At 41.6% G+C, this 69,397-nt stretch overlaps 6 protein-coding genes across 19 annotated transcripts; 3 read left to right on the forward strand and 3 right to left on the reverse strand.

The window, feature by feature from the left end:
- Positions 1-1,229: 1,229 nt before the first annotated feature.
- Positions 1,230-9,343, forward strand: si:ch73-352p4.8 (cystine/glutamate transporter). 2 transcript variants are annotated; one of them, XM_057856320.1, is made up of 12 exons: positions 1,230-1,597; positions 1,659-1,785; positions 3,463-3,578; positions 3,650-3,775; positions 3,866-3,965; positions 4,036-4,080; positions 4,155-4,278; positions 4,349-4,452; positions 6,954-7,050; positions 7,120-7,269; positions 7,324-7,501; positions 7,639-9,343. In XM_057856320.1, exons 1-12 carry the CDS (start codon positions 1,399-1,401, stop codon positions 7,701-7,703), a joined length of 1,431 nt encoding a protein of 476 aa, XP_057712303.1. In that variant the 5' UTR covers positions 1,230-1,398; the 3' UTR covers positions 7,704-9,343. The 2 variants fall into 2 exon arrangements, with proteins under 2 accessions (XP_057712303.1, XP_057712304.1); XM_057856321.1 differs by having other exon boundaries at positions 1,449-1,597; positions 1,659-1,765.
- On the reverse strand, positions 7,809-15,071 carry foxm1 (forkhead box M1). 4 transcript variants are annotated; one of them, XM_057856316.1, is made up of 8 exons: positions 14,943-15,071; positions 13,429-13,857; positions 13,193-13,350; positions 12,904-13,089; positions 12,702-12,830; positions 12,446-12,485; positions 12,213-12,379; positions 7,809-8,889 (listed from the first exon to the last, which is right to left on the reverse strand). In XM_057856316.1, exons 2-8 carry the CDS (start codon positions 13,823-13,825, stop codon positions 8,278-8,280), a joined length of 1,689 nt encoding a protein of 562 aa, XP_057712299.1. In that variant the 5' UTR covers positions 13,826-13,857; positions 14,943-15,071; the 3' UTR covers positions 7,809-8,277. The 4 variants fall into 4 exon arrangements, with proteins under 4 accessions (XP_057712299.1, XP_057712301.1, XP_057712300.1 ...); XM_057856318.1 differs by lacking the exon at positions 14,943-15,071 and adding an exon at positions 14,224-14,388 and having other exon boundaries at positions 12,711-12,830; XM_057856317.1 differs by lacking the exon at positions 14,943-15,071 and adding an exon at positions 14,224-14,388 and having other exon boundaries at positions 12,446-12,482.
- Positions 13,900-16,347, forward strand: rhno1 (RAD9-HUS1-RAD1 interacting nuclear orphan 1). Of its 2 annotated transcripts, none has more exons than XM_057856323.1 (3): positions 13,900-14,201; positions 14,960-15,130; positions 15,204-16,347. In XM_057856323.1, exons 2-3 carry the CDS (start codon positions 14,972-14,974, stop codon positions 15,723-15,725), a joined length of 681 nt encoding a protein of 226 aa, XP_057712306.1. In that variant the 5' UTR covers positions 13,900-14,201; positions 14,960-14,971; the 3' UTR covers positions 15,726-16,347. The 2 variants fall into 2 exon arrangements, with proteins under 2 accessions (XP_057712306.1, XP_057712305.1); XM_057856322.1 differs by lacking the exon at positions 13,900-14,201 and adding an exon at positions 14,660-14,822.
- Positions 16,348-16,668: 321 nt separating this feature from the next.
- On the forward strand, positions 16,669-24,334 carry tulp3 (TUB like protein 3). Of its 7 annotated transcripts, XM_057856389.1 has the most exons (12): positions 16,683-17,859; positions 19,259-19,303; positions 19,637-19,688; positions 19,757-19,919; positions 19,986-20,213; positions 20,275-20,396; positions 20,471-20,665; positions 20,731-20,843; positions 20,905-21,019; positions 21,097-21,195; positions 23,396-23,567; positions 23,642-23,932. In XM_057856389.1, exons 1-12 carry the CDS (start codon positions 17,822-17,824, stop codon positions 23,773-23,775), a joined length of 1,476 nt encoding a protein of 491 aa, XP_057712372.1. In that variant the 5' UTR covers positions 16,683-17,821; the 3' UTR covers positions 23,776-23,932. The 7 variants fall into 7 exon arrangements, with proteins under 7 accessions (XP_057712366.1, XP_057712372.1, XP_057712365.1 ...); XM_057856383.1 differs by having other exon boundaries at positions 16,669-16,742; positions 19,757-20,213; positions 23,662-24,333; XM_057856382.1 differs by having other exon boundaries at positions 19,757-20,213; positions 23,662-24,334.
- LOC130929293 (protein mono-ADP-ribosyltransferase TIPARP-like) lies at positions 24,055-32,358 on the reverse strand. Its single transcript, XM_057856390.1, has 6 exons — positions 32,249-32,358; positions 27,627-28,141; positions 27,386-27,557; positions 27,091-27,278; positions 24,882-25,136; positions 24,055-24,795 (listed from the first exon to the last, which is right to left on the reverse strand). Exons 2-6 carry the CDS (start codon positions 28,139-28,141, stop codon positions 24,369-24,371), a joined length of 1,557 nt encoding a protein of 518 aa, XP_057712373.1. The 5' UTR covers positions 32,249-32,358; the 3' UTR covers positions 24,055-24,368.
- Positions 32,359-32,609: 251 nt separating this feature from the next.
- On the reverse strand, positions 32,610-55,189 carry LOC130929254 (liprin-beta-1-like). Of its 3 annotated transcripts, XM_057856309.1 has the most exons (25): positions 55,051-55,189; positions 50,436-50,515; positions 49,758-49,963; positions 44,740-44,820; positions 44,411-44,524; positions 44,235-44,345; positions 44,008-44,100; positions 43,876-43,902; positions 43,564-43,666; positions 41,154-41,215; positions 41,028-41,079; positions 40,869-40,954; positions 40,650-40,723; positions 38,223-38,259; positions 38,013-38,139; positions 37,854-37,935; positions 37,530-37,794; positions 37,360-37,471; positions 37,197-37,285; positions 35,173-35,295; positions 34,981-35,106; positions 34,731-34,919; positions 34,445-34,582; positions 34,306-34,371; positions 32,610-32,819 (listed from the first exon to the last, which is right to left on the reverse strand). In XM_057856309.1, the coding sequence occupies exons 2-25, from the start codon at positions 50,497-50,499 to the stop codon at positions 32,748-32,750; spliced, it is 2,499 nt and encodes an 832-aa protein (XP_057712292.1). In that variant the 5' UTR covers positions 50,500-50,515; positions 55,051-55,189; the 3' UTR covers positions 32,610-32,747. The 3 variants fall into 3 exon arrangements, with proteins under 3 accessions (XP_057712292.1, XP_057712295.1, XP_057712294.1); XM_057856312.1 differs by lacking the exon at positions 44,740-44,820; XM_057856311.1 differs by lacking the exon at positions 43,876-43,902.
- Between the last annotated feature and the right edge of the window lie 14,208 nt (positions 55,190-69,397).

The following is a 69,397-nucleotide window of genomic DNA, read 5'->3' on the forward strand; positions in this document are numbered from 1 at the left end:
GAAAAATGTCATCACATGTAATTGACTTTCTGATGATTGAATTTAAAGGGGAATATCAGAATTTTGCGCTAGCTTAACCACTCTGGAGCCCTGAAACTAACAAATATCTGACAAACTGCTTGGAATTTGTTGAAATCAACTCCACCGACCAATTAAACCCCGCTAACTCTAAGATTAAGCCTAATGTCAAAACTTCTGAATTTTGGGTTATGGTTAACAGCATATCAGTGCCAGTGTAAAACAATGCAAACTGACTGCACAAATTTACAAAGGTGGTGGCGGGCGCGGATACGCGTGCATAACCCGGAAGTACTCCTCTCAACGCACACGCGGTCAATTTGGCCACAAAACGTGGCGGCAACTAAGCACTTTACACTCAATGGGACTTACAACACATCCCACAGATGCTAAACGAACACATCACCTCACGGCATAAATGCGCAACACACATATGAAGTAAACAAAGCTTGCCAGCTTGCAGCGATGACTGCCCGTCGTTGCTACGGCAAAGTTACGAAACGGCCGCGCATGTAGGGGTTCAAATCTTTTGCTGATACCCTCCAGAGTGAAGGAAAAATACTCGCCTTCATTCATGGATATCCACATATCAACATTCCCTTGCAACGTCTCAACACTCGGCTCGAATGTCCACCCGCCTGGCCCACACCTTCAGTTCCACAACACATGTGACGCGGGACCAAAACAGGAAATAGCTAAGAGGTTGTCATGGCAACAGGTACCGGGAACCTTTATCTTAGCATTATCTATTCAAAATGCTCTTCGTACATGACTACAATATTCTTCATTCTACATACGTTATGAGGCGATGAAAAAATAGTAACGCAGAGACACTAAGGAAACAAACTTTAATCAGATTAATCAGATTACAGTAACGCGTTACTAGTGATAAACTCATTCCAATTCACAGCGGAATCTTGTTTTTCTGTTTATTAGTTGTTTGTAGAATATTCTAGAATGATTACCTGACCAATGTATCGATAATCGTTGTATCGCCATATCGTCAGATCATCGTTATCGCGAGCTTTGTATCGCAAATCGTATCGTATCGTGAGGTAACAAGAGATTTCCACTCCTACTTGTTTTCAAGTATTTGTGAAGGGGTTAACCCCCAAAATGAGATTGGAATGCAAGGCAACACATAATGAGTGCCTTGCAGGACGGGTTGTTATTCTCAGCTTGTGCAGCTGCCTCCCCCCCTTCCCCTGATTCTGTCAGCCTAAACAACAAAAAAAAAGGGCGCCCCAGCATGCAAACGGCCGTTAGTATCCGAGGCCTGCGTGGGGAAAGTCCAGGCTTTGTTTCCTGGCCTTCACCCGGGCGGGGGGGAGGCTCGACGAGAGAAGGGACAAGAAGATTGCCGTTCGGTGGCTGACAAGTATGGACGCGAGACAGAAGAAGGAGGACGAGGTGGTGCACCTGCGCCGGCAGATCGGCCCACTGCCCGCTGCGTCGTTCATTATCGGCACGGTGGTAGGAAGCGGTATCTTCATCGCCCCAAAGGGAGTTCTGATGAACAGCGGGAGCGTGGGCCTCTCGCTGCTCGTGTGGGCGCTCTGCGGGGTGCTCTCCTTGTTTGGTAAGGACACCCCACAAGACTGCCATATCCTAATGTGACATGTTGATTTTTGCGATGCAAGGGGCGCTGTGCTATGCTGAACTCGGGACTACTTTCACCAAATCGGGGGGCCACTACACTTATCTTCTGGAGACCCTTGGTCCACTTCCCGCCTTTCTACGCCTATGGGTAGAGTTCCTCTTCATCAGGCAGGTTTACTCATGGAGGGGAAAAAAAAAATCTCCATTTCGATATGCACAGTGGTATGAAAAAGTATCTGAACCTTTTGGAATTTCTGCATGAACTCACCATCAAATGTGATCTGATCTTTGTCAAAACCACACAGATGAAAAAATTGTCTGCTTTCACTAAAACCACCCAAACATTCGGGTTTTCATATTTTAGTTACGATAGTATGTATGCAAACAATGACAGAAGGGGGAAAAATAAGTAAGTGAACCATCACATTTAATATTTGCTGCCCCCACCCCTTTGGCAGTAATAACTTCAATCAGACGCTTCCTTTAGCTAGCTGCAGATCAGTCTGTCACATCGATAAGGACTAATCTTGCCCCATTCTTCTCTACAAAACTGCTGTATTTTAGTCAGATTCCTGGGATGTCAGGCATGAATCGTTGTCTTTAGGTCATGCCACAGCATCTCAATGGGGTTCAAGTCTGGACTTGGTCACTCCAGAATGTGTATTTTGTTCTACTGAAGTTGATTTACTTCTGTGTTTTGGATCATTGTCTTGTTGCAGCATGCATCCTCTTTTTAGCTTCAACTGTCTGACAGACCGCCTCAAGCTTTTCTGCAAAACATCCTGATAAACTTTGAAGTCATTCTTCCATTAGTGATATTAATTGTCCAGGTCCTGGGGAAGCAAAACAGCCCCAAATCATGACGCTCCCTCCACCATGCTTTACAATGGGAATGAGGTGTTGATGTTGGTGAGCTGTTCCATTTTTCATCCACACATGGCGTTGTGTTACTCCCAAACATTTCAACTTTGGTTTCATCAGTCCACAAAATGTATTGCCAAAACTTCTGTGGAGTGTCCAAGTGCCTTTTTGCGATCATTAAATAAGCAACAATGTTTTTTTTAGACAGCACTGGCTTCCTCAGTGGAGTCTTCTCATTAACACAATTCTTGGCCATAGTTTTACATAGAGATGATGTGTGCACAGAGATATTGGACTGTGCTAGTGATTTCTGTAAGTCTTTAGCAGACACTCTATGGTTCTTTTTTTAAATATCTAACCTCTCTGAGTATTCTGCGCTGAACTCTTGGCGTCATCTGTGTTGGACAGCCACTCCTTGGGAGAGAAGCAACAGTGCCAAACTCTCTCCATTTGTAGACAACTTCTCTGACTGTCGACTGATGAACTCAAGACTTTTAGAGATGGTTTTGTATCCTTTCCCAGCTTTATACAAATCAACAATCCTAGCTCGCAGGTCCTCAGACAGCTCTTTTGACCGAGCCATGATGGACATTAGACAATGCTTCTCATCTAGACATTTCTTACCAGGTGTGTGTTTTATAGTGGGCAGGGCAGCTTTAAAGCACTCATCAGTGATTGGGCACACAACTGACTTGAAATGTTTGGTAAAAATTGGTTTCAATTGCTCTTTCAGTCTCCTTAGGCAGAGGGTTCGCTTACTTATTTTTCCCCTTCTGTCATTGTTTGCATGCTATCCTCATTAAAATATGAGAAGCTAAAAATGTTTGGGTGGTTTTAGTTAAACCAGACACTGTTTTTTCATCTGTGTGATTTTGACAAAGATCAGATCACATTTGATGGTGATGTTATGCAGAAATGTGAGAAATTCCAAAAGGTTCAGATACTTTTTCTTACCACTGCAATATTCAAGGAACATTTCTCCAGGCCGGCAGTGGCCTCCTATGTGTCGCTAGCTTTCGGCCGCTACGTGGTGGAACCCTTTTTCACCCCTTGCGATGCCCCAGTTTCCCTCATCAGATTGGTCAGCCTTCTGGGAGTGAGTGAGTACTACGCCTTTCCTCCCCTAGCAATCCCCGAGGCACAACCGTTCATATTTTTCCACTCACCCTAGCATTCGTGGTGGCCGTCAACTGCTGGAGCGTGACGGTGGCCTCTCGCACGCAGGTCACCTTGACCTTCATTAAGACCTTTGCTTTGGTCCTCATCATTGTTCCAGGCATCATGGCGCTGGCAAAAGGTCAGGTAGCAGCTGGGGAAAGATACATTCGGATATAAATACACTTCAATAGTGTTTTTTTGGGGGGGCTGGGGGATTTTTTCCCCTCAGGAAAGACTGAGAACTTTCGAAACGGCTTTGAGTTTGAGGCATTGACGCTGGACAGGCTACCGCTAGCTTTTTACAATGGCTTATACGCGTACGGAGGATGGTGAGTGTCCGTGCGCACTCTTCTGCCAATTAAATGAGCTCATATAATCACTCATCCTTTTTTCTTTTAGGTTTTATCTCAACACTGTGACAGAGGAAGTCATCAACCCCAACAGGTGCTTCTCTCACCCAACGTTCGCACCTCAATATGTCGTAAATCATCTAAAATAGTCACTTGTGGCTGGAAAAGGACAATCCCGCTAGCCATCATGTGCTCCATGGTGACTGTGACGGTCCTCTACGTGCTGGTCAACGTGTCTTACTACACCGTCATGACTCCCGCGGAGCTGCTGCAGTCGGACGCTGTGGCGGTGGTGCGTAAGACGCCATACTGTTAAAATGGAGTGAAGTTACAGCCGTGACTTACAGTAAGTTCTTCTCCAGACGTTCGCCAACCGCGCGCTGCAAGGCGTGTCGACCGTCATCCCCCTTCTGGTGGCGCTGTCTTGCCTCGGGGCGCTCAACGGGGGTTTCTTTTCGGCACCAAGGTGGGCTTTGGAGAACAAAACCTATTTTAGGGAAATAAAAGTATCTGAGTGTGTATTGTGGTAGTCGGTTAAAATTAAGGGACTGGCGTCTTTAATTTCACGTTTTAGTTTTCTGAACACACAAAACTAGGAGTGGGAACCTCAAGATACGATACGCGATACAAAACTCACGATAACGATGATCTGACGATACAACGATTGTTGATACATTGGCCAGGAAATCATTCTAGGATATTCTACAAAAACTAATAAATAGAAAAACAAGCTTCTGCTGTGAATTGGAATGAGTTTATCACTAGTGGACGTCCAATCCATTTAAACTGGGAGGGTTGTGTACCGTTACACCCCTATCATTTACCTGTTGATTTTCAGTTACTTCCTGTTGATTGTGGGGTATTTTATGGATCACGTGCTGTTTTGTTTTGCATTACAGAACAGGAAGTGACCTGAAAATCACTCAAATGAATAGGCAGCGACTCAAACTCAACAGGAAATGACCTGTAAATGCCCCAAAATGAACAGCAAGTGACCTGTAAATGCCCCGAAAATCAGACCGAACGACTGTGAATGCGCTGGTTTTGAATGAACGAACGTTCCCAGTCTAAATGGATTGGGCATTGCGTACCGTCAATGGCAGCCTTTTTTTTAAATTGACACCTTTTTAAAACAATATCTCGATTCTTGACAGGAGCATATTGATAACCTTTTGGGATACAAAGTATCACGATTAGGGCTGCAGCTATCGATTATTTTAGTAGTCGATTAATCTAGAGCTGTCCCGACTAGTCGACATAGTCGACGTAATCGATGACGTAAATCCGTCGACGAGCACAACATCCCGTCGACGGTTAATGAAGGGTTAAAAAAATATATGCGTGGAAAGTTAGAATGTCGGATGCTCTGTTTGCAAGCGGGGAAAGCGGCACAAAGCCAAAAAAAGCGCACCAGAGTGTCCAAAACATCGACATATTTCAAAGAAACAAAGGAGAGTACGCTCTTCTGTCCTGTCTCTTCAGTGCCAAGCTTGGCTGCACGTCGGCCGTAAATAAACACCTCAAGCGCCTTCACGCAGTTTGTAATTTTATTTTATTTTTTTTCATTTTTTGTACACCAGAGGGTGCTGTCGCCTTACTAAATAATAATGTTTCATTGACAATGGGCCTATAAGTGCTATTAGTATTGTTCTTAATGCTAATTGAAAGCTTTATTTCATGTTATGGTTTATTTTATGGTATAGAAAATTATATAAGGTTAAAAGGTCATAAATATATACAGTATATACAGTGATTGCACTCAAGGGAGAGATTGTCAATGATAAGGTAAAGGCAATTCATATAGGCAATTCATTGATATATAAATAAGGTTTAAAAGTAAAAAGGTGAAAAGTTTTTGTTAATTTCTAATTGTGTTGCTTTATTTGTGTGCACCGTAGCCTTTACGGTGTGTTTACATCAAGGATGGAATAAAAGTTGTAAACCATCAGTTTAAGAGACCATCTTTTCAATCGGGATGCTACACTAGTTAATTCTATCAGCATTTGAACTCATTGTTTATTTGTGATTTATTATTGTTATTTACGTGTTTATTTGTACTTTAATAAATGATTTGAGTGTTCCAATATGTTTTTTGTGAATTGATAAGCGTCAACAAAAATTTCATTGCTAAATTAGTAAAAAAAAAAAAATTTAATTAATTATCAGATTAGTCGACTAATCGTAAAAATAGTCGGCTGACTAATCGGGAGAAAATTAGTCGTTTGGGACAGCCCTAGATTAATCGATGAACTTCGAATAATCGAGTAATCCGATAAGGAACATGAAAAATCAAAATACCTGAGCTGAGTCTCAAACGGTATAAAAAAAATAAATGAGGACCTATGTACAAAAAAAGAACAATTGGCTAACTTACATAGCAAAAGTCCACTAGCTTAAAAGCTATAAAATACTAACTTTTTTGCAATGCTATTAATAAATGGTTCAGACACATATTCCCACAAAAAACGGCTAAATAGATCTATAAACTAATTTACGAATACATTAAAAAACTTGAGCTTAAACAAAAACTTATGTTGGTCTTAACAGGGGGCAGTTGGATTCAGCCATGTGAAATGAGGCAGACCAGAGGGCAGTGTATCAACCTTAATAAAACGAAATGCAAACACTTTCAAAATAAATCATTAGAACGCCCCTTTAATTCAACGAATATCCGAAGCAACAAAATTTAAATATTTTTTTTCTAATCGAATACTCGAGTTAATCGATTAATCGTTGCAGGACTAATCACGATATATCACCATTTCGATATTTTGTCACAGCCCTACACAAAACAGTTTGTCAGTTGTCGTTTTGTCCATTTTCACTGTAGTTTTTACTTATTTCAGTTGACAAAAAAAAATCAGTTTAACATTGATTACTGTGTGGCCAATGCCATTAAAAAAGTTGATTTTTAGAGCAGATCTGGTCAATCATGTGAGTGGTTTTACCAATGTTCTTGCGCCGCAGGATGCTGTTTGTGGGAGCCAGGGAAGGACACTGGCCCCCCATTTTCTCCATGATTCACATCCGCAGACATACGCCACTGCCTGCCGTATTGTTTCTGGTACAAATCATTCAAAAAATAAAAATCACCTGGTTGTGACTTGCTGTTGAAACGCTGTTCCGCGTACAGTACCCGTTGGTGGTGCTGATGCTCGTCACTGAAGAGATCCAGCATCTGATCAGCTTGGCCTCCTTCGCGCGCTGGTTCTTCATCGCCTTGGCGACGCTGGGGATGCTCGTGCACCGCTTCCGCTTCCCTGACATCCCTCGGCCTTTCAAGGTGAGATTCGTTTGAGCGGTTGTCAACACGTGGACTGGCCTCTCACTCCCGCAGGTTCCTCTGGCGGTAGCAGTCACCTTCACCGCGGTCTGCTTCTTCATCGTGGGTTTGTCGCTCTACTCGGATCCCTGGAACACGGGGCGTAGCTGCGCCCTGACGCTGACCGGCGTCCCGGTGTACTACGTGGCCGTGCACCGCTCCCGACTGCCGCCCAGGTGGAGACGCGTCTTCGGTGAGGAAAAAAATATAAAGCAAAAACACATCAGACACAACAAATGCTTTGTGAAGTCACTTTTTAACTGAACCCATAAAAAGATACTTACAAAATTTGAAACATATTGATCCATGGAAGACTTTTTTTGCCTTCAGATTACTGCGGCGAGAAGCTCCAGATCCTCCTGGAAGTCGCCCAGCAGGAAGTCAAGACCTACTAAAGATACAACTTTTCTTTCTGGTGAATCCATAAAAAGAGCTCCTCGTGTGACATCTTTGGCAGTGTTTTGCTTAAAAATAGTGAGAAAGTCAAGGTACAAGGAACAAACGCGGTTTTATTGGACAATCGTATAACAACAACAAACATTTCAACTGTGCTTCTCGGAGTCACTGCATGAACTATTGCATACTAATACAATCCTATTGCAAGTAATTATCAATAGTGCTTCTTATACTATTTCTGATAAATAGCTTATTGCTAAACAACCTTCACCACTTCCTAAACCCCAAATCTGGAAGTAACTTTCCAGGCAACAGAGGACCCTCACATTAAATAAGAAAAAAATGTGCAAAATCAACAGAAATACAAAATACTTATTATATATTTGTCTGAATAAACAAAGGTGTCAGTGAGGCAGTTCTTCAAAAGGAAACCAAAAAGCGCTGTTGAGCAGACGTCAAGTCAAATGAAATGTTCAATGAAAAGACTTTTTAGTCTGTCAGGTAAAAAAAAAAAAAAGGTCCGCTGGCTATATTTCCAACTGCACAAGGAATCGCAACGGAACAAATTACCGTCTACTTGAGCTGCGGAAAGATGTCGGACAGGCTGAGGTCAGCCAATCCCAGTTCCTGCATGTCGTCCATGCTGAGGTCCACCAAGATCTTGGACAGGCTTTCGTTCATGGTATCCAGAACCAGCCCCTCGGTCAGCGAGCGGTTGGCGGCCGCTATGCTGCCGTCGCCGGCCTGGAGCTGCTCTAAAATGAGCGAGTTATCGTAAAAGTCTTCCAGGCTGACGGTGGTGTAGTTGTGCAGAGGCGTTCGAGCGGGGCCGCCGGGCGTGCGGATGGGGCTGAAATCCAGCAAGCTCTGGCCGCCGCCGGAGCAGGAGGGCAGCAGTTTGCTAGGTGTGGAGGAGGTCAGTCGTCCCACTTTCATGGGGGTCTCGTGGCAGTGGAGGTCCGCGTCCAGGTTCAGGTTTGTAAATGAGGTGACGATTCCAGAGTCCCAATTCTGTGAACAAACCAGGAGCGGTTCTTCGTGCTGCCGGCGTACAAGACTCTGCTTGCGTCTTGAGACCCTCGCTTCTTGGCGCTGGCTGGGCGTCTTGGGGCTCCTGAGGTGGCAATCCTTCACCTCCATTTTTGGCAGCTTTGCACGTGAAGCCTCATCCTGAGCGGGCGCCATCTGGTGTCAACAGGCAGCGCAAGTTGATAGATGTCCAATCGCGTGACTTTTAAAAACTCAATGAAAACTCTTTGAATTTATCGCTCTCAGACGTCCAATCCGTTTGAACAGGGAAGTAGGGGTGTGCCATCTTAGGCACCCCACAATTCGATTCGATTACGATTCAGGGTGCTACGATTCGATTAGTTCTGCAACGATTAATCGATTCACTCGAGTATTCGATGAGAAAAAAGATTCAAATTAAATTTTGCTGATTCGAGTATTTGTTTAATTGTGTTGCAATGGTTTATTTTGAAAGTGTTTGCATTCAGTTTTATTGATTTGGGTGGATACACTGCCCTGTAGTCTGCCTCATTTCACATGGCTGAATCCAGCTGCTCCATGGTAAGAGCAACATAAGCCAAGTTTTTGTTTTTTTAAATGCATCCGTAATTTAGTTATAGGTATTGGTATATTTAGCCGTTTTTTTGTGGTAACATGTGTCTAAACCATTTCTTAAGAGCATTGTAAAAAAAAAAAAAAAAAAAAAAAAAAAAAAAGTTATGAGCCGATAGTTCTTTTGTTGTACATATATCCTTTTTTTTTTTTTTTTTTTTTTTTTTTTTAAATATTGTTTGAGTCTCAGCTCAGGTATTTAAAATTTTTGTGTTACTTATCCGATTACTCGATTATTCGAACTAAGTAGTTCATCGATTAATCGACTACTAAAATAATCGATAGCTGCAGCCCTAGATTCGATTACGGAACGATGATCGTGGTATTGACAATGATCGCAGTTATTGCGATTATCACGATTATCGATGCGTCGTACATTACTAATTAATACAGTAGCCAAACAAATTTATGTCCATTATTTATTTAAAATATCCTAATGATTCAACAGGAACGACGGAAACATGGCCCTAAAACAACAAAAAGCTGCCCTTAAGCTGCTTTTTTATTTCTTTTTTTTTTTTTTTTTTACAAGAAAGTGCAAAAACATTAACCATTTTAAAGAGTGTACTTATATCTCTCAACAATACAATAAAATTTACACAGGTGGAATGAATTCCACTTTTCTGGAAACAAAGTGTCTTTAGAAATAAGACTTAACCAATATACCGTATTGGCCCAAATTTAAGCCAGCCCTGATTATAAGACGACTTCCTCTTTTTTAAGACTCAAGTTTGAAAAAAGACTTTTTGAACACCAAATTAATTTTTATTAGGGCTGTCAAAATTATCGCGTTAACGGCCAGTCATTATTTTTGTAATTAATCAGGTTAAAGTATTTGACGCAATTAACGCACATGCCCCGCCCAAACAGACTAAAATGACAGTACAGTGTAATGTCCGCTTGTTACTTGTTTTTTGGTGTTTGGCTCCCTCTGCTGGTGCTTGGGTCCAACTGATTTTATGGGTTAGTACCATGAGTGAGCATGGTGTAATTATGGACATCAACAATGGCGAGCTACTAGTTTATTTTTTGATTGAAATTTTTACAAATTTTAATAAAATGGAAACATTAAGAGGAGTTTTAATATAAAATTTCTAAACTTGTACTAACATTTATCTTTTAAGAACTACAAGTCTTTCTATCCATGGATCGCTTTAAGAGAATGTTAATAATGTTAATGCCATCTTGTTGATTTATTGTTATAATAAACAATTACAGTACTTATGTACCGTATGTTGAATGTAAATATCCGTCTTGTGTCTTATCTTTCCATTCCAACAATAATTTACGGAAAAATATGGCATATTTCATAGATGGTTTGAATTGTGATTAATTACGATTAATTAATTTTTAAGCTGTAATTAACTCGATTAAAAATTTTAATCGTTTGACAGCCCTAATTTTTATACAGAAAATAATCACAGTCCATCTGAAAAAAATGATTATAACAATATATTTGAGAGAAAAAGCATGTCATTTAGCCACATTCAAATCTTAATATCTGAACATTTAAATATGTAAACTAAAGTGCAATCACATTCGTATATGAATGGTTTGTTTACATTTCAAAAACCAGAAGCCAATCTATTGTGATAAAACAAAAAAAATTGCACTAACTGCATTAACCATCAAAGTGAAGTCTAACTGTAACTGTAGTCTTGAAACAAATCTGAATAAGGAAAAATATTGCAATAAAATAATGCAAACTGGTTAAACTAGTGCTGAGATCTGTCAAGACAGAACATCGCTTCAATGATATCTGGCGCCATCTAGCGTCGTGAATGGGGAGAGTAGCCGAGATCTGTCATAACATGTGGGGTGGCGTGGCTCAGTGGTAGAGCAGTTGTCCCCCCCAACACAGAGGTTGTGGGTTCAATTCTCCGCCCTGATGAACTCGCCTAAGTGTCCCTGAGCAAGATACTGAACCCCACGTTGCTCCTGGTGCTGCGTCACCAGTAGGTGGATGGCGAGATAGTGTAAAGCGCTTTGAGCGCCTTGAAAGGTGGAAAAGCGCTATATAAGTATAACACCATAACATCGCTTCAATGATATCTGGCGTCATGTAGCGTCGTGAATGGGTATAATGTCTAGACCGCGAATATAAGACGACCCCCTCTTTTTCAATCTTATTTCAATGCAAAAAACACCGTCTTATATTCGGGCCAATACGGTACTTTATTTTCACAGATTTCTGTACTATTTCACATGTTTGTAGTTTTACCGCTGTACTTAATCACGGTTTTACACGTTCTGCATATGAAATACACGCTAGCGAATTAGCTCATTAGCTTAGCGCTCGGTGCTAACTATTAACATCTCAAAAACAACAACAATAAAGGCTAAACATTACAGGAGGGTTCGTGTACTCACCTCTAATAGATGCACATGGGTCTTAGCAACACACTCTGGACATTTTTTAATTGAAATGCCTTAAAACTACTGCTGCACATCTGAAAGACAAGGAGCAACGAACTATCTCTTACTCAAAAAAATAACTTGAGAAGGGTCGCGCCTTCTGTCCCTGCCTGTCTCATACACAAATTTATTACCCAGTCTTTTAAAAAGGAGTAAATCTGTCTCTCAGTAACCACAGCATCCATCATAACGTGCAAGCGCCTGTTAACGGTGCCCGGGCGGCAGACGTGTCTTGAATTTCAGTCTGCTACGAGCGGCTGCCATAAAGTTATGAGGGGAAAATAATCATTTTTGAACCTTTATGAATCGTAATCGAATCGGCACTTGTCAAATTGCGATGCATGTAATAACCGATTTTTTGGAACTCCTCTACTGGGAAGGTGGCAGCTATGAACCTTGGTTTATTCGCCATCAACCCTCCCACTTCAAATGGATTGAACGTCCATCGCCATCAGCGAGTTAAGATGCCTGACCTTAGGACTGCGCTTGCGCTTGGCTTTGCGGGGGCTGCTGGCAGTTTGGAGAGTTTGAGGCCGCGCCAGTGGTGACGATGAAGGCAAACACACTGTGGCGTTGAGGGGGAGCTGCAACGGGATCAGGATGGACGACGTTCGGGGGAGAAGAGGTTTCACACGTGTCTCTGCATGGAGATTAAAATAAAAAGTCAAAATGTATTTTTGTCTTCATTTTATGTTTACGAACTCACCCGCACTTGCAGTGGCTTTGATAACAGGGAGTGTTGGCTGCTGTTAAAAAGACACTACGTCAACAACCTCCAACCGTGGAGTATTGAGACCAAACAGAGAAAAAAATTGGGCAACAAGAATAAAATAAAAATGATTATTATTTCCTAAATGTGTAGTTTAGTTGACGAGGTGCAAAGGGGGCTGGCACTGGGTTACATGCAGGATGCAAAGAGAAAGTTAACAACATTGCCGTTAGGCTATGTGTGTGCATCAGACCGTGTACACCTTATCCAGTGTGAGCCCTCGATTGGCCTCGGGTCGAATGGTCCAATAGGAAACTTTCCCGTCGGGCGACATCTTTCGGAGGAACATTTTGTGCAGGGAGAGGTTATGGCGGACAGAATTCTGCCAAGAAGGGAAAAAAAAATCTGTGAGGGTTTGTGCCAATCATAATAGAGTGTAAAGAAGCATTCACCACCTTCCAGCTGCGCCTGTTTTTGTCCCTGAAGAAGTCAAAGTTGTTCTGAAGCCACTCGTAGATCTGATTTAGTGTCATTAGGCCTTCCTTACTGCTGTTGATGGCAAACTGGATCATGGTCATGTAGGAGAAAGGGGGCTTTCCGGGCGCGGCGTCTTTTGGCCGGACGTCAGCAGTCTTGAGGGTCTGAAGATGAGAGGAACGGGACAAGTGTCATTAGTCGCATTTACGACTTTTCAATTATGTGGCTTTTTTCCCACCATTCTACGTATAAGGTGCAAGAACTTGCCTCAGTTGTCGATTTTTCTTCCACTGCACTGACTGCAGTCTGGTTCTTCTCATTGGGCTGGTCAACAGCAGGTCCCGGTTGCCAAGTGTCGCTCTTTTGCAACCATTGGATATTGGTGAGGCTGTCGTCAAAGCAGCTGTCATTCTCTTCCTTTTTCACTTAAAAATGTGCACAAAGAAAACAATCATTCTCACGGTTTTCCTTTTGGAACATTTTGGAAAATAACAAATTCCAACATTGTTGAACGGTGAGCGCCGCAGGTTGAGGCGCTTGCTGCTCCTCCGCGCTCCCCGGTAGGATGGCGTCTTTGGCGGTTTTGCTCGATTGTAAGCCGCCGCTCCAGCCAAGGAGGATGAACTTGGTGGGGCCTTGGGTGCCGCTCTCTTTGCTCTTAACAGTGAGCGCCTGGATGACGTTCCGTACCTCGGCCATCTCGGGAATGACCACCACCTGAGTGTCAGGTAACAGAGGGTGCTGCATGACGCGTACATCATCCGGGAAGTTCTGGGTAGCGGACGAGCTCCGTTGATCTTCTCGGGACGTCGAAGCATCCTGACTCGCAGGCGGGTCGCTCTGCTGAAAGGGAAGCTTTCGTCTTTTGAGGATCAGGGGTCTCCTTGGGCTACATCTCATGGTCAAGAAGAAGAATATGTCTCTCTAAGACGCTGGAGAAAGAGTTAACAACAGAGTTTACACGTGTAAGCATGACGATCTTGAAGAGTGAAGCGTCAATGGAACCATGGCTTCACCACCGAAGCGAATCTTTTTCATATTACATTGCATGTGTCAGATTACCCAGAACGCTTTAGTCCAGTTGAGCAAGACGTGCTTGACTGCTAAAGAGTAGAAAGGCTTTGAACAATATAGCTAATTTTATTCGTGGTTGTTTTAGAAGATCAGGAATCATCCCAATTGGACGGTTAACGTTAAAAAGAGCATCAATCATGCACACTTAACCGTTAAAGTCTCGAGTCTTCTCCTTCGAAGATGACTACGCTAACTCTGCAATGTAAGTGAATTTTAGGCCTCACCTTCACACTACGGCGGCGGCCGCGTCTCTTAGTATAGATTCCTTATCGCCACCGATAAAAAATGGATAGAAATTCGCTTTATTTTTCACTTTCTACTTTCATGACAAAAACGTCTTTTGAAATTTTGGCGCTGCGGTTGCTGCGGGTTAGCTTTGGTTTCCTGACTTGCCAACCGACCAATGGGTGTGCAGAAAGGAAAGGTGCTAGCCAATCGGATGTGAACTTGGAGGCAAAACCAGGAAGTATATTTTCCTTAAAAACTGAAGCTCAGACAAAAAGCAAAAAAAAAAAAAAAAAAAAAAAAAAGATTTCTCTATTTATATATTCAAACAGCGTGAAAAATGATTATATTAAGTGAATTAACTTTATATCATTTTCGTTTTTCCAACAAACATACTTTTGAATTTTGGCGCTGATTGGGGCACGGTCTAGTCATATGACTCGACAACATCCAATGGCAATTGGTCAGAAAAGATGTCTAACAGGAAGTGTACTGGCACAAAACCGCAGGGAACCGAAAAGTAAAGCAGAAAAAAGTAGGGGAAAGCTGTTAAATATACACAGTCTTCTCATGGGAACAAAATGAGATCTTGTTTGAGGTGAGTGAACTTTGCAATTGATCTAAAACACAACAGGAAGCGTGTTATTCGTGTGATCAAGTGTTGAACAAGGGTACCTCAAAGTGTAAACGAAAATTTCATTTCGAGGTTTATAATCACCTAAATAAACGTGACAGGGTCTCTTCTAAATGCCACGTAAAAACTCCAAAACTGCGAAGCCTTCCTTGCTGTTCGTCGAGCCGCCTCTGAGGAGCGCCAAACGTCCATCTGGTCCTGAGATCCGGGCTGCCTTGCATCCCAAAGTGTTCCTCACTAAGACACAAGCAAGCAGCAACCTCACTTCCTGGGTAATTTAACATTCATGTACACATTTTACATCATATAATTCATCTGATTGCTCTTTTTTTTTTTTTGTAAAAGGTAATCCCACAGTTTGACACATCGCTGGAGGGTGCGGTGCCACGGGCAAGACGCGTTCGAAGCACTAAGTGCCACTTGGGCACCAGCATCCAGGACACTTGCATCCAGTTGTCCAAGAAAACCACCAGCAAGTTCCCCTCGCTGACATTTCAATCAAACGGCCACCAGCATCCAGCAACGAAGATTCACAGAAGCCATGCTGCTGGCTCTGAAGGAATCCTGCCAAAACAGAAACTCGATGATTCCACGAAAGGAGCCTCCATCCCTGCACCACCTAAAGTGGACACTCCAAAAATTACACTAGAAGATGAGCGCACCCCTTCATCTTCTCCAGCACTCCGGTTCCTCGCCCGCCCGCCCACACCGCCTCGCTGTCAGCCGCCTGACATGCTGGTGCCCGACACGCCCGAGCAACACTACGGCCTGAAGGTGACATGGAGGAAGCGGTTGTGGTTTATGGCTTTGTTGGAGGAAAGAGGACAGCTGATGGAGTGCCACAAGTTCATCAACAGCAAAAGTTAGGATGTGATTTCCACTTGTTTTTGGACAATAATCCATCCATTCCCATTTATATTTTCTTATTCATTCAGGAGCGCTGGTGAGCACATTTTAACCAAGAATTCAAACTCATCTTCACCTTTATGGAAAATCTGGACTTTTAAAATATGAAAGAAAGCCTAAGCGGGAGTTTGTTTCATAAAACACCTGCACGGTTCATTCATGCTTTCACATGTTAACAAAATGATTGTATGACTAATGTCTTAGAGCAGGGGTCCCCAAACTACGGCTTCCACATTTGGTCCGGCCCCCTGAACGAACAAAAAAAAGGGGAAAAATAAATAAATATATTTTTTTTCTCCCAATAGTGTTATTTATTTCCTGGCTTTTTTCTGTGAAGAACCCAGACAGGGTTATTTGGTTATTATCTATTTAATTAATAGTGTTATTATTATATTATATTATATTATATTTACTTTTGTTCCGTGAAGAATCCAGAAAGGGTTATATGATTGTGGCTTTCAGAAAAACAATAAATCTTTACATTTTGGCACTCCTGCAATCGTCACACCTTTTCTGTTACAAACTGACCCCGGCCCCTCATCAGAGAAGGGAAAAGTTATGTGGCCCTCACAGGAAAAAGTTTGGGGACCCCTGTCTTAGAGACTCAAACGACCCCCCCCCCCCCCCCCCAAATGTATTATGTCATCTGAGGAATAAAACCAATTTGACTATAAACGGTGTCACTTTGATGTCAAAATGATGCATCGCAACGCGATTACGATAAGTGGTGACAGTAAAGTTTCGTTTACTTTGTCACCGAGAAAACAAACACGACGAAAACTCGCGCATACTAACAACATGCGGCTCCTCGTAGGCGTCCACCAGTCAGGCGAAGCCTAGCTGAGCAGTCAGCCAATGAGGGCGCACCTTGTTGGCACGTTTCGTAACTATGGACAAAGTTGCTCCTCGGTGAAAAAAAGGAACGCAGAAAGGTAGTCCTTAGCAACGGCGGATAAACATGAGTTATTACAGCCTCAGGTAAGAAGAAAACGCACCGCTCTCACTTTTCATAACTTTTTATGCGTTTTCTGAGCAAGAGGCGAGTCGCCAAGGTGACAGTGTTTTTATCAGGTGAAGAACGGAGCAGATCGTAACTTTTGAGGCGAGTCAAAAGACGACTTGGGCTAATGCTACGGGCTAACGTATATAACGTTACGTGGCGATCAGCAAATTTTAGGAACTTACGTTGATAAACCAAAAGCGTCCATCAATAAACACACAAATACCGTCTTGCGTGCATTGCATCGCCCTTGAACGAGTCGCTAAAAGGAAAGAAAGATACTTGATGCATGTTTGAACCCGCTCGCCCGATGTGCGGATCGAGTTTTCAACTGCATTCTTGTGAAGTAATGTCATCAAATAAGGTAAAAAAAACCCCTCTCCGATAAAAAAAAAACAAACTCTCCGAATAATCAACTTTAACGACTTGCACAAGGGCATTTTTGTTGTCATTGAGTTTAAAAGCGGGCCAAAGTGCATCATTCCCCCATTTAGTAGTCAGCATGGGGCAAGAAATTGATGTTTGGATCTTAAAAATGTATTATTTCATCGTGGCATTTGCGTATTACCCTTATATTGTTGCCGTGTGATTTGACATGATGACTGTGTATACAGATGCCACATACTTATTACTGCTTTTTTTCCATGCAATTACTCCCGCCGGTGAGCCCCATGCGTCCTCATCAGTTGACTTGTGTGTCACCTCGTCTCTGAAGACACATACATAAACACACATTCAGGTCTTTGGCGATTGTCACTCTTACAGAAACAGAAGGATGCTCGTCTCCTAGTAACAAGATATACATTTTGAGACGGCAAAAGTAATGAGCCATGTGTAAAAAAAAATGGAAAAAATGGATGTGATGGAAGTGAAAAAGTCTTATGAAAGTATACTTCCCTGGAGAGCACGCACACCTCGGGGTTTTCCCTCCTAATGGATTGCCGGTGCATCGCATGGATGTCATGGCAACCCTCCGCCACCTCTTGAGCCAGTCACTCCCCTTAGCACCGCACATTACGAGTTGGCATCACAGGAATGAGCGTCGTTTCAAGTCAGGATGGAATCTCGGCCCGTCTACAGTCGCTGGTCGTACAGGTTAGACGTGCAAATCTTTGTAGATCAGCTGTAGCTTTGGCTCTAAAACTGGGTCCGGAAATATTATTTAACTTAAATTTGAATTCACTTCTGAGCCGTCCACAGTGATCATTGAACAAAAACTTTCTGACAAAGAAATGCATTCCTAGACACATATAGAAATCTTCACTTTGCCAATTGAATGGCGGTTCGTTTGTGCTCCCTCGAATTGGAGAACTTTGACATCAACATGTTAAGACTAGGGTTGTTCCGATCATGTTTTTTTGCTCCTGATCTGATCCCGATCGTTTTAGTTTGAGTATCTGCCGATCCCGATATTTCCCGACCCGATTGCTTTTTTTTTTGCTCCCGATTCAATTCCAATCATTCCCGATAATTTTTCCCTTTCATATACATTTTGGCAATGCATTAAGAAAAAAATGAATAAAACTCTGACGAATATATGCGTTCAACATGCAGTACATAAGTACTGTATTTGTTTATTATGACAATAAATCCTCAAGATGGCATTTACATTATTAACATTCTTTCTGTGAGAGGGATCCATGAATAGAAAGACTTGTGACTTTGTATATTGTGACTAGATATTGCCATCTAGTGTATTTGTTGAGCTTTCAGTAAATTATACTGTAGCCATGCCCAAATGCATGATGGGAAGTGGAACCATGACTGTGCGTAGTGCTACCAGTTGATATATCTTCTCTGCGTTGGGAAATAACATAAGGTGTTACGAAAAGATCAATTGCTATCTTGCTACCCCACATAGCTTCCCATGATATATCTAATTGTAGGGAGAGGGATTGTAAGGCTTTAGCCAATTAAAAAAAGGCTCCAAAGGCTGTCAAAATTCACTCTACTCATTTTACGCTGCCTTTTATCCTTCCATATAGGAAAAACGTCGCCATTACAGATTGAGCACGACAATGCGTGAGTGGGTCGTGCAGTGCATGCATTAATTGCGTAAATATTTTAATGTGATACATTTTTTAAAAAATTAATTACCACCGTTATCGGGATACATTTGATAACCCTACCTTAAGCCTTAACGAAAGACTCTGGATGAGTGTAATACATTATGTCTGTAACTTTAAATACAATTAGAAAACGATTTAATTAAAAAAATATATACATATTTAAAAAAAAGGCATGGCCGATATTTTTTTGCCGATTCCGATACTTAAATGACGTGATCGGACCCGATCGATCGGGATATCTCTAGTTAAGACTATGTTAATTATGCTAATGCAAATTACAGAGAAACATTGCTGTCAGCACAATCACTACGGTTACAAAAGGCTGGTAAAATACGTATTGATGCACTACGGCGAACAAGAGTCGAGAATCGCCGCACTAAACTCTTTTCTCTCTACTTATCTCTTTGGCAAACTGCCCCTTTAAGGCCTTCCAGCGCCGCCAGCTTCGTGTCCAGTTCTACAACGACAAGGTAAACGCACCCCCAATTCACACCGTCACTGACACCTGCTGTGTGTCACTGGAAGATGAGCTACTTTAGTACAAGTCATTCAACGATGGCTTCTAAGCATTCAGACACACATGAAATATTTGTCATATGAAACAAGTAGACTTATTCCCACAGAAGAGCTCGCCCCAAAGTCCTCACTCCCTTGCTGTAGCCAAGCAACGCAAGGCCCTAGGTCCCCAACCGCGCCCCTGGGGCATTTAGTCCTGAACTTCTGGGAGTCGCACTCACTTGTCTGGTAGATTCAGAGACTTTTGTGAAAGCTATTTTATGGTTCTCAATCCATTCCCATCTCAGCAGTGGATTCGATGACCCCAACAGCATCATGCAACAGAAGCTAGAAAAACAGGTAGGCGGTGCTTCAACGTCAAGCTGTGAATCACTTTGGAGCGTCAGTCATCACCGGGCCTGTCGCAGAGGTCCTTGCTGGAGCAGAAGCAGCGGCGGAAGCGCCAGGAACCGCTAATGGTTCAGCCCAACACGGAGGCCCGGCCCCGGCGGACCCACACGCGGCAGGAGAAAGACCAGGCGCCGCCTGTGGATTCGCATCTCGTCAACACCAATGAAATCATCGTGGATGGTCAGACGGCAAAAGACCAGGAACGAAACTCTCAGATTGTAACTCGCGTTTTTGTACATTCTGTAGGTATTAGTGTTTCGACAGCCTACCACGGATCCAAATCTCCTAAAAAGGGCACAGAAGTTCAGATTGTGTCCGTGAATCAGTCCCAGGGCCACACTATAGCTAAGTCTAAGGCTCGCCCTCCCCCGCCTCCCTCCCCCAATGTGGCCGCAGGGGACGCGGCGAAGGCTGGAGACGCGGAGATCGTGCATCATCCCAAGACGGACATTCATGAACTATTGCGGAAACAAGGTGACGAAACAAGACTTTTTATTTTAAGAGTTGTTCGTGGAGTAAAAATGTCCTTGTCCAGGTTTGTCAGGCAGTATGAACTTTGATGAATCCAGTGAGGACAATGACGAAGAGCGGCCGGAATCCCCGACGCCCAACGAAGAGGCCACTAGGCCCGGCTCCGCCACCAGCACCAAGGGTCCAGTGAGTCGGCTCTCTGGTGAGGCTTGGCATCTTAAGTGCCGCATCTCACCAAATTTTACGCCCACTCTCTATAGGAGACAGTCGCCAGCAGCTCGCCCTTATCCAGGAGCTCGTCACACCTAGAAGTGTCCAACTTGGAGGAGTTCGTGTTACTTCCAGCTCCTCGCGGTACCACGGTTAGATGCCGCATCACACGTGACAACAAAGGCATGGACCGCAACTTCTACCCCACCTACTACATGCACATGGAGAAGGAGGACGGCAAAAAGGTAAGGCCATCTCACAACTGGTCTGAGACGTAGTCCTTGATTGATTTCCTCAATTTCCCCATCAGGTCTTCTTGTTGGCAGGGAGGAAGAGGAAGTATAGCAAGACAGCCCACTACCTCATTTCAGTAGACCCCACCGATCTCTCACGAGAGGGCGAGAGCTTCATTGGCAAACTGAGGTAATAATCGAAAGACCAACACTTGATACGTCAAGGTGTTTAAGGCGTTTCTCCATGCCAGGTCCAATCTTTTCGGCACTAAATTCACCGTGTACAACAACGGCGCCAACCCTTTCAAGAACCAACCCGCCACGGAGGGCAGCAGCACTCGACAGGAGCTTGCTGCCATCCACTATGTGAGTGACGGAAGAAAAAACAAGCGCCGTTCACCATCTCTCAGTCCTTCATAGGCCTTCTCCCTACTGCCTGCCAGGAAACCAACTTAATGGGGATCAAGGGCCCGCGCAAGATGACAGTTATCATACCGGGAATGGGTGACAACTTTGAGCGAGTGCCCGTGTGCCCCCACAATGTGAGTCATCACACTATGACAGTTTGTTACTATCAACAGCAAGGAGAGTTTGCTGGCTTTTACCGTAAAATGGCAGCCGAAATTTCACGCCGGGGTCCATGGTCGCTGCACTAGGTACACCAGGCCTGTGTGGTGATCCAACAAGGGTTCCCAGGTCTACACTGGGGAACCGTGATCGTGACTTCAAGGGCCTCTGGTGACTGAACCCAGGGCCTTGTGGTCAGGTAGTTGTGATGACCACACCAGAGATTTGTGGTCTCTGAACCAGTAAACGGTGGTCAAAGCACCAGTGGCGTGTGACTACAACACCACTGTTGAGTCTAATCAGCTAGTCTGGTATCCGTAAGTCGAGTACAAGAGGCAACTGTCAATTTGGTTGATGTTCCATCCATAAGTGGATTTTATGGGGGGCAGGCCCCCCCGGTGTCCGAAAAGTGTCATTGCATGTAATTGACTTTCCTATATATTAGGGCTGTCAAAATTATCGCGTTAACGGGCGGTAATTAATTTTTTAATCACATTAAAATATTTGACGCAATTAACGTACATGCCCCGCTCAAACAGATTAAAATGACAGCACAGTGCAATGCCAACTTGTTACTTGTGTTTTTTTTGGATTTTGTCGCCCTCTGCTGGCGCTTGGGTGCGACTGATTTTATGGGCTTATACCCATAAGCATTGTGTAATTATTGACATCAACCATGGCGGGCTACTAGTTTATTTTTTGATTGAAAATTTTACAAATTTTATTAAAACGAAAACATTAAGAGGGGTTTTAATATAAAATTTCTATAACTTGTACTAACATTTATCTTTTAAAAACTACAAGTCTTTCTATCCATGGATCGCTTTAACAGAATGTTAATAATGTTAATGCCATCTTGATTTATTGTTACAATAAACAAATACAGTACTTACATTTGGTGTGTGTATCAAATACTTGTTCTCCCCACTGTATGTACCCTATGTTGAATGTATATATATCCATCTTGTGTCTTATCTTTCCATTCCAACAATAATTTACAGAATATGGCATATTTTACAGATGGTTTGAATTGCGATTAATTACGAATAATTAGTTTTTAAGCTGTAATTAACTCGATTAAAAATTTTAATAGTTTGACAGCCCTACTAATATATATATAAAGTTGAAAAGCAATAAAACTGCACAAAAATGGATAAAATGAACAAAAATATATATTTCTATAATGGGTCAAAATTATTTTTTGAGCACCTTATTCGGTCATTTGCTTTGCATATAATTGAAAAAAATTTTTTGAAAAAAAATTTTTTTAATGATTTTTTTCTTGAACCAAAAAATTTTTTTGCACTGAAGCAACTTTTTGGGGGATTGAATGATTTAAATACAAATGTCCTAATCATAATATGGCCCAAACACAAAAAGGACTGCTTCAAAGAAAACGTTTTCGATGAAAAATTGTGTTCAAATGCAAATTTTTCAATCTCAAATATTTTTTTGCCTTCAAAAACTTTTTCTATGATTGAGTTTTCTTTTTTTGATTGAAGTGTTTTTAAAATCTATATTTTTTTGAAGCAACTTATTTTTTGTCCGAATAATTAAAAACAAAATTCATTCAATCTGCAATTGGCTGGCAACCAGTTCAGGGTGTGCCCTGCCTACTGCCCGTAGATAGCTGAGATAGGCTCCAGCACCTCCGCGACCCTCGTGAGGAAAAGCGGCATGGAAAATGAATGAATGTTCTAGCCAAAATTTGGCCCAAAAACAAATCAACATTATAAAAAAAAAAAAAATCTAAGAAAAATAGCTTTCACACGCATTTTTTTGTTTGAAATGTATTTTTGCATTCTAATGCATTTTTTAAAATTGAAGCGACATTTTTTTGGGTTGAATAATCAAGACACAAATCTACCTCCATATGGCTCCGCCCAGGGGATACAATTTTTGACTGGGGTAACTATATTGGCACGACACCGGCGAGCGTACCATATTCAATGGATGACCATCTTGGCGAAAAGTATTGCCTAAGCAGCCTGATTTAGAATTCCCCTCAAGAATGATGGGAAACAAAAAAAAATGTCAAAGTATTATAAATATTCTTGTAATTTTATTGCTGACACTGCATTTCGGGGTCATCAACATGTTGTGCCGCCCTACCCCAAAAGTCAAACTCCGCCTATGGTTCCGTCCCCCGCCCTCCCCCCCAACTTGTCATCTCAGGAGCAGGAGAGCCTGCTGAGCCGCTGGGAGAGTCACTCCATGGACAGCCTGATCGAGCTTCACAACAAGGCGCCGGCGTGGAACGACGACACGCAGTCCTACGTGCTCAACTTCTACGGACGCGTCACTCACGCCTCCGTCAAGAACTTCCAGATCGTCCACGACGACGACCGTAAGTATCCGAGATCCCAGACAGATGTCTTCATCCTCTGCTTGCCGAGCGACCCTTTATTTCTCCCGCTTCAGCCGATTATATCGTGATGCAGTCTGGCCGAGTGGCAGAGGACATCTTCACGCTGGACTACAACTACCCCATGTGCGCCCTGCAGGCTTTCGCCATCTGTTTATCCAGCTTCGACCACAAAATGGCCTGCGGATGAATCGGACTCCGCCAATTAGCGGGTGGACATCGACTTCAAGACTCCACTTGCTCACTTGGGGAGCAATGCCGCTCTCAGGAAAAACTGCCTCACCCTACATCTTCAATCATTATCCTTTTGTATTGAAAGTGCATTGTTCTTACCTTTTGCGTTTTGTGAATAGCTTTTATGACTTGTTGACATGCATGCAAACTTGCACATATTATACGTACTGTAATTAAAAAAACAAGATCAGAAAAATCACATTTTTGTCTTCCCTGTCCAAAAAAAACAAACAGAAAATCCTTTTTAGCAACAGCTATTTTAATAGATTTGTTCCTTCACAAAAACAAAACTGTAGTGTAAGGAAAATATACTTTTTAACTAAAGTGCAATTTTGTAGTGTGAACATAAACATCACATTAAAGGGAATATTTATGCACAAATTGAAACTAGCAATCCCACAATAGCTTACCCATTTTTAAAAACAAAGGGTCATTATTTTTGTTTGGTAAATGACTTGAATAAAATGGAACCTTAAAAGGGCCTGAACAAGTTTTCTTTGCCATGACTTTCTAACTAAGTCCTGACAGAACAGATCACTCCAGGTGACTTCAGAGCTCGACAATGCCATCCAGATCTTTGTACCTGATGAGGTAGGACGGGTAACACTGGCTGCTGTTGTAAATGGCAAACTTAGTTGGATTGGACTCGCAGTTCACGCAGGTGTCGTAGAAATCTATTATGCACTCGGGCGGGGGCGGGGTGTGGTGGTAGTACACCCTCCCCACAAGGACTTTGGCCAGGAACATGTGGCGCAGCCCGTCGGGCGGCGTCCTGACAGCAAACACGTGGGACACACTGGCAGAGGGTGAGAAGTAAGTAACATAACCCAAGGACCTTCCGTCGGTGCGGGTCACGCGTGGGTCGAAGTTGTTGCGGCAAATGCTCTCAGCCGCCTCCATGGAAGTACCGTGGAAAAGGTGACGCTCCACACAGACGTCTAAATCGGCGTACTTTGCCACCATGGACTTCTTCTTCCTACCAAAGCAGAATGTGGCAGGATGACCATTTGAAAGTATCTGTCATAGGTATGATTAAAGGCAAGAGCGGCAGATGTTTTGTACCTTTGGTAATTGTCCCAATGCAGGAAGTTTTGGACCTGCTGGATGACGACGATATCCACCTTAGTCTCAGGCAGGCTATCGTAAAAAAATTTCTGGACTTTGAAGAAGGCCTCTGTGCCGACCGGAACGTCCACTAGGCAACTGTCCGCCTCCACACCCAGACGCCAAAAGGGGGTTATTAACGTGTCTTCCATCGGAACCATGCTGAACTTGGGATCGACAACAGCCTGGAGGGGCTCCATCTGGCCTCCTGTCCTGTATATGAGGTGTTGAAGAGCCATCAACCTAAAATAAAGCACTTAACCAGCCCGGTTACTAAAGTTGCACCGATACCAGTATCGGCAGGGGGCGCCAATCCGGCCCGAATTGGTGGTATCGGTATCGACGAGTACCAACATTTAGGGCGCCGATACCATCTACTGGCATCACTTGAGCGCAAATGAGCTGTCCTCCCCAAGTGAGCTAACTTCCCAAATCCCGATTCATGACATCTGTAGGTCTTTGTCTCGAAATTACCAAACGAAAATAACACCTTCGTCCTTAATATTATGAATGTTCACTACATTGCATATCCGCGATGTTACGCTCCTTTTCTAACATGGCATTCACAAACGATTAGCATGCGTAAGCTTACGCCCACTGTTTTAGTACCGATGAGATCAGAAAGATTAACGTATTTCAAATTCGTCCTGTTTATGAAAGTCGATTGTCATTTGCTGGTGTTGTGCAGTAATGAGCAGAAGTGACTTCTGTTACCAAAACACTCAAGCGGCGCAGCGCGCACACTAGATATCATCAGATAGCAATCTAGATGTCCTATGTTAGATCCCATGCTAACTCTCGTGCGCACACACTAGATATCATCAAATAGCAACCTAGATGTGCTACATTAAATCCCATGCCATTAGCTGCGTGAGCCCAGAGCGACGCGTAGTCCATATAGTACATTGATGAATTAGAAACCGCCATGACTGAATGGAAGTTAAGCAGGCCAAATCAATCCATACCAGTGCCTATAGATAATGCTGCAAATACTGTTAATTCAGCACGTTACAGATGGACTCGGATGTTTTGCTAATATGGTAAATATAGCTGCTGAGAGAGCTGCAGCAATCAGCAGTGTGCCCCACTTTACAAACAGTAAAGATTGTTGTTGAGGTAATTATCGAGGTTTGATTGATTAAATATTTGCTTGATTGATTGAATATTTGCTTGTGCTCATATATACCATAAATAATACATATTGCCATATTTTCCTTACTAATATAACCAGTAAATGATTATTGCTTGCTATACCAGGTTGTAGTATAATGCTTAAGTGTTACAAAGAGTAAAAGAGGGTCGGGATGACAACTGCCTTGCTTCATGGCCGCATCATTGCGTAACTAGACCTTCCGAGGCATCTTCAGCACCTGGCGTCTGGACTTTCGTCTAGACCTTCGAGGACAATTTTCCATCCGAGGACATCTTCCATGGCCGCAGCGTTGCATAACTGAAGTGTCTGGGTCATTTTGAATGTTTACATGATTGTTTACATGAGCCCTTGCCTACACACGTGTATTTACTTAGTTCCACCTACATGCACACAGATATCCAATCGAAAACCACATGGGTGTCTCCAGCTTGCTCTCCCCCTCCCTTAGGGCGACACCCATTTTAGGACAAACCCCTAAATAAAATACCAAGGAGGATTTTTTTCTTTAGATCAATTTTGGTGACTGTCACTAGTCACACTTTTGCTCTCCTTGGCCAAGAAAACTGAGTATCTTCTCTCCTTATTTTGGGGTAATTTTACAATGTCTACCTAAGGATCTATTTTTGAACTTGACAATTGTTCTCAACACTTACAGTAAATACAAAATTTCTTCAGATCAGTAAGAAGTAAGCACATAGATATTATGCACTAAAATGCTTGTTTATATTATGGCACTGTTATTTTTGCTTGTTAGAGAGGAAAAAAAAAAAAAAAAAAACAGTTGTATTTTCTGTTTCAGAGCATTGTAACTAATTGTATCGAAAATCGTACAAAGCCTTGACTTAACTGTATCGTTGCATCCCTTATACGTATAATATATTATATATATATATATATATATAAAATATTCTTCTTTTGCAAACAGAGTGGTATCGGCCGATACTGCACAGCCAGGTATCTGTATCAGTAGCGGGCCCAAAAAATGGTATCGGTGAAACACTACCGGTTACTCACTTGAGGTGCGGGTGAAGGCTTGCGATTGAACGATATAAGGGTCGAATGCGGATGTCCCTAACGAAGCCCGACTGGACGTTGCACTGCGTCATGGTGATGAAGTCCACCCTGTACACTCGCGAATCCACCGTGAAGGAGCACTCCACCTCCTTGGTGGCCATTTTGGCCCGGAGTAGTTCAGACACCTCCTGAAAACATCAACGTCTTTACATCTGTTGCAATACTGTAACTGAGTAAGAAAACAAAATTGATAACCCGGAACCTCAGACGTGGTAGGTAGAAAATGAACAAAAACCTCGTTGTACTCCACCCAATCATTATAGTCGTCCCACCAGTAGATTCGCCACACTGCGGGAAAATACGGGTTCCAGAGCCGATTCTCAGAGTTGTACAGTCGCCTGGCAGAAGTGTAGACGTAGTAATCCACGATCTCCATGTCTTCCAGATTCAGGGTGAAAACAACGCGGCTGCCGAGGAACGTTAGAGACCACACCGCCGACATAAACCAGTAATCGGCGCGCAAGAATCAGACTTACCCATGCTTGAGCATGACGGTCTCCTGGTTGACATTGCAGTACATTCGTTCCAGTAGCCGTTGGGCGCTGGACTTGAGGAACACCCAGCTGTCCGTGATGCTGTTATACAGTTGCCAGAAGAATGGGTACGGCGTGTGGTGCATCCCGCACGAGTCAGAACGAGGGCAGAGGCCGAGCAGGAATTCGTCGCAGATATCCACATGGTCATTCCTCCAAATGTGATAGGAAGAGACCGGAGCCACGTCCGCGGCTTGGGGGGTTGGCAGTGGAGGCAGGAATCTCGCGGAAGCATTGTGGGCTGCAGACCAGGTAGAGCCTTCGTCGTCGGGTGGGTACTTGGGGGCGATTTGATGACTGAGGCGGTCGGGCGTCACCGTCGCGGTGACCTTCACCTGCGTGGGCAGGAGCCTGGAACTGGACTGATATGCCCACGGGGGGGTGTCCTGGGAGGATCCAGTACCTGGAGGTACCGTGTTTTCCATCCCCTGCATTTGCAAATCATTACGGCGCATCATCTGAAAAATTTGCATATCAATTAAAATTTTTAGAAGAAAAAGGCTCTCACCCCAGAAGTTTACTTACGATCACACGGGGAACATCAATCACACACACAGAGTACAATGCTCTGACGTGGCAAAGCTATTATCATACCGTAAGAAAAAAAGCAGGCTTAACAGGCAAAAAATAACGATCAAAAATTAAATGTTACATTGTACCTTTTGAAGGATAGCTTTGCCCTTGAGAGTGCCTCCCTCCCTCGCCCCAGGATGTACGTAGACAGCTGTGTGACTTATGAATTTTCAATTAAACTTTTACAATAATAAAGCTTAACTCATTTTCTCCCAAAAACGTATAAATAAGTTCTATTTTTGTTTCGGTGTCCCAAAGACGTATTTATGTCTTTTACGTGTTTTTTTTCTTTTCTTTTTTTTAAAAAGAAACATCTCTGGGTTCTGATTCAATTTAGCTCCAAAGCACAGAGCTTAAAATCCATTTTAAAGCAATAAAACTGGCCACTGGATGGCAGTAGCGCATTTGGTAAGCCACGTAACTCGATTCAACGCCAACGAACGGCTGGGCCGCTCGGCCGGGGCGGTGATGGAAGACGACCGAACGGAGAACAACCTAGAGGACGCCCGGGATGCCAGGTGTTGGGACGACCGAGCGGAACGACCGGGACCACCAGTGCAGCGGACGATGCCGTCGAGTCCGTGCTGTTCGCCGAGCAGACCCCGCAGAGCCAGGTGGCGATGAGGGAAAAGTTTACCCGGCTGTCGCGGCGACAACAGCGTCATCTCTCAGCTAGTTATGTGTAAATAAATTGTTACTTTGCTATCAAAGCTCTATTTGCCTTGTTGTTTATGCTATTTTGTAAAAGGAAAACATTGATTCAGATGTCCGGGATGTAACTAAAGCAAAAAATAGCTGTGTAAAGTCAAAGTTATGTTTGAAATGTATGCTTTCACAAAAAGCTCATTTCCCCTATTTTTCATCAGAAATTGGAAAATTGCTCAAACTAAGCTATTTTCAAATGCCGATTTCTACAGAATGGAAAAAGGTATGAACTAACTTTTTTCCTGCTGAAAAAAGAGAGTCTAATCTTTCTTTCGGTGGGTTCCATGTTTATATAGCAATAGAATAGAGTTTTCTGTGGGCCTTGAAAAATCAGTCAAAATCCAGTCAAACGGCCGGGAGCAAACGGCCTTGCTCCGGTGAAAATGGCTGGGAGTGAGTGAGTTATGCTTCTCACATGTTGATATAAAGCTTATGTTGGGAAGCAATTCCTTGACATAAAAAAATTAAAATACTCTTCAAATTCAACCAATCAAATTTATTTCTATAGGCCTTTACAAAAACCTGAAAGGCCCTCAAAGTGCTTTAAAACAAAGTCAAACATGGTTCATGATAGATAAAAGGAAGGAAAGTACTATACTATGTATGACATGAAAAACAAAACAACGCATCACGAAAGTCAAAATAGCAAATAAAACAGATAAAATACGAAAACATTAAAACCATTGAGAAATAAAACCGGGCTACCCTAGTCAGGGGGAAAAAGCCAGTCTAAAAAAGTGCGTCTTTAACCGAGATTTAAAAAGGCCTAGATTTCAGGGGCTCTTAACAAACTCTGGAATGACATCCCTGCAAGAGTAAAAACAACAACTATTCATTCATTCACTGCCAAAGACAAGATAGACGTTTGATTCACTTTGATAGGGAAGGTTGGCAGGGATCGAATCGGCGCCCCAGTCAAAGTGGATTGGACGTCTATCATCGTCAATGGCAGCCACTGAGTTCGTATTTCAGGAATAAATGCTTTTTCTGAGCGCAAAAGGGTGATTCTCCAAATTTGGTGATCTGGCTCCCTCCTGTGGTCAATAAAAGTACTGTAACTCACCTAAAATTGAAAATTTCAATTCCAGTTTAAAAAATCCCAGAGATTTCTGGTACTCCAAGTAGTCCCAAGTAAATGGCCGATTTGGCGTCTATTCGCTGCCATCCCTCCCACGTCTAATACTGATAAACTCATTCCAATTCACAGCAGAAGGATGAAAAGATCTTGTTTTTTTCTTTTTATGACTTGTTTTGTAGAATGATTTCCTGACCCGTGTAATGATAAATGTTGTATCGCCATTTCGTGTGATCGTCATCGTGAGCCTTTCATCGCCAATCGTATCGTGTTGTATCCAGATTTTCCTACTCCTAATGCAAAGTCTGCAAAAATACTTTTTTTTCGTTAGGACCATAGGCGGAGTTTGACTTTTGGGGCGGGGGGCACAACATGTTGATCACCCCAAAACGCAGTGTCAGCAATAACATTAATTTACAAAAATATTTATAATAATAAGTTGACAATGAGCGTTTTTGTTCCCCATCATTCTTGAGGGGAATTCTAAATCAGGCTGCTTAGGCAATACTTAAATAAAATAAAAAAATGTGTTTAAATGTAAAAATAAATTTGAAAATTAAAAAAAGATGCAGGTGAAAGCTATTTTTCTTTGATTAATTTTTAAGTTTTTTCTTTGATTGAGGTCAATTTTTTTTTGGATTGAAGCAACTTTTTGATTGATGTAATGTAGATTTGTGTTTGGGTCAGATTTTGACTAGGACATTTCTCTTATTATTATTCAATCAAAAAATAAGTTGCTTAAAGAAATAGATTTTCAAAAAGAAAAAAACTTAAAAAAAAGAAAAATTTCAATCATAGAAAAAAGTTTTTGAATGCGAAAAAAGATTTGAGAAAAATTTGCATTTGAACACTTAATTTTAAATTGAAAAAGTTTTCTTTGATTGAAGCCATCCTTTTTGTGTTTGGGCAATATTATGATTAGGACATTTGTGTCTAAATCATTCAATCCCCCCAAAAGTTGCTTCAATCAAAATGTATATTTTCAACACTTCAATCAAAAAAAAAAATGTGTTTGGATGCAAAAATAAATTTGAAACAAAAAAAAAAAAAAAATGCATGTCAATTTTTCTTTGATTCATTTTTAAGTTTTTTCTTTGAAGTTAAGTTTTTTTTTGATTGAAGCAACTTTTTGATTAAAGTAATGTCGATTTGTGTTTGGGTCACATTTTGGCTTTGACATTTTTCTTATTATAATTCAATCAAAAAAATAAGTTGCTTAAAAAATATAGATTTTCAAAAAGAAAAAAACACTTTAAAAAAAGAAAACTTTCAATCATAGAAAAATTATTTGAGAAAAATTTGCATTTGAACACTTAATTTTAAATTGAAAAAGTTTTCTTTGATTGAAGCAATCCTTTTTGTGTTTGGGCAATATTATGATACGGACATTTGTGTCTAAATCATTCCATCCCCCCAAAAGTTGCTTCAATCAAAAAAAATATTTTCAATTAGAGAAAAAAATGTTTTAAATGTTTTTTACTCTAATTTATATATATACACTTTATATTAAATGCAAAGCAAATGACTGTCTAAGGTGCTCGAAAAATAATTTCGACCTGTTATAAAAAAATGTTTTTCTGTTCATTTCTTTCATTTTTGTTGCGGTTTTCTTACTTTACAACTTATATTTCAATATATAGGAAAGTCAATTACATGCAATGACCCCCCCTTAAAATCCGCTTATGGTTAGGACACAGTCGAATCACACATGAAAGGAGAAAAACACCTGGTCGAATGAAATAAAATTCGTTTTTTATTGTTCCAACATGTTTTTGTCTTAATGATATTTTTAAGGTCTTACAAATATCTTAAAAAGCATTAAATTTCACTTTCAAAACGGTGCGAGAACCCTGCTGATAAAAATACGACTGGATTGAAATATTTGTTGTTTTTAAACGCTGTTCGCAATGGTAGTACACGGTGTAAAAAAATTGAAATATGTGACGTTTAGCTTTCGGGAGGGATGTGTGAGGCTCCAAAATATGAAAAGCATGACTCTTTTGTTACGGTATATGAAAGTACGTAGTCCGATTTACGTTACAGGCCTACAGAGTCGTTCTACCGATGTGCATTTGTTTTGTCAAAAACCTACAAAACACATCAAAGAGAGTCAAGCAGACGTCATTTACTTTGTATTTCAGCTAGTTTGCGGGTCGAGTATTCATTTGCAATGAGCAGACACTCGGCTAATTGATTGGAAAAAGTTACCTACCCCAGCGTGAAGAGTGTCTATTGACACTCGAGCAATTGAAGGTTGTAATGAAGATGGACGACGATGAACAATACTTAAGCAAGATGGTTCCCAGTTTGCTTTGAAGTACACAAATGTTGCCTGAATAAAAGTAGCTTTGAACATTTAGGAGGATTATATATATATATATATATATATATGTTTTTTTTTTTTTTTAAACTTATTGCCATGAATAATGATTATACATTTATAATGAGAACTGTTTTTATTTTTTTGTTGTGTGTCATTGTGAAAGACATTTATTTTTTTAAAAATTGTTGTCAAAATGTGAAAAGACAAATGTCACACTTTATAACAAAGACGAAGCAAGTTTTTTAAATTGTTTATTGCTTAAAAAAAATGATTGAACTTCATGCAGCCTTTTTATACAACAATAGTTCTCCCAAAACAATTTCTTCATTCTTCGTCAAGCTGTCAGTCTTTCTCACGTACACAAAATGTAGCGTTACTTGCGCTTTTTTTAATCGGATTGGTTGCCCTCTCGGGGGCTTGCCGAGATCTCGCCGAAAACGTCCTCGTCCTCGAGCATGCTCTGAAAGCAGGGCGTGAAATTAAACAGATTGCAATTAAACCAGTTATTTACAGTTGTGGTCAAAAGTTTACATACACTTGTGAAGAACATAATGTCATGGCTCTCTTGAGTTTCCAGTTATTTCTACAACTCTGCTTTTTCTCCGATAGAGTGATTGGAACAGATACTTCCTTGTCACAAAAAACATTCATGAAGTTTGGTTCTTTTATGACTTTATGATGGGTTAACAGAAAAAGCGATCAAATCTGCTGGGTCAAAAATATACAAACGGCAACACGAATTAGCAATTTCTTGTGAGTGATTATTGACTTGAACAATCATTGACTTGAACAAGTCAGGAAAGTCACTTGGAGCCATTTCAAAGCAGCTGCAGGTCCCAAGAGCAACAGTGCAAACAATTGTTTGTAAGTATAAAGTGCATGGCACTGTTTTGTCACTGCCACGATCAGGAAGAAAACGCAAGCTATCACCTGCTGCTGAGAGAAAATTGGTCAGGAGGGTGAAGATTCAACCGAGAATCATCAAAAAGCAGATCTGCCAAGAATTAGAAGCTGCTGGAACACAGGTGTCAGTGTACACAGTCAAGCGTGTTTTGCATCTCCGTGGACTGAGAGGCTGCCGTGCAAGAAGGAAGCCCTTGCTCCAAAAGCGGCACCTTAAGGCTCGACTGAAGTTTGCTGCTGATCACATGGACAAAGATAAGACCTTCTGGAGGAAAGTTCTGTGGTCAGACGAAACAAAAATCGAGCTGTTTGGCCACAATGCCCAGCAATATGTTTGGAGGAGAAAAGGTGAGGCCTTTAACCCCAAGTACACCATGCCTACCGTCAAGCACGGTGGTGGCTGTTTTGAACTGGAACTGGTGCTTTACAGAGAGTAAATGGGATCATGAAGAAGGAGGATTACCTTCAAATTCTTCAAGATAACCTAACGTCATCAGCCCGAAGATTGGGTCTTGGGCGCAGTTGGGTGTTCCAACAGGACAATGACCCCAAACACACATCAAAAGTGGTAATGGAATGGCTAAATCAGGCTAGAATTAAGGTTTTCGAATGGCCTTCCCAAAGTCCTGACTTAAACCCCATTGAGAACTTGTGGACAATGCTGAGGAAACAAGTCCATGTCAGAAAGCCTGTCAAGAGGAGTGGTCAAAGATTCAACCAGAAGCTTGTGGATGGCTACCAAAAGCGCCTAATTGAAGTGAAAATGGCCAAGGGACACGTTACTGAATATTAGCGCTGCTGTATGTATATTTTTGACCCAGCAGATTTGATCACTTTTTTCTGTTCACCCATAATAAAGTCATAAAAGAACCAAACTTCATGAATGTTTTTTTGTGACAAAGAAGTATCTGTTCCAATCACTCTATCGGAGAAAAATCAGAGTTGTAAAAATAACTGGAAACTCAAGAGAGCCATGACATTATGTTCTTCACAAGTGTATGTAAACTTTTGACCACAACTGTACATCACAAACGTTTCCATACCGTCAGATTATTGATTCCCTCTGAAAAGGCTCCGATCTGCCTCATCGCACCTTCGGAGTCGTCCATCTGACCCGAGACAAACGTGTTAACGGCGAGAGAATGACAGTATTAGGAAAAGACGGGCGAGAAACGGTCCCACCTGTTCTAACTGCTCCAGTTGGTCCTCGGGGTCCGGCCGGAGCCGCTCGCCCACGTCCATCGGGCACACGTACTCGCTGACGTCGTCGTGTCGTTTCTTTCGGAGCGTTCCGAAACCTCCGAATGACAGACGTCTCGGCTGCCGGACGCAAAGAGGAAAAAAAACGCAGGTTTAAAACCTTGAAGGCGATAGACGTCCAAGGGTAGCATTCTCTGCCAACCCCTCGCAGTTCAAACGGATTGGACGTCTACTAGTGATAAACTCACTCAAACATCTCCTGTCCCACCTTGACTTTGGCGGCGGCGGTGAGCACAACATAGTCGGGGTTTTCCAGACATTCCTGCTTGAGCTTCTGCGCCTCTGCTCCCACCAGCAGGTGGAAATGCGTGGCCAGGTGGCGCCGGAGCAGCGTTTTCCCTGGCGGGATGTTGAGCAGCAGAGCCAACGCGTCCACCGTGAAACGCGGCTCTAGAACCTGGCGGTTGGGAAAATCAGCGTTACCGTCCGGATGGTAGCCACCTTCTAAACATCCTCACCATGAGACCGCCGTGCACGCCGCTGCCTCTGAGGTTGGGCGCGTACTCCGCCAGGTCCACGGAGCGCAGCCACTCCATTACTCGGTGGTTACTCCACTGGATCACGTCAGAGGGTCGCGTTTGTTTCTGAATACGGAGAGGAAGGATTGTCAATGGCGCGGCATCCTGACATTCGCCGACCGATCGATTAACCTCGTCTGTAGGGCGGCGTCGCAAGCAGTCGGCACGGAAGGAGTGCAGACGCAGAACCTGCACGGCTCGCTTGATGCTCAGGTGGTGGAGAACGCTGCCCACCTTCAGGGACAGAAGCTCCTCCTAAAACACAGAGAGCACCGTTATGTCATCTTGAAAAATGTTTTGCGATATACTATATTGTCGGTTCTCAAAGTGCGGTACGAGTGCTACCAGTGGTATATGGGCTCGTGTATACGGGGCGCCGTTTGTAAAGCAGCACATGCTCAAAATTACGACAACATTTTCTCACATTTAGCGCCAGACAGTGTTTAAAACGTGGTGTGAAATTTTTAGAGTCACTTTTTTTGCACATTTACAACATTGTTTAGCAACTTAAATATTTATTTTTAAATAAGAAGTTTTGGACCTGATTGCTTAAAACTAAATATTTAATTCAAATCTTAAATTTATATTCTATGTCCTAAATGCTAAATCTGGAAACGATTGGAACTAAATATTTAGCTTAATATGCAAATTCACATGACTGGAGAATAAAAGCTGGTGGAGCAGCTCAGACTGCCTGTTTACGTTGCTTGAAAATACACCAGATGGTAATATTTAGTCACAATATACAAAGTCACATTTATCCTTTAAGAATTACAAGTCTTTCTATCCGTGGATCCCTCTCACAGAAAGAATGTTAATAATGTAAATGCCATCTTGAGGATTTATTGTCATAATAAACAAATACAGTACTTACGGACTGTATGTTGAATGTATATATTTGTCCGAGTTTTATTTATTTTTTTCTTAATGCATTGCCAAAATGTATAAGATCGGGAAACATTATTGGGAATGATTGGAATTGAATCAGGAGTAAAAAAAAAAAAAAGCAATCAGATCGGGAAATATCGGGATCGGCAGATACTCAAACTAAAACGATCGGGATCGGATCGGGAGCAAAAAAACCATGATCGGAACAACCCTACTAGGTAGCATTGATCATAATCAGTACACTCCAACAACTGTACACAATGACAACCAGGGGACAATCGCTCTTGCCAAAAATCCTGTTAACAGACAGAGATTCAAGCACGTAGACATAAAATATCATTTTATTAGATCTATTGTGATTTAGGGAAGAGTAACATTGTCCAACGGATGACATGTTAGCTGATATCATGACAAAACCTGAAACAAAGTTAAAATTGAAGAAGTTTGACAGTGTTATTTTTGGAATTTGAAAGTCATTTGTCTGTTAAAAAGGGCATCAACATGAGAACAAGTGCGGGTGTTGACAAAAATGTTGGGAGAAATGTTTTGTATTCATAAATGTGTCCTCAGTTGCTGTTGAAATAATGTTCCTATTTTCCTTTGCAATTTTGGCAAAGACTATTTTATAAAGGTGCACGATAATATCGGTTACAGATCATTTTCGGCTGATAATGGCAATTATGACGTCACATCGATAATAGAGATTTAAAAAAATTCAATGGATAATTCTATACTTTATTTAGCCTTCAAATGCGTGCAACCGACACAGTTTTGTCGAATTCTGGGCCGGCACCCCAACCCCTCCTAAAGGTATTTTGTGTGCAATTAAGTAATTAATTTGTAAGCATTATGAATATTAATTAATATACAATGATTTGACGATGGAATTTACTACTTGCTCACATTTGATTTGGAAAAAGTAGCAATAAATAGTATTTTTGCACAGTAACATTTCCTCTTTTTTCTAATTTAAATGTGCATATATGTATATCGGTTATCGGCTTGACATTATCGGTTATCGGCTGGAAGGAGGAGGTGATTATTGGTTATCGGTATCGGTTGAAAAATGCACTACCGTGCATCACTACTATTTTACTGTTTTTTCTTTTGTTTTTTCGCATACCGAATGGATGGGATTCATTTTTACCCTTGGTTTGGCTGTGAAACTTTGGACCATGTTCATGTATCAAAAAAAAAAAAAAAAAAGCTCAAATAAAAAGATGTATACAAAAAAAAAAAAAGTGAAGACGTGTGCGTGTTATTCTGACCACAGTCATGTAGTGCAGCATACGCGCGTCCACACGGGCCTCGTCGAACTGACTCTTGTACTGCGGCAGGCCGACGTCGTCCAGCCAGCCTGGAACACGTACGCGGTACAATCGGCATCCCATAACGCTCACCCGCGTGTCTCCAAAACGGTCGTCCACTCACGAGTGACCCAGTTGTGGTCCAGTTTGCCTTTGAGGACGTCTTCTTGGGAGTGGAGTGATCGGAGGGCGAGCTGGAGCTTTTTCCTGTGGAGAGGATGCTTCATGCCTAGTTCCTAGAAGACAAAAACCAGGGTTGAAAATGGATTCACTTTGTCATCCACCTGCGCTAACCTTCTCCAGTTCTTGCTGCGATGCCTGCAGCAAGCTCTGCCCCGACTGGATCCAGTTGTGACCCGGCGCGGCGTACAAGCCCAGGCCTTGCTCGTGAAGCCACTCGCAAACGTCCTCCCGGCTCCATTGCGAGAAAGGGACGTCCGAGGCGTCGGCGGGAGAGCCGGACCAGCCCAGGCGAGGCCCGGCCGTAGCCCGGACTCCGCCGCGTCGGAACTCGGCTTCGTCGTCGGAGTTTAAGGACGTGGAGTGGCTTCTTTTCAGTCTAGGGAAAAGAGAGCGTTAAAGAGGAGACGATTGGACGCGAGCGGATCGGCGACGTACCTGCCCAAGAACTTTCTCAAGCCTTTAGACTTTTTCTTGCTCTCGGGCGGCGAGTGTTCCGGGACTTTGCGCTCCGTCTCCACTGCGACGACACGTAAAATGCGCGTCACTAGACTTATTTCCCAAATCAAAAAAACAGATCAGAAATATTTGACTCACCGAGGTTTGGCGTGCTGTTTGTGCGTTTGCCTCCTCGCAGTTTGAATAATCCTCGACCCAAGGAGGCGCGGACCCGCTTGGCACCGAATGAGTCTTCGCTAGCCAAAGTTCTACTCTTGCTCTTTGCCTTAAAAGGGAAGCAAAGAAGTCATTTGAAAACACGAGTCGGGATGCGGTTCTCACTCGAACAAAGGCGCCAAATGAGCTCACCTGCTCGTCGGAGTTGCTTGGAGTCATCTCGGACGATCTAAAAATCATAACATCACAGCGAATGAGTTAAAAACTGCATTATCTATTTACTTGGTTTGTCTTTGTACTTTGTTCATGTGCTACTTAAAGTACTTTGAGAAGGATATGATGCCAATCACCACTTTTATTTTACCGTATCAATCCATGGAAGAAACATTTATTCATCATGATGAAATGAGCATTTTATACAGCAGCCTTTAAAAGAAAAGTCACAATTGCTTTGTTTTCTCCTGGATTATTGTAAATTGAAGAAGTTGTCAGATCATATTATTAGCGTACATATTGTCAGTTTACGGTAATGTTTTAAACTACCAATGTGCTATGCGTGTGCTGTGTTTCACCAGTCAGTAAAATGACATTTCTGTACACGACCTCTGTTTTCTTGTATTCTTCTATTTATTGGTGCTAAAATTAGGGTGCGCGTTATTCACGGGTACAATAATTTCCCCTAGATTTTACAAGTAAATTTGGGGTGCGCGTTATACACGGGTGCGCCTTATATTCGGGAAATTACGGTAGGTCATGGATACCTACCTCCTGACCATTGCTGAATTGTATTTTTTTTTTTTTTTGTTACTGTCGTGTTTTCTCCGATATTTCAGATGATAAATAATCGATCCACACAAAGAAAAGTTGAAAAAAAAAAAACGTTTAAGAGGGTAAATATTTAAAAAAGAAAATCTCGAGTACTCCTTGATGTCTGCGATTTCTGCATTGCAACCCTTGTTATAGTACCGTGTTTCACCCATAAAATCCCCCAAAACTCCGGTTGTGGACATTCAGTGTCTTGACACTCGGTGAGACATGCTACATGAGTTTTTGGATCGAGAGAAGGTAAGTCCACGATGACATCTCGTTAAAATCCTGGTGTCTTTAATTATGCTCTCTCACTCTCTCACCTCGAGTTAGGGTTTATGGGTTTAAAACATTTTTTTTCAAAATGCTCTCCTGTTCAAAATTTTTCTGTCCCCAGAAAATTGAGATTTTAAGCTTTCCAATCATGTATCACATATGCATATAGAACAGTTTTGAAATTTGGCCAAATTGGGGGTCTCAGCATAGGCGGAGTTTGACTTTTGGGCAGGGGGGGGCACAACATGTTGATGACCCCGGAACGCAGTGTCAGCAATAAAATTAACTTACAAGAATATTTATAATAATAAATTGACAATGAGCTTTTTTTTTTGTTTCCCATCATTCTTGAGGGGAATTCTAAATCCGGCTGCTTAGGCAATACTTTTTGCCAAGATCGCCATCCACTGAATATAATACGCCCGCCGGTGTCGTGCCAATGTAGTTACCCCAGTCAAAATTTGTATACCCTGGGCGGAGCCATATGGAGGAAGATTTGTGTTTTTATTATTCAATCAAAAAAAGTTGCTTCAATGAAAACAAGTTGCTTCAATCAAAATATATATTTTCAACCATAAAAATTTTGCTTCAATGAAAAAAAAAAAAAAAAAGTGTTTGAATGCAAAAATAAATTTGAAACTCAAAAACACAGAAAAATGCATGTGAAAGCTATTTTTCTTTGATTGATTGATTTTTTTTTTTTTTTTGATTGAAGTCATTTTTTTTTTTTTATTGAAGCAACTTTTTTTGATTGAAGTAATGTTGATTTGTGTTTGGGCACGTATTTGCTAGGACATTTTTGTCTTTATTATTCAATCAAAAAATAAGTTGCTTCAAAAAAAATATAGATTTTCAAAAATAAAATCACTTCAATCAAAAAAAAAAGAGAAAAATTTCAATCAAAAAAAAAGTTTTTGAATGCGAAAAAATATTTGAGATTGAAATTTTTGCATTTGAACACTTTTTCATTGAAAAGTTTTCTTTGATTGAAGCAATCGTTTTTGTGTTTGGGCCATATTATGATTAGGACATTTGTGTGTAGATCATTCAATCCCCCCCAAAAAGTTGATTCAATCAAAAAAAAAAATTTTTAAATCATTTTTAATTTTTTTTTTTTTTTGTGGAAAATTTTTGCAAAGCAAATGACGGTCTAAAGTGCTCGAAAAATAATTTTGACCCATTCAAAAAAATATTTTTTTGTTCATTTCATTCATTTTTGTGTCAGTTTTATTGCTTTACAAATTTTATATTCATAGACAAGTGAATTACATGCAGTGAAACTTTTAGGCCACCAGGGGCTCCCCTGGCTCCCTTTTAAAATCAGCTTATGGGGTCTCAGAGCAGAACTTCAAGTCACCGAGTGTTTTTCGCCATATGTATCATTTTTGTTTGTGTGATGATAGTTAAAAATACTACAACAACCATTAAAAATTAAGATAGAAATGATAATACTATGGAAGAATAATACTGATGAATATTATTTAAGGTATTATTAGTATTCATTAGAAGAGGGGAAAAAAAGGCCACATCTAGTACCTCTGAGCCACCTGCAGCTTTCGCTCTCGGTCCAGTTCCTTCACCTCCTCAAGCACCGCGATACCCGGACTAGACTGCAGCGAGGATGAGGAATGTAAACAGGATGACACGAGCGCATATTTCCCCAAAAGCGACGGATTCATAATGATTGTGGATTTCTAATTGACGTAATAAGGAAGTGTGCCCCGGGACGGCGTGTGACGGCGGGGTTGTGTTTACCTCCGCGGAGATCCTTCCTGTCTCGCCCTCAGACACCAGCCTGACCTCATCTGGGATGTCGGCGTAGTCGTCCTCTTTCGTTGTCTCTGAGGGGACAAACCCAAATATATTGGGACGCGTTGCCCCAAACCGCTCTCCGTACTTTAGTCCGCTTTCTACCTTTGAGTTTTTCCGGAACGTGAGTTCTCTCCAACTCTTTTATCCTTTGCTCCTAGTGAGAAAAAAAAAAAAAAAAAACGTGAGTAACTTTATCATGTTGATACCCGGAGGTTTGTTTTTGCTCACCTTTTCGTCGTTGGCTGACATGAGAGAGTCCAACAGCGTCTTCATTTGGGATATCTCGGCATCTGGCGGGTATGCAAACACATGGCGACGTGAGCCCGGTTACCATTTCACGTTTGTTTGAGTGTTCAGCAGCCAATCTAATCACAGCAGCTCCGTGCAAATATTCTTACTGGCGTCGAAACAATTCGAGGAGATTAACAAATAGCGGAAGGTCGAATAGAATGCAAATAACTGCGAGGATGTGTTGAGGATTAATAAGAAAAAAAAGGAAGTCTAGTAGCCTCTGTGTGAACTTGACCCAGTTCATTGCTGTGTAATTGCTAAGACTGAGACAAAATGGATGGAATCTGTGCAAAATTCAATGTTTTTTTCTACTAATCCAGGCTTCCTCAAGAATTTTCTGTTGTATTTTTGCCGTTATGAACTCATTGCCTGACAACACTGGTAACGCGTTACTGTCATCTGATTACTTTCTTTCAGTAACGAGCAATCTAACGCGTTCATTTTTCCAAGCCAGTAATCCGATTAAAGTTAGTTTCCCGAGTGCCTGTGCGTTACTATTTTGTTTTTGCCCCATAATGTATGTAGAATGAAGAATACTGTAGTCATGTACAAAGAGCATTTGAATAGAAAATATTGCTCTGGAGTTTGGGAGTGACATCACATCTCACGTTTTCTCATCGGGGGAAAAAAAAACGGGTCACGTGTATTACGATGCTGTTTGAGCGCCGTCTGCCACGGCGGTCAACAACATAGCATTCTGACGAGGTAGCGAGGCTAACAGTGAAAGGCAGGATATATACCGCAAATGGATGCCTTTGCTCACTGGAAATACGGCCATTACTTCATATTTCTGTCCAGTAAAGATCACAAAAATATCTCCGTGCGTTGCAAACTTTGCGCTGGCTCAAAAAGACTGTCAGCCGCTAAAAACTCTACATTCAATTCAACAAGGAAGCACTTGGAATTGCAGCATGACGCGACAAAACTCGAAACAAAGCCTACAGGTAACAAGACAGCCAGCACTTCTACAGTTTATAACAGCCTTTACGTACGGCAAAACATATTGAAGACTACGAAACAAAACTCAAAAGTTTGGACACACCTCATCATTTTTGCGTTTTATATATTTACACTACTATTGTAAATCCTCTCTGAATACATGAAAACTATGAACGAACATGTGGAATGGCAAAAAAAAAGTGAAATAACTGAAAACAGGTTTTATATTCTACATTCTTCAAAGTATCCACCTTTGAGGTGTCGCCAAACTTTTGGCCAATACTCTACATATACATATAAAACTGTTCAAGCTCAGTTGTTTTTGGTTACGTTTGAAAGCTTAGGTTTACAGAAATTCTAAACATCCATCTTGCCTCCACAGGTGTAATTTTGGCTTAGCAAAGCAAAAGATAGTCTCATAGGTGCTAGTCACATGATCTGCTCGAAAAATGATTTTGACCCATTATGAAATACGTTTTAGGATTCTTGTTCATTTCATTAATTTTTGTTGTTTGTTTTATTGCTTTCCAACTTTTATAGACGATATTTTACCAGCTAGGTATTTATTTAAGTAAATTGGATGTTCAGAATTTTTGACATTAAGCTTTATCTTGGAGTTAGCGGGTGTTTATTTAGTCGTTGGAGTTGATTTGAACAAATTCCGTGCAGTTTGTCAGTCATTTGTTAGTTTCGGGGCTCCGGAGTGGCTAAGGTAGCGAGTCAATGGTGGTTGAAATCAACCCCATCGACTAATTAAACCCCCGCTAACTCAAAGATTAAGCCTTATGTGAAAATTTCAATTACATGTGATGACATTTTTCTGTTGTTATTTTTCTGTTGAGGCAGCAAAAGGAGAAAAATTGGTAAAAAGTAGCTGATAAGTTACTTTTAAAGTAACTTAGTTACTTTGATAATAAAGTAATCAGTAAAGTAACTAAATTACTTTTTTGAGGTGTAATCAGTAATTAAATTACTTTTTTAAGTAATCTGTGACGACACTGCTGATAACGATAGACATCCGATTCGTTTAAAGAGGGCGGATTGGCTTTGAATGCTCATGTTTTGAAGGCCATTGTCGGCGCTCCACGTCCATTCGTTTTGACTTGGGAGGGGTGAATGAACCTTTGTTCATTGCAGGATATGTTTGTAATATGCAGTGGGTTATGTGGTCAAAGGTTACATGGGTCAAAATGAATTTCATGATAACTTCATAATGGTTTAGCCAATTTAACTCAAATTAGATAGGCGATATGGTAAGAAGGCAAAGGTCAGAGATACGGCGGTGCTTTGAATTTGGCTGCTTAGGTCTCTCAGGTCTTCATTCGTCCCTCCCGGTCAAAGCGGATTGGACGTCTAACCCCATCGAAGGCAACCAATGCGTTTACGTGAATACAAGACAACACCAGACCTCTCTGTCCCGCCTCCTTCGCCCTTGGTCTGCTCTCGTCCTTCAACCTTCTAAGCTCCGCCTCTCGCTCCTCCAACTCCTGCTGCAGCAGCTGCAGCTCTTCCTGCGCCCCAATTAATCAAAGTCACAAACCGAGCGTCCGTTCCGAAGCGATCTAACTGTGGCGTTAGCATGTGAGACCGGTGTCAGAAGTGGAAGCGCTTACATCCACAGTGGAAAAAAGGCAGGGAAAGCGGTGAGGAGCAAGCAGCGGGTTTAGAAGATCACAAAACGATGAGGAAGAAGAAGAAGACCGGGAACGCAAACCTTCACCTCGATTGCCGCCGTCCGCTTTGGAGGCTTCACGGGACATTAGTAGCCGAGAAATACGTTAAGAGAAGAAGATGGACGAAAAGCCGTCAGTCAGGACACGAGGGTACGAGAACTTGGGAAAAAAAAACTCACTTTGCAAGCTTTAGTTTTCCTGTCACACTGCAGTCGCTCGCTCTCAATTTCAGCTACGCGCAAACGTAGCGCGCTCACTTCCTGGTACAAGTCCTGCAAAGGAGAAAGCTGTGATTTCCCCAGGAAACAGCTGCCGGGGGTTCTTTCTAGTCACGTGATCCACGCAGAGTGCGATGGACCTCGGCGACTCTCAAAACAATGGCCGGGGAGGATGCCGGAGATCCTACCTCATTATCTCTGTGATCTCGCTCCACCGTGCTCAGTTTCAGCTTCAGTCCCGATAGCTCTGTCATTAACTCCAGCTTTTGGGTCTCCAGTGCCGAGCGGGTCAGCAGCTCCTTGGGAACGGGATGCAAACGCTCGTCGTATTGGGACTAACCTTCCAGCGGGGTCTCGTTCATACCTTTTGTAGCAGCTCCTCGGTGGCGCAGAGCTTCTCCCGGTGCCGCTCCAGGCAGTTATCCAGGTCTCGGATCTTCTCGCCTTGCACTTCAACTTGGTCTGTCAGGACGCTGACCTTCAGACCGTCGTGATAAAATGGGAGAGGATTTCAAGATCTAGATGTATTGTTTCCAAAATGGTTCTTTAGCTAAACGCACATTAACCCAGTTCAAATTGATTGGTCATGTAGTGTCGTCAATGGAACTTAAATCTGAATATTCACAGCCACTCCTCCCAGTTTAAGTGAATTGTCAATGTCAATAACAGGCAGTGCGAGCCAAGCAGACAAACCTGGAGGATTAGACACTCTTTGTCACTCTCCAGTCGGGTTAAGCGCTCTTGGTAGACCGCCTCCGAGCTGTGGCCATTTGTCTGCAACATGGAAGATTCTTTTTATTAATTAAAAGACCATTTTACATTGTAGAAACTGGAATAAATCCATAAGCGGATTTTAAGGGGGGGGGCAGGGGGGCCCCCCCCGTGGTGGCCGAAAAGTGTCATTGCATGTAAATGACTTTCCTATAAATATAAAAGTTGTAAAGCAATAAAACAGAAACAAAAATGAATGAAATGAACAAAACAAAAAAAATTATAATGGGTCAAAATTATTTTTCGAACAGATCATGTGATTAGCAACTTAGACGGTCATTTGCTTTCATATAAATTTCAGCAAAAAAATAAAAAATAAAAAAATTATATATATATATATATATATATATATATATATATATATATATATATATATATATATATATATATATTTTTTTTTTTTTTCAAATTATTTTTTTTCTTTGATTGAAAATATATTTTTGGGGGGGATTAAATGATTTAGACACAAATGTCCAACCCGTAAAATGGCCCAAACACAATAAGGATTGCTTCAATCAAAGAAAACTTTTTCGATGAAAAATTAAGTGTCCAAACGCAAATTTTTCAATCGCAAATATTTTTTCACATTCAAAAACTTACTGTCATTGAAATTTTTCTTTTTTTTTTTTGATTGAAGTGATTTTTCTTTTTGAAAATATATATTTTTTTGAAGCAACTTATTTTTTTTTGATTGAATAATGACAAAAATGTCATAGCCAAAATGTGGCCCAAACAACATTACTTTATCATCAAAAAAGTTGCTTCAATTAAAAAAAAAAAAAAACTTGACTTCAATCAAAAAAAAAACAAAACAAAAAAAAAACAAACAAAAAGAGCTTTTAGTTTCACATTTATTTTTCCATTCAAATACTTTTTTTTTTTTTTTTTTTTTTACTTTTTTACCCTTTTTTGGTTGAAGTGACTTCTTTTGGTTGAAAATATGTATTTTGATTGAAGCAACTTTTTTTAAAATTGAATAATAAAGACACAAATCTACCTCCATATGGCTCCGCCTAGGGGATAAAATTTTTGACTGGGGTAACTACATTGGCACGACACCGGCAGGCGTACCATATTCAATGGATGACGATCTTGGCGAAAAGTATTGCCTAAGCAGCCGGATTTAGAATTCCCCTCATGAATGATGGGAGACAAAAAAAAAAAAACACTCATTGTCAACTTATTATTATAAATATTTAATCATGTTTTTTCATTCTATTGATGCCAATGTACTTGGATTCCATTGACGCCTATGTAAGTTGATACCATTGACGTCAATGGAAGTCCAATTTTTTTCCCATTCATTTTCAATGGCAAAAAAAACACAATATCCCCAAATCAACAGGAAATGACCAGTTATCAATAGGACGTGTACCCCAAATGTCCCCGATTGCATTGACGCTTATGGAGGGTGCTGCCACTGACGGACATGGACGTCCAATTCTCCCAATCATTTCTAATGGCGTTTACTTTGTTTAATGCCATTGACTGGCATTATTGTCCATTCTATTGATAGACCTGAGTGGGGCTAAGATCTGTATTTCCACAGCAGGGGTCGCGTTAACCGAATATTTTCCGTCGTTGACCGTTTTTTAAAAACGGTGACGGAAAAGACTGAAGTCCGTCCGTCATTTTGACAGGTTGCAATTCACACCCCAGACCACAGGGTGGCGAGTGAGCATATTAATTAGCTATTGTCTCTTTCAATGCATGACGTCGTTGGCTATTCTGTCAGAATATTGTAGCGTCACCGGGTCTGGCGGCAGTGTAGGTTCACTATTCTCTTCCCCTCACTATCCACTCGCTCTCGCTATATGATTGGCCGAAGAGTCGAAATGCTCTCCCGTGATTGGCCGAAGAGTCGAAATGCTCTCCGTGAAATGCCTGTTTAAAAATGTTCCCGTTGTTACTTCTTGCGTTCGCTTAAAAGTGCTCATTTAATCGATGGATGGAAAAATTGATGGATGATACTACACACAGAGCGTATTATTAACAAATGCTAAAGTTGTATTTTCATATAGCGAGAATAAGGAACGTCACTGACAAGCGCAGGCCCCCGCGAGTGGATAGTGAGGGGAATAGGATAGTGCGCCTACAGCGGCACCGTGATTGACACATCAACGCGAGGTTCTTATTGGTGCACCTGGTGTGCCAGCGCGTCATCCAATTGGTGGACTAGATTGCCGCCTGTGTATAGACCCCAATCACATGACGTCACAACTCCGCCCCCCTGACTGGAGCCACCATATTGTCCGTCAGCCCGTCGTGTTTAGACATTACCGCTACGTACATGCCTCCTATTACGGCGTGTTTTTCTGCTCGTTAACATTAATAATCAAAATGGTGAAGGCGTGTGTGGCGGTTGGTTGCAGTAACAGAAGATAGACGGAGAGACTTAAGTTCTACCGTATTCTGAGAGACCCGAAGAGGAGAGCGAGATGGACTGCTGTAATTCGACAAGAAATCTGGGCACCAAACGATCACCACAGACTATGTAGTAGTCATTTCATATCTGGTAAGATGCATTTAATATATATTTAGAAGATTTTGGGCTGACAACCACAATTAAGATCATTGTGTGACGTTGGTGATTGGGGTCTATATAGTTGCCTCTTTTTCTTTGGGGGTGGAGTTGTTGTTTTGTTGGTGTTGTTAGCGGTAAGTAGAGTAAAAAGAGGGAGAGTAAAAAGAGGGAGAAAAATACGACTTCCGTGTCTAATTTTTCGCCGCCAAGCAAGCGTTACAATATTAATTAAAAATGAATGAAAACTAAATACTATTGAATATGTCATCATGTTATCATTTTAAAAATTGAAGTGACAGGTAAAAATAGATTATGACCGGATTTTTATGACCCTGTCAGTCAAAATGACAGACAACGAAAATGTCTAGCGCAACCTCTGCTCCGCAGAGGAAAGACCCAGGTGTAATTTCTCCCGAAATTGCAGTTTCTAGTTATAAATATTCTTGTAAGTTAATTTTTTTGCTGACATTGCGTTCCGGGGTCATCAACATGTTGTGTCCCCCCTGCCCCAAAAGTCAAACTCCGCCTATGAATAAATCCATGCACCTGTCATAAAGTGCAAGTACATCCCAAGTTAACTCATCAACTGCCATTGACGGCAATAGACGTCCAATCTCTTTTTCCAAGTTCAAATGGATCTACATTTCAAGAGTCTTAATTTCCTTTTTAAAAGCCACATGATTAGACATCTATCTCTGTCACTCATTGGCAGTGAAAGAGTTGAAAAGCTCCTAGAACTGCTGACTTATATATCTACACTGGAGTCACTGCCATAATTGTAGTCACTTTGACAAGACAACCATAAAGAAAGAAGAAGAACAGCACGAGCTTGTTGGTTGGAAACTTTTCCCTTCCATGTCTGGAAGCGCCATCAGTCGCTCTGCACGTCAAAGCGCTACTTTTAACGAGGCAAGGGTCTCCTAGAGTCTGCTCAGCGTCTCCGCCGCCTAGTTTGGACATCCGTGTCAAGCTCTGGGTAGTGTCCAGATAAGCCCAGACATATTTGCCATCAATGGCGCCACCAGGGAGTGGCCACGGCCACCCCCTATAAATTTGTTGGCCACCCCACTTGCCAGTACTGTATATCGTTAGATTGTTGTAGCATCAGTTATGCATTTCATCCTAAATGCACAGCCAGGCAAGCCGCTGGTTCTTACCTTCACAGTAGTCCCCCCGCCCCGCCCCCGCTGCTGTCGCGCGTTTCGACAGCAACGGTTGAGTGCGTGCGACAAGGTAGCACAATTCGATGGGCAGCTTATTTCGGTGAAGTAAAGCGAGAAGACGGAGAAGACTACAAGTAAGTATATAAGTCAGAATACCTTTGTAAAAGAAGGGGAAGTATGCGCCATCGTAACAAGTGCTTTTTAGAGCTAAATTGTGCTGTTACACACCTGTTAGAGCAGCTTTTTGACGTGGTTTCGACTTGTGTAACTGAGTTACGTAGCTAACGCTAGGTGCTGCTGGTCAATTTTCAGACGATGAAATGATTTTAAGAAGAAAAATTAGCACTGGAGGAGAGAAAGAAACGACAGGGGAGCAACAGACGCTTAGTGAGGAGGAGAAATTGTGCAAAATAGCACTTTTTTTAGCACACAGTTTTTCTAAGCTCAAGTTAATCAAAACTGCCTTGAGAAGTACCATGACTGATGAGCGTTTAAACAATTTGGGGGTGCTAAGTGTCCAAACACGAAGGGCTAGGGCCATAAATCTTGAAGACTTTGTGGATGCGTTTGCCAAAAAACATAGCAACAGGCGAATAAAACTGTTCTGAAGCATACTGATAGCCTGCTCATCAAAATCAGAGAATATTGATCCTATTGGCAAGCTCTTTTTGTTATTTTTTTGCTCAGTATATTTGTTCAGACAATTCAGTAATTATTTTTGCGTGACATTAAAGAACGATAGGAGTGTATGTTGCACATTAAGTATAGCCTGGTAATCTGTTGATCCCTGTTGCGAAGTACATTTTATGTTCTGTTCATTCAGTAATAATTATTTTTGTGTCACATTAACAGTGTGTTGGGAAATATCCAGTTAAGATATGATTGCCTCTGTACTTGCTTTTATTTTTATCTGCCAGCCCCAGTAATTATTTTGTTTTGTTAAATGTACGCCTTATGCCTAATGTATACATAACACAATAAAACAGAATAGTTGTGGAACTCAAAATCTTGACTGGACAGTTAGGGAATATGCACATTGAATCATTAGTAACATCAAATATTACACAATACACCAAAGTATATCAGTAGTTGTGTCCTTAAGTCTTTCTGGTAGTTTTCCCCTGACCTTTTTACTGCAATAATATAATGAAAACCTGAAATTATGGCTTTTAGTTTTGGTGTGCCACCCCAAGATTTTAAGTGGCCCCATCGGGCCACCCCTATGAAAAATTTCTGGAGGTGCCACTGTTTACCATTCGTCCTTGCAGCCACTCGGCCAGACCCTCGGCGGTGGAGTCGGGGATCTGGCAGCGCAGGTTGTCCCTCTCTTCGTTGTCCATGAGCTCCAGAGCTGCGCGCAGGTCCTCCAGCAGGTGCAGGACACGCAAGCCGCCCAGAAACGGCGACGTGGGCGACTGGCAGTCGAACAGACCGTTGGAGTAGTCCATAGCTTTAGACCCTGAGGCGACAAAGAGTAATCGCTTTGTATTGTTTTACTCTGACAGTTGCGAACAGCCATTCATTGGTCCCACCGGGCCAAACGCGACTGGATGTCTAGTGAAGTCAATGGCAGGCAATACATTCATGTTAAACCCGACGATACATTCTGAAGGGACATTTTTGGGGGAAGGGGCCTTTCTTATGTGATCTTTCCTCCCATTGGAAAGGTCTGCGGAAAAAAAAGTGAAGCCGACGCTCCAAAGTGCCAATGCTTGAAAAATCATTAGCACGCGTCACACTGCTGAACAATGGAAACTTTTTTTTTTTTTTTTTTGCAAGGAAGCCATCCAGTAGCAGGAACAGCAACGTTATTCCAAAACTCAAATTCAGAAGGGCTCGCATTTCATAGAAGGTAGGAGCGGAATGAGAGGGGGATGTTTTCCCAGCATGCACTGCAATTATTTCCAGATGTGCACCCCCTTAATTCCTACCTGCGATGATCCCGTCCATTTGCTCCAAGGCGGCTGCCAACATCTCGCTGGCATCGGACATCATCTTCTCCTCTAATCACCTGGCAGGGAAGACGAAAATCACTTGTAGACAAGACCTACCAGAAGAACTATTTCCAACTTGGATGGAGCGGAAATGGGCGTAATGAAACATCAATTAAAATTTTCCCAGGAATAGTGTGAGCACAACTAAGGTGAGGACAGAAGAACTCCTTGTTCACTAAGAAGGGGTCAGTGTAAGCTTGACATCATTTCCTGCGTCGTTTGCACAAAACAAGAAGCCCGTTACAAAGACGTCAGCTTTTCGGTGTAAAATGTTCTCTCTCTGTAGGTATTTCCGCAGGATGACGGAAAAGCGCTCATCACAGCGGGGTGGTAGCTCTATTTGGTCAGCTGCTAGCCCCAGCATAGACACAAAGAGCAAAATAAAAGGGATCCCTCGAAAATACAAATGTTTGAGATATCATATGATAAGCATGCACAGAACTAAAGACTGATTCAACTTTTGAGTTTATCCCTTACTTTATAGGGCACTCAGAATAAACATTAATTATCTGGGTCTTTGAAATAAGACCCAGATAGTGTTATTCTGTTTTTTTTTTTTTTTTTTGGAATGGGATTTCTTTGGCGCGCCACACAGCCTGAACCGTTTGACCGATCGGCACCGTTCGAATATCGAAACGACGGGAATTTTCACGCGACGCAGGGAATTTTTCGAACGACCCCGAAAATTTTTCCGTTCATCCGTAAACAAGCTCTGGGGGGGGTTATTTTCAAAATTTATCTAGTCCTACAATTTTTGACCAAATCACAATTTGGACATCAAAAAATCTGGGACGGTGAGGGGCATAAAAGTTTACGGATCCCCGGAAATTTGCCCCAAATTTTCCCATTCATTTTTAATGGGATGCAACGTTGGTTCAAATTTCCCATTCACTTCCAATGGAACTTACAGTGCATTGATGCAATTGACGGCCATGTTGAATCTATTGATGCCAATGTACTTGGATTCCACTGACATATATGTAAGTCGATGCCACTGACGGCCATGGACGTCCAAATTTCTTATTCATTTTCAATAGCAAAAAAATTAATGTCCCCAAATCAACAGGAAATGACCAGATATCAATAGGACGTGTCCCCCAAATGTCCCAGATTCCATTGACGCATATGGAAGTCAATGCCATTGACGGCCATGGACGTCCAAATTTCCCATTCATTTTCAATGGCATTTACTTTGTTTAATGCCATTGACGGCCATGTTTGTCAATTCTATTGATGCCAATGTACATAGATTCCAATGATGCAACTGTAAGTCGATGCCATTGACGACCACTGACGTCCAAATTACCCATTCATTTTCAATGGCAAAAAACAAATATCCCCAAATCAACAGTAAATTACCAGAAATGACTTGGACAAGCCACCCCAAATGTCCCCAAATGATCTGATATGACCAGGATACGCCCCCTAAATGTCCCCAAATGACCTGATATGACTAGAACACGCCCCCCAAATGTCCCCAAATAACCTGATATGACCAGGATGTGTCCCCCAAATGTCCCAAAATCAACAGGAAGCGACCTGATATTATCCCCAAAATGTCCCCAAACCAACCTGGGCGGGGCTAAGGTCTGTATCTCCACACAGTAAAGACCCAGAGTAATTTCTTTAGAAATGGCAGTTTCTAGTTGTAATTGTAATGTTACAAAAAAACAAACAATACATATGAATCTCTATAGACAAAAGTATTGTTGTGTTATTTACAAAAGCAAACAATTATTTAGATGTAAAAAAAAAAAAACCCCACAAAATCAATACCTTATGAATTCAGAGTGATTTAATACCGTATTTTTCAGACTATAAGTCGCAGTTTTTGTCATAGTTTGGCTGGGGGTGCGACTTATGTGTGAAATTATTAACACATTATGATATCATTTCACATGTTATTTTGGAGTTTTGGAGTGACACTGATTTGTTTGGTGAACTTGTTAGCATGTTCTTTATGCTATAGTTATCTGAATAACTCTTAATAGCTATATTACGTTAACTTACCAGCCATGTTCGCATTTCGTTATTCATTAATCATGTAACATTATCACACTGTACACTTATTCAGCATGTTGTTCTCTATTGTATTTTTATATGAAATTGCCTTTCAAGACGACATATCTGTTCTATGTGTTGGATTTGATCAAGTAAATTTCCCCCCAAAATGTGACTTATATTCCGGTGCGACTTATATGTGTTTTTTTCCTCTTCGTTGGGCATTTTATGGCTGGCGCGACTTACACTCAGGTGCGACTTATAGTCCGAAAAATACGGTAATAATAATTTCAAAAAAGAAAATCAGCTAAATGAATAGAATTGTCCCGCTCCCTATGTTAACTGCTCACACAAGCTTCTCCATTTTGCTTGGTTTAACTCCCTAATAAACATCTTGTGTTGGGATATGCCATGTGATCTTATATCATATTATGACATAGAGAAAAATATTGCTCCGAGGAGGTTGAGCGAGGGTTGATAGCACACAGCGGGTCTCTTCGACCCACCCTACGCACATTCCTGAGAAGGTTAACGCTCCCAAACTCCCAAAAGTGACTGGTACCAACGGCCCCGCTGACTTTTTAGACCCTCATCCCTTCTGCCTTTCTCACCAACTAAAATAAAGCACACCTCTTATGTTGGATCGGAATGCATTGGAGCCCCGGACAAGAAACACAGATGTTAGATTCCTACGAGGCATCCAATGACTGCAATACCAATCATCGGTTGTAAAATTTAAACAAGTGTCTGCGCTCCGTTTACATTCTAAACAACGGTCCTTCTTATTACACGTTGTTTGCAAGCATGTTCACACACTCGCCACCAATCTCATTCACACAAAAGTACTTTCCGACTAAACAAACTGCCAAAGCAGGCCCAAATAATATATTTTAACTCCTACCAGATGGACAAAATGTACATATATACGGAAGGGCTTGGGGGGATGAGATGATTTGACCCAGTGTCGAGTTGTCTGGTTCTGCAATACGCATACGTGCTAATGAGCCAGTCCAGCTGTGGTACAGATGTGCGTCATACAATAGGAAAAAGTCGTAAGGTTGATTAACCTACACTGTGGTGTCCAGCAGGGATCCCTTTGGGGTCCTCTCTTTATTTGTACGTAAACATAAACTTGACTTCTCACTCTCAACTGGGCTAGCGTGCAAAATAGGCCTTCAAACACCCCTCCCAGTCCAAATAGATTGGACGTCAATATCAGCCAATGAGTTAAATGAGTGCCTCACAAAGGGTTAAGGACAACTATGGCTTCACTTTGGAAATTTTCATTTCTCCAGTGAAGAAAAACAGTGTTGAGCCAACGTAGGTCATGATTTGAAGCTGTCAGTGAACGTCACGTGGCCTTTGTTGACACTCCAGCTTCAGCAGACTTTTGCTCGGGCGCTGATGAGGTCACACTGCTGCTTGGACGTACTTTGAAGGCCCATTTTTCCCCACCTCTCCACAAACCACCCTTTGTGTCCCGTGGGCTCACATGGTGGAAGGAGCGAGACGCGCCGATCTCACAGTATTTCAGTTTGTGCGCGTGGGGGTGGGTTGCCGGAAAACCGGGCCAAGAAAAAGCACCGGTAATCAGCGGCCGACCACAGAAGCTTCCCGTCCTCGCTACGGCGGCGGCTGTCACGACTCGCCGGCTCGCTGAAATGCTCCCACCTCGTCGGGACGGAACCATAAAAGGGATTGAAGAGACCCCCTCAGGAAGAGCCTGACGCGGGGCTCGCTAGGAAGCACTTCCTGCCACATTTGGGAGAAACTCTCTCCTGACTCCATGGAACAAAACATCATCTAACTGTGGTCACAAGAGGCCAATAATTTGAAATGTAATCAAGATTTTAACTCCATTAGAGCAAAACGTTGTAAACAACAATCATCTCATGTTAGGAGTTCCAAGAACACCAATTTGTGCTTGAAAAACAAGTCGAGAGGAAAAACATATTTCAGTGCCGAGCTTCAAAATTGGATGCAGCGTGCAGTTTTATCCATTCATCCGCCTTCACAGCCATTGACGGTGATAGGCGTCCAATCGTGTGGCGCTAATTTAATTTAAATGACTTTATCACTTGTGGACGTTCAAGCAATTTGAACTGCAGCGAATGTTTGTTCGTTCGCCGCCAACCTTCCCAGTTCAAATGGATTGGACGTCTCTTGCAGTCAATGGCGGCCAATAAATTGATAAAATCCAACGATGAGCTAACAATTAAGTTATTCCTATTTTGCATCTTGGAAGCTGCAGAGCATCAATAGGTCTTTTAAAAAAAAATCATACTTTGCATTAAGAATCACTAAAAACATTCCCCAATCAAAGGTTAAAAAAAAAAAACTACAAAGAAAGATACCAGCATCAGATAATATCCATGTTAATATATAGTTGCTGCTAAAATCAATAAAAAATAAAGTATTACTTTAATGTTAATTAATTTTTTGGGTGGAAATGGAGAGTGTGCTGGCTCCTATCTTGTCGCTGTATCGAGTTAATAAGTTGCAAATATGAACACAACTAAAAAGAAGTGAAAGAAAAGTTGAATAAACATACCAGTTGGTAAAATGTATGGACAATGGAAATTCCTTGGCGAGAAGTGACCTCGATGAAGACACTTTGGAGCACTTTTCAGCGCAGCTTCATTGCGTACCGACCTCCCCCTTGCTCAACTTGACTTGTATGAGAAGGAGATGCTGTCACGTCGCCTGGAAAAGAAACAAAGCAGGATGTCAGCAATGATTTTCAAAATAAAACCGTCACTTGTGGTGAAGCAAAACTTAAGTTCCACTTACTTTGGAAATATTTCCCAAAATGGTCAAAGTACTCTTTAGAAGTTTATGAGCGCCTTAACCTTTCTTATGCTTAAAATGTATAATGTAAAAGCACTGAGTTTTAAAAAAAAATTTTTTTTTTACACGCTATGCCAGTACCCACCAGCAGAGAGCGTCGGAGGTCGTTTTATGCACATTTCGTCACACAGGCACGTCATTAAAAAAAACAAGACAACAAACACAAATTGAATATGCAGGAATGTTTTCCTTGTACATGTACAGAACAGTCTGATCGTTATTATCATTTCTTCTGAAAATATTCAAACCTGTGTATTTACAGCAAGATAATGTCTTGCCTTGTTAACCCCATCCCTCAGTGGCCATGGCAACCTTGTTGCTTGGATATACCTGTAATGACAGAAAGGAAACTCAACTTAAACTCTCACGTATCTGCAAATACTTATAATTTTGGCATAGAAATGATAGTTGCTTCCAATCACAAGCAATCTCAAAAAGTCATTAAAAGTACGTTACCTTTTAATCCGTATCGTCATAAGTAGAAGTTGTATTATTATGATTTTTTAATTGTTTTCATAATATAGGTTATATCAACACTATGTATTTTTTACAAATTGATGGCTATAATTAGTTATGTAAACTGACATTTATTATCATGACTATAATTATTGTGGTGACTAAATATTCATCATTTGTATTCCCCGTGTAACCATTCCATTTTCATTTATTGTTATTATTGTTATAATTAGGGCCACTGGAGGGCACATTTCACTATTGTGAGTGTTAGGTTAATAGCTTTTCTGGGAAGAATGCTGCGGGGAGCTGGGCATTTAATTACTCCTGCTGGCATGTAGTGTATACTGTACATATAATGCATTACCTGTGTCTTGTTCTCTTAACTCTTTCGGTGCCATTGGCGGCGATTGATAGACTTCCAACAAATTGGGTGAACAAATCTTCCTTCGCTGCCTGCCCTCCCAGCCCATGGATGGACATCTACTAGTGATAAACTAATGTTTGTGCTGTGAGAGGCAGATAATTAACATTCATGTTTGTAATTTACTGTACTGTAACGTCTTCGATTGTGTGTGAAACAATTGGCCGGCTTTGCATCTCAAAATACCAACGCAGCCAAGAGGTGACAACGCGGCAGCTAATCACACATGACAGCTAATTTAGATGTCAACACCAAACACGACTGGCCGTCGCTTCACTTTCCCGTGCAAGTTGGCGTAAGGGACGAAATCAAAAATAGCAACCAGGACCACTCCCCCTCTTCCTCATGACAACCCTTCATTTTCTCTTTGTTCTCAGCGGTCTAATACTATGTTGGAGCAACCTCTCCATCGCCGCTGCGAAAGTTATTTCCACTTGGTTTGATGCAAGAGCTTTGGCCATTAGTCTGTCTCAAACACTCAACTGTGTCCAGGCATTAGGATGTCTCAACTAACATTTCAAACATCCGTTCAAAAGTTTGGACATCACTATATCTGTCTGCCACTTGGTCTAATAATATAAGCTTCTACCAGACAATGGCCGCCAGTCTAGACATTAGTCTGTCTGCCAGGTAATCTTCTCTACGTATGTCCAGCCATGGCTGCGATTCCATGCAACAAACATGCCATCAGTCTGTCTACGAGCTATTGAAAAGCTATTCAACAAAGCAACGATCCAGCAATTAATGTCCCACATCTATTCTTCACTAGATCCTGCCATTAGTCTGCTATCATGTCCAACATTCCCTCTGTCCAGCCATTAGTCTTGTGTGAATCAGTCAAACAGTCAAAACATCCAACTAATTCACCAGTAGTAGTCACCATCCAATTATATACTATCTGAATGCAGCCATCACTCTCACAACAAGGTCATCTAACTGCCTAAAACATTGATCAGACCAGTCTATAAGTAAATCCTTTACAACATGTAACCAGCAATTAGTCTGTTTCAATGTTTATGACATCCACCCGATTGTCTGGCGCAGTCCATCTTTCGCTACATGCCAATATTTTCCATATCAACACTACTCTACATCCAGAAAATCATGTGTCTTAAAATCCATTCAGTAATAGGTTTTGGTGCTAGAAATCCAATCCATGTAGGGTCACCAAACGTCTCCTTTTGCCCGGACATGTCCACTTTTGACATCCTGTCCGGGGCGTCCGGTGGTGTTTTATAAATTCATGAAAATGTCTTGTTTAGATTATTTTTCATAGGACTAATTAGCGTGTGTTCGATTGACTGGAACTTTGCACAGAATATTACGGTACTGTGCTGCCTGTGCCGTGTTCTCAGACAGCCTGCCCAGTGGTTGGTTCTGCTGTGTTCTGTAACAGAGAAAACAGACGTCGGAGCAGTGTTCCGTCATCTTCCAAAGTGCTAAACCACAAAAGAAGCGATTATTTTAGGAATAATAAAGCCTGTTGCGTTTCTTTCTTTGCAATTCTATCGGATAATGCTCAATTTCTCCCAGAAAATGATTGCAATTACAAATGCATTGGTAGTAAGATCTTCATTTATTTTGCTTGCAATGAAAAAACACAAAAGAGAATGGAGGGGAAAAATCATTATCATTTTTTTACACAAAACTCCAGAAATGGGACGGACAAAAGTATTGGCGCCCTTTGAAAAATCATGTGATGCTTCTCTAATTTGTGTAATTAACAGCACCTGTTACTTACCTGTCGCACATAACAGGTGGTGGCAATAACTAAATCACATTTGCAGCAATTTAAAATGGATTAAAGTTGACTAAACCCATGTCCTGTGTCCTTGTGTGTACCACAATGAGCATGGAGAAAAGAAAAAAGACCAAAGAACTGTCTGAGGACTTGAGAAGCAAAATTGTGGGGAAGCATGGGGAATCTCAAGGCTACAAGCCCATCTCCAAAGACCTGAATGTTCCTGTGTCTACCGTGCACAGTGTCGTCGATGGGTGTAAAGCCCATGGCACTGTGGCTAACCTCCCAAGATGTGGACGGGAAAGAAAAATTGACGAGAGAAAGATTGTTTGGATGGTGGATAAAGAACCTCGGCTAACATCCAAACAAGTTCAAGCTGTCCCACAGTCTGAAGGTACAACAGTGTCAAACGGTGTTCGGCCATTCCTTACTACGCGGCGAAATGTCCTACACAATGCTCAGCGCGCTTGCGCATGCATCCACACGCATGCTAGAACCTTTTTTACTGCCTACTTTTTGCATGTATTACCTTCTCATACTTTTAAACATTGTGTTTTTTTGTGTTAGCTTTGAAGCAGTTGACCACATTAGTCACGTAGCGTATTTATACCGTCCTTATTTGATATAACTACATTTAAGTATTTTTCTGCTGGCATTTTTTAGTCCGTTATTCCTGTGTGCATCTAAACAAAACAAGTTTAGAGCGCTCGGTAGTACTTTGGGTGTCAAATTCGACTAATGTAGGACGTTTCGCCGATGTAGGAGATTTTAGCAGAACACCGGTACTATCTGTCGGCGTCTGAATGAAAAGGGACTCTATGGTAGGATACCCAGGAAGACCCCACTTTTGACCCAGCGTCATAAAAACGCCTGGCTGGAGTTACCTGAAAAAAGTCAAAAACGTTTTGGAAGAATGTTCCCTGGTTAGATGAGACAAAAGTAGAGTTTTTAGGAAAAGGCATCAACAGGGAAAAAACGAGCCCTTCAAAGAAGAGAACACGGTCCCCACAGTCAAACGTGGCAGAGGTTCCTTGATGTTTTGGGGTTGCTTTGCAGCCTCTGGCACTGGACTGCTTGACCGTGTGCATGGCATTATGAAGTCTGAAGACTACCAACAAATTTTGCAGCATAATGTAGGGCCCAGTGTGAGAAAGCTCAGAGGTCATGGGTCTACCAGCAGGAAAGGGACCCAGAACACACTTCAAAAAACACAGCACAGGAGGCTTCTAAAGTGGACAGCAATCAGCCCAGACCTGAATCCCATAAAACACCTGTGGAAAGATCTGAAAATGGCACCCTTCAAATCTCAGAGACCTGGAGCAGTTGGCCAAAGAACAATGGTCTAAAATTCCAGCAGAGCATTGGAAGAAACTCATTGATGGATACTGGAAGCGGTTGTTCGCAGTCATTTTGTCTAAAGGTTGTTCTACCAAGTCTTAGGCTGGGGGTGTCAATACTTTTGTCTGACCTATTTTTGGAGTTTTGTGTAAAAATGATTTTTTTTTTCATTCTCTTTGGTGTTTTTCCCATTGCAAGCAAAATAAATGAAGATATTACTACATACCAAAGCATTTGTAATATGGGGCGTCGTTTGTAAAGCATTACATGCTAAAAATTACGACATCATTTTCTCACGTTTAGCGCCACACAGTGTTTAAAATGGTTTGAAATTTTTAGTCACTTTTTTTTTTTTGCACATTTACAACGCAATTTAGCAACTTAAATATTTAGTTTTTAATAAGAAGTTTTAAACAACGCAATTTAGCAACTTAAATATTTAGTTTTTAATAAGAAGTTTTAGCCCTGACTGTGTGAATCCAGAACTAAATATTTATTTGTAATCATAAATTTATATCCTATATCCTAAATGTTAAATGTGGAAACGGTTGGAACTAAATATTTAGCTTAACATGCAAATTCACTGGAGACCGGAAGTAACAAAATAAAAGCTGGAGCAACTCAGACTGTCTGTTTACGTTGATTAAAAATGAATAAAACCTAATCAACGGTGGCAGTCGGTCAGCTCTTGGAAATGAGTCATTGTGATTATAAAAATATATAGCTAAAATACACATTTAGGAGAAACTATCTAAAGAGTATTTTGAGTGCGCCAGCTTATATTTTGTTACTTCCGGTCTCCAGTCATGTGAATTTGCATATTAAGCTCAATATTTAGTTCCAACCGTTTTCAGATTTAACATTTAGGATGCAGGACATAAATTTAAGATTTAAATTAAATATTTAGTTTTGGATTTAAACAATCAAAAAAGTGACTCTAAAGATTTTACACCACATTTTAAACACTGTGTGGCGCTAAATGTGAAAAAATGTTCTCGTAATTTTCAGCATGTACTGCTTTACAAAAGGCGCCCCATATTGTAATTGTATCATTTTCTGGGGGAACTTTAGCATTATCTGACAGAACTGCAGGGGTGCCAGTACTTTTGCCCAGAAGTGTAGCTATTATTTTGTTAGAAAACTGAATTTTCTATCCAGACGGAGGAGGCAGGCACACTTTGAATTTATTCAAGTGATAAGGCATCTTTGAGTGAAATGTAAGTGTCCTGTTTTTTGGAAATCAAAATATGCTCACCCTCATGTTGACAAACATCAAAATGGACTGGACGTCTAGCATCGTCAATAGCGACCAATGAGTCAATTATTACAAATTCATCATCATCTTGACTCATCCCATGGCAGGTGGAGAAGCGTGAAATGTCGCGACTAACGTCGTCGGTTGGATGAACTAAATGCTAAACAGGCTTACACGCCTATTCCGGTACAAAACGCCTCACACGAGGCTTCTCGGGCTCACTGTTTTGTGCAGCTTCTTGTTCGACAAAGAAAGCACACACATGTCGCGGGCCTTTTGTTTGCGCTGGCAGGCATTCGCTCGGCTGTAGAGATAAAAGAGTGTTTACCCGTAGAGCGATCACGAAGGATTTTAGACGACAACAGAAAAGTACTTTTGGTAACAGACTTCCTGCCATTTACTACACTCATTTAGAAAATTTGAATGAAGTCAGCAGATAAGATTCTTCCTCTTTGACCAAAATTAAGAGCCTGATGAATTGGTTTGACGGCCTTCTTTAATTCCACCTAGCTGAATGTTTAGATCCCCAAAATTCACCATAAGCGGATTTTAAGGGGGGGGGGGGGCAAGGGGGCTAGTCCACCCCAATGGTGGCCGAAAAGTGTCATTGCATGTAATTGACTTTCCTATATGTATATATAAAAGTTGTAAAGTAATAACAAAACAGAATGAAAAAAAAAATAATTATAATGAGTCGAAATTATTTTTCGAGCACCTTCGACAGTCATTTGCTTTGCATATAATAATAAAATAAATAAATAAATAAAAAACATAAAAAATGTGTATATCAAAATATATTATTTTTTTTTTTTTATATGTATATGTATATATATGTATAGATATATTATTATATACATATATATAATGTGTCCTAATCACAATATGGCCCAAACAAAAAAAAGATTGCTTCAATCAAAGAAAACTTTTTCAATGAAAAATTCAGTGTTCAAATGCAAATTTTTCAATCTCAAATATTTTTCCCATCTGAAAACTTTTTTCTGTGATTGAAATTTTTCTTTTTTTTTTTTTGATTGAAGTGATTTTTCTTTTGAAAATCTATATTTTTTTGAAGCAACTTATTTTTTGATTGATTAATAAAGAAAAAAATGTCCTAGCCAAAATGTGGCCCAAACACAAATCAACATTATTTCAATCAAAAAGTTGCTTCAATCAAAACTTGACTTAAAAAAAAATAAAAAATAAATAAATAAAATATTTAAAGAAAAATAGCTTTCATATGCTTTTTTTTTTTAGTTTCAAATTTATTTTTGCATTCAAACACTTTTTTTTTTTTGATTGAAACAACTTTTTTTTTTTTTTAATTGAAGCAACTTTTTTTTGATTGAATAATAAAGACACAAATCTACCTCCAGATGGCTCCGCCCAGGGGATACAATTTTTGACTGGGGTAACTACATTGGCACGACACCGGCGGGCGTACCAAATTCAATGGATGACGATCTTGGCGAAAAGTATTGCCTAAACAGCCTGATTTAGAATTCCCCTCAAGAATGATGGGAAACAAAAAACGCTCATTGTCAACTTATTATTTTAAATATTCTTGTAAGTTAATTTTAATGCTGACACTGCGTTTTGGGGTCATCAACATATTGTGCCCCCCCCCCCCCCCCCCCCCCCAGCGCCAAAAGTCAAACTCCGCCTATGAAATTCACATAAGATGGTATTTGGAGAACTCCAATGTGAAGGCTAAAAGCAATAACATCTACTGACAGGCGAGCAAGAAAGTGATTGAGTTATTTCAGCAGTCCCGGTATACAGTATTAACCTATTGTTGATCTAGTTGCGGCTCTTCACTTCAGCATGAATTTTGAGCATGTGTGTCGAGAAAAACAGATGGTCGTTAACAGCATGCTGTTTTTTTTTCTTCAAACAAGCACGTGTTTGCATCTCCTCCAGTGTCACCTCTGTTTATCTGTCACAACGTGATGAATTGCTTTCCTGCCGCCTGGTGATAAATCTCGCTGCAGGATTTCGGTTACCGTGTTTGAAGTCCACCAGATGTTTGCTTCTAGATGAAATGAAGCTCATTTGCGTCCCGCGGAACGTCAATTTTTGTTCTGCCCCAACCATGACCACCGAGGAGACTCGTTGCATTCAATTGGTGAAAGCGGGAACCTTCTCACGTGAAATGTGAGTTCAGGCCAGAACAATTGAAAACATGGAGTAGGACCAATTGGAACTTCTTGAGTAAGATTTTTAATGGTCATGTAGTCATCATTTTGTGATCTCCGTGAAAGTAAACACATTTCGCTAAAAGAAAATGTTTGCAGATTGTTTTTTTTCTTGGGTAGGTTTGAACAAAACAATAATAAAAATAATGCTAAATGTTTTTAAATTCAATCCAAAAATGAATAAAGGGTAAATTAGCACACAGCTTAGACCACTATTGCACAAAAGCGTGCAATTTAGCGCCCTCACGCTGGCTTTTGCGCTTCATTACATAGCTCTTGCCGCCGTAACCTTTTCGATGAGACGAGACGCTCGCTCCCATTTCAGTTAGCTTAGCGTGCCTCCCGCCGCCGTAAAGGTCAACAGGTTTGCCGCCCTCCGTGTGCGGCGTGGGCACAAAAAGCAAACAGGTCATTCATAGAAAAATGATTGCGCTTGCATCGTTTGCACAGAAAATGCTCAAGGTCGATTTGAAATATGAAATAGTTTCCTGAGAGTGACATCGTTCGTGGTGAATGTTTGGCGAAAAGGTTTGAAATATGTGACTTTGTCGAGGGATATAATGGTACGCGGTGTTGGTATTACATAAGCGCCCTGCCGCGGCAAGCTCTGACGGGGAGTAAGCAAGATGTTGCTGCAAAATACCAATGATTGAAAGTGACAGTCAACCAGTGGGGGAGAGGCGAGATATGTTTGGCAGAATCTGTACACAATAACCCGAAGACCAAAAATGTCCCCGAACTTATACAGGGCTGCAGCTATCGATTATTTTAGTAGTCGATTAATCGATTCAATTCAATTTTATTTGTATAGCCCTAAATCACAACAAGGTTGTCTCAAAGGGCTTTGCAGAGGCGATATGATACACAGTCAGAAACAGCAAATGAAGTAAACAAAGATGAATAAATAATCCCCAAGGATCGGTCCTCGGGCCCATCTTGTTTACGCTGTGTATGCTTCCTCTAGGTAATATCTTCAGAAAACATAGCATTAACTTTCATTGTTACGCTGACGACACACAACTGTATTTATAAATTAAACCTTAGCAGATCAGGCAAGTGGATAAACTAAGCACCTGCGCCCGAGATATGAATACCTGGATGAGCACTAACTATCTTCTACTTAACCCTGAAAAGACAGAAGTCCTTATAATAGGCTCGAAAAGTGTGAGAGACTCTTTAACTGCCCAGATAGTCACTCTGGACAATGTAAGTGTAGCCTCCAGCACCACAGTTAAAAACCTAGGAGTTCTATTTGACCCAGACTTATCGTTTAAAGCTCATTTTAAACTGTTTTCCGAAATTTCCAGGTTCGCGGTGAATCAGTAACAGGCACACCTTTGCTCAATAGATGATGTTTATTGATTAGAAAATGCAGAATAAATGAGATTTATTGATTACAATCCCACAAAAGCAAGCAAACAGATATCAAAAACAAGCAAACAAATGGTAACGTGATGTTAGATTTGAGTTTGTCAATCTCAGAATCCCCGCGTTACGTGGTGACAGTGGTCACTTCAGTGGTTATCTATTCAAAAGTTATCATCATTCACTGAGTATGTGCTGTGGTAGTTAACAGGGTGGTGCAGATACCAATGGAGGGGCAGGTGCTCATAGATCAAAAGGGGCACATGAACAAAAATACACCTTACAACAACATAACTTCCAGTTTAACTGGCTTTACAGTATAATTGGCTGTGACTGTGACATACTTTAATTGGGAGGGGGGAACAGTGAATAGAAATCAACACTGTCATCAACGCTTTCTGGCAGTGACTGTGTGATGGCTGTGTCTCTCTTGTCCTGCTTCAACCTCTATATCAAAACTTTCTTGCTCAATTTGTTCATCTGAAAACAAACCAACTAGATGTTCACTGAGTCACCATTAAAACAGTTTTTTCAAAATTATTATTTCACTATTAGATAACTTAAAGATATCTTTCTAGATAACGTGATGAGAACGGACAAATACGGTTGCCTATTGAGAGCAGAGACACACGGGTCAAAATAACCTTGGGGTGGGGGGTAATTCATTCATAAAGTAGAAAACTATATAAGAGAAAATTACATTTTCTTTAAATCCCCACAATAAACCTGGTGTAAGAATTTTCACTACAGTATTTGCTGGAATACGGTTTAATGGGATAACACCGTTGGTTTTCAACTACCAGATGTCCTGAGACTCCTCACCACACACGCAGGTCACAGAGGAACAGCGTGTGTGTGTGGGGGGGGGGGGTTATGCACCAGTTTAGCGGCTCACAGACAGCTTTTATTTATTTATTTAAAGGTGTTTTCGGTGTTCAAGTAAAGTACTCGTCGGCGCACCTGCAGTCGGCCAGCACACACATACGCAAAAAAAAAAAGCCCATTCAAAAGGGACACTTTGGGCATGCCGGGGCAAAGGGGCAGGTGCTCAAGCACCCTCCGCTCCCCCCAGCACGTGCCAGGTAGTTAATAAAAGAGGGAAATTGATGTTGAAAACTCAACCGACATTTTTCTTTTTGCCCTCACCCAACATTAACTTCACGGTTTCCTTTGCGTGCCACGATGGAAATTGAACGGCGGCAGAATGAACGTTGATTCATGCGAGCGTGGCAAATAATGCGCTGCTCATTTCCACGCCGCCGCAATATCATCCATTAGGCTGAAAAAGACGGCGCGCTCGTTGCCTCTCTCACACATTCTCTCAGGAGTCACGTCTTCTATCATGAGTGCCGAATCATCCGTCCGAGAGACTGATGTGCGCGGAGTGTTGAGCGGGGTGCCACAGAGCATGCTCACGGCGCCACTGTTAATTTGTCATTTGCTGGTTTCGCTTCTTTTTTTCCACGAGACATTAAACGCCAAAGTGGAAATAGACGTTGAAGGGGATAGTTACCTTTCTCGCAGACACTGTATACGTTTTTATATTAGTCTTATACATTCATGATAGTAAAGCATTAAGGAGACGTTACTCCATGCCATTTGACACAGTAAAGTTGACCGGCTTATCAGCCCTCGCCTGATACGCGAAGGAAAGGACGTCAAAATTTCTTCGGTGGGGTCAGAACACCCTTGCTCTACCAAGGCCACAAGTTGATAGCGCGGTGCCTTAGACGTCAAGACATGCCTCAGTTGCCATGACAACCACCTCCCAGCCACAAAAGATGACACACGAACTTGATGCCCAAACCTGCCACAGAAGGATTATCCCAAGACAACACACAGGCACACCTTCTGCCCGGCCCACTCCACCGCAGCTTTCAAAAGACTGAACATTTAGATACCAAATGTCGCTTCTCGGGGACATTTCGATGTATCCGTTGTTTTGCTGGGCATTGCCTCTCTGTCGTCTGTTTTGCCTTGATTTTTGGTCGTTGTCGGCGAATAAATTGTCAACCTGTTTTCGGTGAGCCCTCTTTAAACCATCCAAAATGGAGTCAGTAAAAAGGGTTTACACCGGAGTGGACGCGCGGAGTTTGGCCTTTCCGGCCGACTTGCTGGAGCGGCGCCAGCAGGACGCCTACGGGATTGGCTGTCGCGGTTCTGGCAGCTTGGCCGGGAGGCCTTCAACGTCTGTGCAGTCAGCAGAAGAATATAGAAATGCTTGGAATCGGCTAGGCAAAAAAATGTGTCATTTCGACACTATCAGGTCCTGAATTGGGCAAATTTACAGCACAATTTAATTCGAAGAAACACAAAAATGTGGATACTGTGTTGCCATCTGTTTGTATCCCTACCAGAAGTTGCGCTAGACTTTTTCGTTGTCTGTCATTTTGACTGACAGGGTCATAAAAATCCGGTCATAATCTATTTTTACCCGTCACTTAAATTTTAAAAATGATAATAATGACATATTCAATAGTATTTAGTTTTCATTCATTTTTAATTAATATTCTGTCCAAACAAGCTTAACAGAGAATCCACACCGTGCCATCACACATCAAGCAGATGAATATGTAACTTTTTCTCCGCAGTGACAAAAACAGCTGACTGTGGCCCCACTAGGTAGGCTACATATGGAACAATGAAATGAACAGTTCACCTGCTGTGGCCTGAACGCAGTCTCACACCTTCCTCCTGGTGCGCATGGACTTGAATTGCGTGCCCGCTTGTGCATAATCAAATGTCTCAAGTGGGATTGCTGCAGAGGCTATTGTCATGAGGTTTTGGACTTTTGCCTCGGACAGACGACTTCTCATGGCCGATGTTGTTCTGGAGGCTGAATCCGCGCTCTGCGGCTACACTCTTTTTTCACCTCTTTTATCAACACCATCGTTGTTTTGGGGCTTTTTGAAGAAACTTCGGACACTCAGTTGCCTTGACATTTTTCCGAGTAAGGCCAACGACGTCATGCATCAAGAGAGACAATAACTAATTAATATGCTCACTCGCCACCCTGTGGTCTGGGGTGTGAATTGCAACCTGTCAAAATGACAGATGGACTTCAGGTCAACGACAGAAAATATTCGGTTAACGCGACCCCTGATCCCTACACAAATCTATACGCACAGCCACTGATTGAGCTAATCAAGGTGTCATTGTGACATTGGCGACTCTTACGCGAGTAATGACTCCTGCCAGTGACGCACAGATAACACCGTGGCAGTCGTCAACAAACAGGCAAGCTCCTACCTCGTAACTCGACTGCTGGGATTTCTACAACATGTTTAATTGCTAATGAGATTTAGAGATTACCTGTCGTTCCGGGAAGGCATTACGTTATTGGGGTCGAATGTTAATTTCAACGCAAGCGTGGAAGTCATAAAGTACACAATCGGTGGAGTTTGCACGTGTGATGAGACACGTGATGACGTGCAAACCCATGCTAGAATGTGAACAAAAAATACTCCTCGTCAACCATTTGGAAAATGGCTGAACTTTAAAGGTGTCTTTTCTGAATCATGCTATTTTTTTTTGTCGTCTCACCAAGAGGTTGATGATATTTTCCCATAATTCACCTTTATTCAGAGTTTTGCACACCTGACATCGAGGTGCTATCGTCAAAAATGCCAAAGAACTCCCACTGCCTCCAAAGGTGTGCTTGTTACCCTCTTCAAGGCTCGCTGCCATTTGAGAGCGGAGCTCGCACAACCTGTCTAAAAGCAACAACAAAAAAGGATGGAGGCTCTTGCAAGGTATTGACTGACACTAAAGGGACACGTGGGAAACATGACCCGAGGGATTGCACTTATGACACTAATGCGCAGTGTGATGGGAGTGCCAGCAGGGAAGGCCTCTAAGTAAGTCGGGACTCCACGGAGACTAATTACCCGGCCTCTCCCGGGTCGACCACGTTGCTCGACGGGGAACCTTTTGACTGTGGACAAACAGGTAATCATTGCTTAAATCCGCCTTGTGGTTTTGCCCAGTATTGGTGCTATTCACACTTACAGTGGGGCAAATAAGTATTTAGTCAACCACTAATTGTGCAAGTTCTCCCTCTTGAAAATATTAGAGAGGCCTGTAATTGTCAACATGGGTAAACCTCAACCATGAGAGACAGAATGTGGAAAAAAAATCCCAGAAAATCTCATTGTTTGATTTATAAAGAATTTATTTGCAAATCATGGTGGAAAATAAGTATTTGGTCAATTCCAAAAGTTCATCTCAATACTTTGTTATGTACCCAAACGTTTTCTGTAACTCTTCACAAGCTTTTCCCACACTGTTGCTGGTATTTTGGCACATTCCTCCATGCAGATCTCCTCTAGAGCAGTGATGTTTTGGGGCTGTCGTTGGGCAACACGGACTTTCAACTTCCTCCACCGATTTTCTATGGGGTTGAGATCTGGAGACCGGCTAGGCCACTCCAGGACCTTGAAATGCTTCTTACGAAGCCACTCCTTTGTTGCCCTGGCTGTGTGTTTGGGATCATTGTCATGCTGAAAGACCCAGCCACGTCTCATCTAGCCTGGTACACCAGACTCACCGCTGTTCCAGCTATTGAGTCTGGCCACTATTCAGCAGATAAAATTTCCAGGGCGGAGCAAGCCACAGCAAACAGACAGCGGAGTGGACCAATCAGCGACGGGCGAACGTGACGTTATTAAAGCGACGAGGGACTTGCGCGCGGAAGTAAACATACGAGTAGAGCGGAGTTTATGCAACATGCCTAGCGTGAGACAGACTTGTGTCGATGTGTTTTTAGTCATTTAAAACTGATTTTACCGTGGATTGGAACATATTCTCGGCTCTCCTGTTCACCATCTGTGTTGTTGTTGTGGAGACGACTTCCGACGCGGAAGAGTGATGTTGCTTGTTAAAAACACGTCACGCAGATAAAGGAATCTGATTGGACGTTTGATTTTGTGCTTGCTCGAGAGGCCGTTAATGGGTCCCAGACTATTCTCACAGTGTTTGAAAAATACAGGGAGAACAGTCTGGCCGTGCCAGGCAACGTCTCATCTTCAATGCCCTTGCTGACAGAAGGAGATTTTCACTCAAAATCTCTCGATACGTGGCCCCATTCATTCTTTCCTTTACACAGATCAGTCGTCCCGGTCCCTTTGCAGAAAACCCCCATGCTTCACAGTGGGTATGGTGTTCTTCGGATGCAATTCAGTATTCTTCTCCAAACAGGCAACCTGTGTTTCTACCAAAAAGTTCTATTTTGGTTTCATCTGACCATATCACATTCTCCCAGTCCTCTTCTGGATCATCCTAATG

Source organism: Corythoichthys intestinalis, chromosome 13 (assembly GCF_030265065.1).
Source record: "Corythoichthys intestinalis isolate RoL2023-P3 chromosome 13, ASM3026506v1, whole genome shotgun sequence".
Taxonomy (NCBI): domain Eukaryota; kingdom Metazoa; phylum Chordata; class Actinopteri; order Syngnathiformes; family Syngnathidae; genus Corythoichthys; species Corythoichthys intestinalis.

Coding starts and splice junctions, on each gene's coding strand:
- si:ch73-352p4.8 (XM_057856320.1), top strand. CDS start 1,399: ATGGACGCGAGACAGAAGAAGGAGGACGAGGTGGTGCACCTGCGCCGG. Junction 4,081..4,154: donor GAAGTCATCAACCCCAACAG/GTGCTTCTCTCA, acceptor TGGCTGGAAAAG/GACAATCCCGCTAGCCATCA. Junction 4,453..6,953: donor GGTTTCTTTTCGGCACCAAG/GTGGGCTTTGGA, acceptor CTTGCGCCGCAG/GATGCTGTTTGTGGGAGCCA.
- foxm1 (XM_057856316.1), bottom strand. CDS start 13,825: ATGAGATGTAGCCCAAGGAGACCCCTGATCCTCAAAAGACGAAAGCTT. Junction 12,486..12,701: donor CACTGGATAAGGTGTACACG/GTCTGATGCACA, acceptor TCTTTTTAACAG/CAGCCAACACTCCCTGTTAT. Junction 12,380..12,445: donor CAAAGCCACTGCAAGTGCGG/GTGAGTTCGTAA, acceptor ATCTCCATGCAG/AGACACGTGTGAAACCTCTT.
- rhno1 (XM_057856323.1), top strand. CDS start 14,972: ATGCCACGTAAAAACTCCAAAACTGCGAAGCCTTCCTTGCTGTTCGTC. Junction 15,131..15,203: donor GCAGCAACCTCACTTCCTGG/GTAATTTAACAT, acceptor TTTTTGTAAAAG/GTAATCCCACAGTTTGACAC.
- LOC130929293 (XM_057856390.1), bottom strand. CDS start 28,141: ATGATGCGCCGTAATGATTTGCAAATGCAGGGGATGGAAAACACGGTA. Junction 27,279..27,385: donor ATTGGGTGGAGTACAACGAG/GTTTTTGTTCAT, acceptor TGATGTTTTCAG/GAGGTGTCTGAACTACTCCG. Junction 25,137..27,090: donor AGCCTTCACCCGCACCTCAA/GTGAGTAACCGG, acceptor CCTCATATACAG/GACAGGAGGCCAGATGGAGC.
- LOC130929254 (XM_057856309.1), bottom strand. CDS start 50,499: ATGATGTCCGATGCCAGCGAGATGTTGGCAGCCGCCTTGGAGCAAATG. Junction 49,964..50,435: donor AATGGACGGGATCATCGCAG/GTAGGAATTAAG, acceptor TTGTCGCCTCAG/GGTCTAAAGCTATGGACTAC. Junction 38,260..40,649: donor AAGCTGCAGGTGGCTCAGAG/GTACTAGATGTG, acceptor TATGATTTTTAG/ATCGTCCGAGATGACTCCAA.
- tulp3 (XM_057856382.1), top strand. CDS start 17,822: ATGGAATCTCGGCCCGTCTACAGTCGCTGGTCGTACAG. Junction 20,666..20,730: donor AGAAGGAGGACGGCAAAAAG/GTAAGGCCATCT, acceptor TTTCCCCATCAG/GTCTTCTTGTTGGCAGGGAG. Junction 23,568..23,661: donor GATCGTCCACGACGACGACC/GTAAGTATCCGA, acceptor ATCGTGATGCAG/TCTGGCCGAGTGGCAGAGGA.